The sequence below is a fragment of the Papaver somniferum genome, chromosome 8, assembly GCF_003573695.1.
Source record: "Papaver somniferum cultivar HN1 chromosome 8, ASM357369v1, whole genome shotgun sequence".
NCBI classification, from domain to species: Eukaryota; Viridiplantae; Streptophyta; class Magnoliopsida; order Ranunculales; family Papaveraceae; genus Papaver; species Papaver somniferum.
Genome location: NC_039365.1, coordinates 1014403 through 1086491, shown reverse-complemented (window position 1 = coordinate 1086491; position 72089 = coordinate 1014403). Strand labels below are relative to the sequence as shown.

At 36.0% G+C, this 72089-nt stretch overlaps 2 protein-coding genes, 1 long non-coding RNA gene and 2 pseudogenes across 5 annotated transcripts; 2 read left to right on the top strand and 3 right to left on the bottom strand.

Moving 5' to 3' along the window:
• Positions 1 to 1306: 1306 nt before the first annotated feature.
• On the bottom strand, positions 1307 to 1511 carry LOC113307332 (annotated as a pseudogene).
• A 19665-nt stretch (positions 1512 to 21176) lies between these two features.
• LOC113301340 lies at positions 21177 to 23150 on the bottom strand (annotated as a pseudogene).
• Positions 23151 to 23766: 616 nt separating this feature from the next.
• On the bottom strand, positions 23767 to 27227 carry LOC113304501 (transcription initiation factor TFIID subunit 10-like). The gene is made up of 6 exons (XM_026553633.1): positions 27030 to 27227; positions 26871 to 26935; positions 26376 to 26438; positions 26187 to 26238; positions 26019 to 26069; positions 23767 to 24143 (listed from the first exon to the last, which is right to left on the bottom strand). The coding sequence occupies exons 1-6, from the start codon at positions 27141 to 27143 to the stop codon at positions 24063 to 24065; spliced, it is 426 nt and encodes a 141-aa protein (XP_026409418.1). The 5' UTR covers positions 27144 to 27227; the 3' UTR covers positions 23767 to 24062.
• An 18667-nt stretch (positions 27228 to 45894) lies between these two features.
• Positions 45895 to 49560, top strand: LOC113302667. 3 transcript variants are annotated; one of them, XR_003337003.1, is made up of 5 exons: positions 45895 to 45938; positions 46080 to 46135; positions 46397 to 46474; positions 49044 to 49159; positions 49385 to 49560. It is a non-coding gene; the product is annotated as an uncharacterized LOC113302667 (long non-coding RNA). The 3 variants fall into 3 exon arrangements; XR_003337004.1 differs by having other exon boundaries at positions 49378 to 49560; XR_003337002.1 differs by lacking the exons at positions 49044 to 49159; positions 49385 to 49560 and having other exon boundaries at positions 46397 to 46662.
• An 18424-nt stretch (positions 49561 to 67984) lies between these two features.
• On the top strand, positions 67985 to 68491 carry LOC113304141 (E3 ubiquitin-protein ligase RING1-like). The gene has a single exon (XM_026553203.1). The coding sequence runs from the start codon at positions 67985 to 67987 to the stop codon at positions 68489 to 68491; it is 507 nt and encodes a 168-aa protein (XP_026408988.1).
• The last annotated feature ends 3598 nt before the right edge of the window (positions 68492 to 72089 follow it).

Below are 72089 nucleotides of genomic sequence, written 5' to 3'. Positions count from 1 at the left end.
ATTTGATTTTGACCTAGAATTAACTGAAGACAGTGATGATGAACAAAAGAATTCCAACAATCTCTGTAGAAGTTTAGTGATTAAAAACACGGGGTGTTGATTGAGAGCAAGAAATCTCTGGAAGAGTTTATCGCGAGAGGGAAGATATTTTGAGATAGGACAATTTCTGTAAAGGGTATTGATGTTAAATGGTGGATTTACATACTGCGTATGTATTTTTAATGACACATTGGTATTTTAATGACCCATTAGTTGTTTTCCTAATCAACGCCCGTGTCCCGACACCCACCGTATAAAGGGTATCTCTATCTTAGCCATTATCAAAATACACACATAGTTTTGGTCAACTATTTGTATTTGTTACAGAACGGGTCACATATATGGTAATCAATCATAGTTTTGGTTATTTCCTATAAATAATTATCAGGATGATACCTAAAGCATTTCTGAATAACAGTGAGCCCTTGAAGGGATTTCTGAGATATAACTGAGATGGACATAATATGATATAGAAATACAACGCTGAAGCATTAAGTAGAATTACCTGCTCGTACCTCTCCCCGATTATTTTTTTGATGCAGGTTTATGATTCCTTCGTTTACAGAAAAACATCTTTGAACACGGACTTCGAAATGATTGGTATTCATGAAAAATGGCAGGTTTTTTAGATTTACCACATGAATCTTGTGGTGTTGCTCGCTTAACCATCCGTTGTTCTTGTCATGTTGAATGTACCTCTCTACTCTACTGGACCACAAGAAAACCAACCCATGACTTCCTAAACTCAAAATTCCGTTGCAGTATTCCCCATAATCAAATTGTGGACAACAAGTGTGTCTATTGAAATAATTCGCAATTTAGTGGATGTGATTAAGAACTTTAAGTCGCGCAATTTAATCAGTGACACTATAGTTGGCACGCTTTCTGATTTCCAACTTATTCTATCTTGCGTTGTGCATCGAAAGTTCTAGAATCACTTGGTGGTTGGTTTTGCATTACCGCTACTTACGTACTACAGAAGAAAATGAATATTGAGGATGGTGTAACAATTTGGAAGAAAAGAGGAAAATGGAGATGCGCAAATTGGAGCTGAACTCCACAAAATATATATAAGAAGCTCAAACATCCAGCACCAATGGTGAATACCTATGATTCTGCTACTTGTCAATGGTGGAAGTGAACTATGGCAGCTAAGCTTGTTGTTTGTGTATAATGCAGTCACAACAGCCACATCTGACGATGATTTGTTCAAATAATAAGCATTGGGACATACAGGATGGCCTAATGTTTCTTATTTTTGTTCTGGTAGGGGTATGCCAGGCCATTGCAGTAGTTCAACGCAAAGGCGGCACAACGAGAACCCCCGGTAGCAAGCTACTAGGATGGGAACTCCCCCATGAAAAAATTAATTTAATACCATGTCCACCGTAGTTAAGACATACTGTATCAAATATTAAACTGATAAGAACAGACACTACACTTGATCTTAGTCATTAGGCCGAGAAAGGTATGATTTCCTCTTGTAACTAAGGCAAACTTTTATACTGTCTCGTTTGCATTGCTTTGCCTTAACTAGTCTAAGTGGTACCAAAACTTAAGTTGGGTTGTTTCCTTGAGTTTACTTGGGAATTGAGATGAGTCCATGTGGGATCCTTAAGTTGAGTTTACTTGGGAATTAAGATGGGTCCATAAGGGTTGGTGGTGTAAGTCTAATTTATCTGTGGAGTACAATAAGTGGCTTGATCTCTTGTGTCTTGGTGAAACAACGTCCAAGTTAAGTTCTGACTATTTGTTCTCCGATCATAATATAACCTGCAGCAGCTGTCCTTATTATCACCAGCTAGCCTATATGTATAACATAGAATGAGATAGGGAAAGAGATGCAGATGCCATCCCAATAGTAATATCCAAATTGTTATAGCAGAAGAACGCGATCGTGACATGGAAACCCAACAAGTATTATCATAGATACCTGCAACCTTTGGAGAAATTACGCGATTTTGCTATCTGAACTTGTATTATCATGAAAACCTAACAGTTCAAAACATGATCAACATCTGAACTGGTCAGATATTCAGCGATCGATAATATTGGAGGATTCTTAAAAAAAATTCTTTGTGCTTTTAATGAAAATCTAAATTAAGTTAAAATGACATAATGGATCTGATTCCGTCTCATGTCAGTCTCTAATGTTTGTGGAATTCAAGTACTAATCTTTTTGTGTCGTATGATTGGTTTGAATAGTGTCGTAAAGAAGAAATTAACTTCACTTATACCAGCAACATGGATTATGGAATAGGATGAAACACACTTTCTTATTCTTCATTCAGTTACGATTCAAGTAAACCAAGAAAATTTCTGAAAACATCTCTCATTTTTGGGTAGAACCTGATATGATATTATATCACTAGGTGGTTTGTTTTGCATTACTACTGATTACTTATTATGGAGGAGAATTTGAAAGTATTGATTGATGATGGTGTAACTCAATCAATGGAGACCTGCCTGACAATATGGAAGAAGAGAGGAAAATAGAGATGCGCAAATTAAATCCCGAGTCCACAATAGAGGGGCTGTGAGTTTTGGTTAGCGCGTCTCAAGGTGTAATCGGGCTGGACCCAAACTCAAGCCAGATGACAATCACACCGTACTTCTCTTAATTAATATACAGGAAGACAATTAGTCCCACATCAGAAACTAATTGTTTAAACGCATCGCATATATTGAATTGATTTTACAAATTATTCAACCAAGTAGCTTGGTGTGAGTAATTGCGAAGCTAAATCTGGTCACCCCCAGCCACCGCAAAGATGGTAAGCCAATCAAGGCACTGGGAATATTTGCCGCAGTTGCCCTGGTGGTGGGTAAGGCACAGTACCAGAATACCCGCCGGATACCACATCTATTGGGGGTGACTATGCCTAGCAAGACACCAGACCTAGCCGGTTGGTTTTTATCTTCAGTTTGCAGATTTATTTTGTATTTTGACGCCTTGCGGATTTGAAAGGTTGTTTTTTATCTTCAGTTTGCAGATTTATTTTGTATTTTGACGCCTAGCTGATTTGCGGATTTGAAAGTATCGCTGGGTGACTATGCCTAGCAAGACACCAGACCTTGCCGGTTGGTTTTTATGTTCAGTTTGCAGATTTTTTTTTGTATTTTGACGCCTTTTGTATTTTGACGCCTAGCTGATTTGCGGATTTAAAAGTATTGGTGGGTGACTATTCCTAGCCAGCCGGTTGGTTTTTATCTTCAGTTTGCAGATTTTAATTTTGACGCCTAGCTGATTTGCGGATTTGATAGTATCACTAAAGAAGAATGGTATCTGATGAAAGAGGAAATAAGGAGAAACAAAAATCTCTCGAGCAGCATCAAACTTGTACATCCTATTCCTTCTGGGCGAAACCGTTTTGAGGTCCTTCAAAAATATGTTTGTAAGTGATTCGTTGCTCATATATCTGTGACACCATTCTAATATGATGCTCGTCCAATAAAAGCAGCTGGTTATATATGCTGTCAGGGAACACAATGTTTGTGCCTCAAGACACGAAGTAGAGACGAAAATCTAATCAAAAGATCTTGTAACCTTCCCCAAATATACATACCAGTGACTTGTCAAATCAGGGTCAATGTCATCTTTCCACCTACCCGCAATGCGAAGTGAAGATATGGACACGAGAAGACATTGCGAGATGAAAGCTACCGGAACGAGAAGTTGGAGTAACCAACAAGATAACAAGCGAGAAACATAACAGACGAAGTAAGGTTTCTTAATTAGGAAGTCAACTAACGAGGAAGAAAATGTAGGCGAAGTAAGATTACTTGAAAGAAAAGTTGATCCACGAAGGTAATGAATTATCAGGCAGGAAATGAGACAGTTGTCCCGACAAACCCACAGAAGTGTCAGCGAAAGGAGGGGAAAAGGTGAACTGGCCGAAGTAAAAGTAATCCAGCGAGGTATATGTAATCTGTGAGCGAAGTGAATTGACATGTATTCCACTAGGTTCATTTGGCCTATAAATAGGAATCCTTAGGCATAAAATGGGGGAGGAATTTTGGAGTAAGGAATAGGTTAAGTAGTGTGAGTGAGATTAGGGTTTTCAATAGATCTGAAACTTGTAATCTGTTATTGGTTGATTGACTAATAAAGGAATTTCTTATGCAACTCGTAGTGATGTCTTGAGATCTTGATTTACTTTCCATTTGGGTGTACTACTGGATTTCCAGTAGTTACATTTTGGCGCCAGAAACAGGGACTTAGATTAAGGATTTATCCTCATCTAAGAGTTGAAAGGAAAGAACGTTGAGGACAGCGATTTGGGCGAGTTGATCCTCGTCAACGTAAAGCTCCTTGAGGAAAGTGTGGGAAAGAAAGTGGTCTTTGGTAATTGCACTGTGTGATTGGTCCAAGGAGAACTTGCTCTAGAGCCGGGAATCATTGTTTAATAGCGAATCAAGGATCGAAAAATGGTTAGAGCAGGAGATCGAGCAAGGAACTTAATAGAAACAAGAAGAAGCGAACGCTTGGAGGAAAAGAGAGGAAAGAAAATGGAAGGCAGAGAGTCATCGATTGCAGGAGGAAGACGCGGTACGAACCGACGGAAGAATGAGAAACTAGTGAAGACGACTTCAGAGAGGGTTCAATGCACACTTCCGACATAGATACCAATGCGGGAGAAGAAATTCCCCCGAAGAGAATATCGGCGAGCAAGATATGACTCTGGAATAACTAAGGGAGACGCTGCGTTGCAATAAGGAGCGAGACAGGGATTTAGCGGAACGACAAACCAGGTTTATGAGACAAAACGTTAGGTTAACAATGGAAAATCAACAACTCAATGAGGAAAGAGAAGCTGACGTACGGACTCTGAGGAAATAATGATATCATCGGAAGAAGATGAATGGAGACAAAGGAGACATACTTACGAGAACGATGGGGAGAAAAGGAAAAAGAGACGACAAAGGGAAAGCAACGAGGAAAGTGATTTGAGAAAAGTATTGGAGATAATGAGATGGGAAGATCAAAGGCGAATATATGAAGAAGAGAGGAGACAAAAAGATTAAAGGAGAGACGAAGACGAAAGGAGGCGAGAAGAGGAAAAGCAGTACGAGGTGAACCGAAGGCATGAGGAAGAATTAAGACAACGGGAGGGAAGGATTCGTGTGATGAGATTTGATCCTTGTGAGGAAAGGGGAAGGAACCTGAATCAAGAGATCATGAACGAATTGCAGGATATGAGGACATTGATGAACAATTCTCGGCGAGGGGGCCGGGTGAAATTGGCAGAAGCGACATAGGAAGCTGGCAAATCTCCCTTTACCTACGACATAATGTCTGCGGACATTCTTGAGAAATGTGTGTTACCAGTCTTTGAAAGCATATTCAGTGGGCCAGAAAGTGTTGTGCAACACCTAAAACAATACACTCTATCACTGATGCAATGGGGGCTAAATGATGTGGTACTCTGTAAGTAATTTCCTGTGATATTAACCGGAAAAGCGCTGGCATGGTTCGACGGACTACCAGATAGGTCGATTTCGTCATTCAAAGACCTGCATAGGATATTCTTGATAACCTACATAAGTAACAACATGCGAGGCCAGAAATAGAGACCTTATTTAACCTAAGGCGAAGACCAACGGAGAGTCTACGAGGACTGGTAACGAGATGGAGGACAGTATGCAGCGAATTGACGGGGAGAGTGGATGAAAAAAAATATCCTGGATTTCGTAAATTCCTTGATCCCAACTGACTTGTTGTACACCCAGATATTCATAATTCGAAATTCGTTGACAATGAACGAATTAAGAGAGTATAAAGAGGAATACATAGCATTTAAAAAAAAACAAAGACAAGTCAGCGAAATAACACCGATCCCGGCGAAGGAAGGAAACTCAAGGTTATTACCTAGAACAGTACATACTGTGGAAGAAGAGGACAAGCCTGGAAAGAAAGGACATACAGATCCAGTTCCCGTGAAGCTCGTAGCTGTGTCAAGTGGGGTTTAGGAATGGATAGACCAATAAAGGTATGAGGAGTCAAGACGAAGGAATTAGTAACCGCGAGGCTACAACGCATAGTACCAACAAAGGAACAATCACGGACCGAGGTTTGGAGAAAGAAAGCCGAATGCACCAGTTTTTGAAGATGTAAAACTTCATAGACCCAATACGACTGTAGAGAAGGTATGAGAGGCAGCAATATTAACGGGGAAAATCCCACCACCACCAAACTTGGGGAAAGGGCCCCCCTCATGCGGAAGGAGCCATGAATTTTGCAGATATCATCGCTTTCATGGGTATAATACGGGTGATATTCGAAATGGCCGAAGATTCATACTTCGTCTGGTGGATCAAGGGAAGCTTGCATACTTCTTGGAAGGTTATGTACCACCCCCTCCACCACCTCGTGACTCTCAGCAAGTGTATCGAATCGATATAGATCGGGAGCCCAGAAGTTGAATTGTGATTCGATAATACACTCATCTAAAGACATCCAGAATTTTCATGATAACGTACTCAAACGAGTATATAAAAGAGACTTCGAAGGGAATGAGATCTTCAGTATCGCAAAGAATGAGTCATTAAAAGAATGGAAAAAGAGGGAAATAACATTCTCGGCGCGAGATGCTCCCGAAGAAGAAGCTTCGCATACAGACCCACTGGTTGTGACTTTGAATTTTGGGAAGTATTCCAAATGGGAAGAAGAACACGGGAAGAAAGAGAAAATCTGGGCCATAGATAGGATTTTAGTAACACGGGAAGCTCCGTTTATATACTTTTTTACCATGCATTTAGAACTATGGGATACAAAGACTTCGATCTAGTACCCTCAATATATAACATATTCGGGTTCAACGGGGTTGCATCATGGCCAAAAAGAGAGTTGGTTGTAAAGATATTTGCAGGGGAGTTGGAAACGAAAGTCACCGTATGTGTGATAGACGTAGACTCACCCTATAATTCACTCATAAGCCGACCATGGGTACATGGGATAAAGGGAGTGGCGTCAACATACCACCAAGTTTATGGTTCCCTATGCCCAGTGCAGTAGGTGAGATCAAAGGAGACCCGAAGGATGCACGGGATTGTAACAAAAAGGATGTTCTCAATTATGAGGAGAAACTAAACAAGAAAATTGAATAGAAGAGGAAGGTTTGGGAAGCAAAAATGGAAGAAAGATTGATGATAAACGTCATTGAAAGGAGCGAATAGCAGACCGAATCACGAAATGATACAGATAAAGAGGACAAGGTAAAAGAGAAGGACCGTGAAACAACCCCTGAGAAAGAAAGCCAAGTGGAAAATAAGAAAAGCGAAAGGACAAAGAAAGGGAAAACAGCCGACGGGACAGAGCGGCAAAAGGAGAAAAACCTACCCCTGTTACCAAAGAAAAACGAACTTCGCGACGTGGAATAAAGGCAAACATCACTAAGCGAAAGAGAACGTCAAATAAAGGAAGAACTCCATTGCGAAATACGAAAAAGGAGGATTTAATAAGGGAACAAACAAGGTTGGAAAGTCGAAATGTAAAAATTATGGTTAAGAATGAATACCTAAGAAAGGAACGGGCGAGACAAAACCACCCAAGGAAGGAAAATACTTTGGGAAAAGGATTAGAATCTGAAAGGTGCCATGAACATGGGAGAAGAACTGAAGGAAAAGTGAAACAAGAAGAGTGGCAGGGTCTGAGGAAAGCGATAGAAGATAGCAAGAGAGAATTTAGAGAGAAAGAATATCGGGCACAACAATCAACAATAACCAGTAAAAGAGGAGCAACCAGTAGTATGCCATTAACGAGGATGACAACTGAAGCACGGACCGAAATACTGAACAAATGTGCAAACAGTGAGCCTTGCAGACCGGAAATTGCAGCATTATTCTCCCTAAAACAAAGGTAAAACGAGATCTTACGAAGCATTGTTGCGAGATGGGAGGTAATTTACGACAAGATGAAAGGGAGGATATCTGAGAAGGACCTTGTACGATCATTCATCTACACGTTGTCAACAAGATAAGCATTATTCTCGATATTGTTCAAGGTCAGGAATAGGATACGGATGAAAGAATCGAAGGAATACCAACACGATTATATCCGCATAGAAGGAGGATATCACTAATTGAGGTAGCAACTTGAAAAGAAGAACATGTATTCAATTAATATATTAAAATGAGATGTAATAGTTTTAACAAAGTGGTAATAATAAAATTTATGACTTTTGTTGAATTGATTCAAGAATACGATTTTTCATACCTACAAAAGCAAGCAAAGCAAAATGAGCAAATAAGACTTAACATTAGGAGGCGCAAAGTTAACGAAATAAAAGTTTCCAGGGAAACCTAACACCTTCGGTTAGGAAGGCTGAGAATTCATGGCATGCACCCTAGTTCGCATGAAAATGCAAGAGGCAAGTCCTAACGCATGTCGTGAACAACTCTCAGAGAAAATAAGTTAGGGTCAATGATAAGACCTATCCGCTGAGGGTCCCGTTTAATGATGGCCTTTGGTGAGGGGTCGGAAATATGACCAGGCGCCGACGTATTCGGTTGAGCTGCGGGTGCTCAGAACATCTGGAGCGTTTCTCCCATGACCGTATGGCAAGTATTGGCTACGATGCACTCGATCCCAAAAAAACCCCACCTAGAGTGTGACTTTGTAACCATAAGCCACATCGGCGAAGGTATAAGAAGTCACGAAAACAACTGATGTCGTAATAACCGGATGGGAGGAGACCAACATGCATGTTAGGGTTAGCCACCTTGAAGGGGCAATCAGGGGGAATATAAAGGGATGGTACCCTCCATATTAGGGAGCTGAGTGACCAATAAATACGGCAATATCATGGGTATTTTATTCATGGGAATAATTAGGCTCATCGTATTGTCGCGAAGTAACAATGAAAATGATAAGGCGAGGTTGAGGGGTTGTTATTCGCAAGAATAATGAGTGTCTGAAACTTCGTCGAAATAATACCCTTTATGACAGGGTGAGGCGCAATAAGACCTTAATCAGGAGGCGCAATAGGACCTCGTGAGATTGCAAATAAATCATAACGATGAAGATTTACCCCTAATAATTCACAAGGGAAATAAGCAATTCGGGAAAAACAAAATAAAATAGACATTAGAAGCATCAATAGAGCAAGAGGCATGGTTTGAAGTTTCCATTTTAATCTGCGATGGGAGAAGGGCATAAAGATAAAGGCATGATAGGGCAAACATTAAACATCAACAAAGCAAGAGGCACGATTCATAATATCCTCCTTGGTCACAAAACTTTACTCCTAACCACGATTTATAGGATATGTTATGATAGGTTTTGATCGGCCAATGCTCAATAAGAATAAGAGACAAGTATATACTTTTATATGTTGTGTTCTTAAGAGCATTACCCTCGCAAAACTCGGAAAATCAAAGAACATGGGAAAAGGGAGGAGCTACCATCAGCACTTTAAACTAAAGAAATACACATGCAGAGATGAACAAGGATACGACCAATTTTATGTCACCAAATCCATGAAGCATATAATGAGTTCGAGTGTTCACTTACGAAAACACCGAATAGGATACAAGAGGCGAGTGTTATTCTCTTGTATAATCCTTTGACAAGTATATACTTGATGGGATGGCCAGTAGGGGCATGAAGCCTGGAAAAATGGGTTGGCCAATTACGATTGCGATACATTCATAATAACCATTTTTATCAAATTATATCAAACAACCAAATATTCACCCCCCCCCCCCCCCCCCCCCCCCCCCCCCCCCCCCCCCAAGATTGGGAGCGCCCAGAGAAATTGTGTTCAAAAAACACCAAGGACAGGAGGAAGAAACTAACAAGAAGAAAAGGATCAAGGCTCTCGCTGCATAGGTTGACCCTCGGTGATCTCAATATCGGGGATACCTTCGTTCACATTTACGCTGGTAGAAGCGTTTGCCTTCGGCTCATCTTCTTCAACTTTCTCTTCTTCGATCCGTCCATCCTGCCCTCATCTTCAGACCTTGTCTCCTCGCCATCATCTTATCCAGCAGGAATGGCTCTTTCACTCCGAGAAGGTTCTTCATCGGGGAAGATCTCGAGAGGGAATGGGGGATGAGGAATACCTTGTTCATCACAATAGTCGATGAAGAGAGACATAAAATGAGATTGGGTGTTCTTGCGAGTAGCCTTAGCCACTACCTTGGAGTCCTCCACCATGTCGTCCATGTCTGAGTTCAAATCTGCAACTTTTACTTTGAGACGAGAAGTCTCGTTGCGAAACTCGTCCCTCTCACGAGAAAGATTAAGAATTTGATTCTGAAGGCGCTCCTCATTCTCTGCAAAAATGAAAGATTCTGTCAGAAAATTAGAAGAATGATATAATCAGGACTACTCGTAACGCCTAAACTACCTTCCGCTTGCGAGATAGTAACATTTAAAGTTTCTTGAATATCTGAATACAAATGATGTAGTCTGGAAACTTCCAGATCAGATTCTTTAAGTTGAACACATAGTTCGTGGTCCCAACCCTTGCCATGACCGGACTTCGAGGTATCTTTATCTGATTGAATAACGAGAGCAGCCATGTTCTTGTGAGTAGAGGTAGGTTTGGCTTGGGGAGAAGACTTGGAAGATTTTGAGCGGGAGGAGCTTCCCAGCTGAGATTGAATAAATTCCACCTTTTTCTTTATACAGTCGATCTCCTCGTCCAAGCCAACTGCCTCTTTGCGAGACTTATGGAGTTCTGCCACCACTAGATTCTTCTTGTTGATTACACGAGCTTTGTTCTCCTCCAAAGTCTTGACAAAGAGCCGTGCCGAGGAATGGAGATTGTGTGAAGTGGTAATGGAATTGTTGATCCGCCGAAGTTCTGACCTCAAGCGTTCATTCTCATCATGGAGATGTTGGTTCAACTCCTCGTTACGGGTACAGTCAACAACAAGGCGGTCTAGTTGCGAATAAAGGGTCTCGACCTTTTCATTGAAAACTGCATTCTCCCCTACATAACAGTCATTTTGGGTTGACAAGTTCAGATTCTCGGCACGAATGTCTTCCAGCGAGGTAGATACTTCGGAAGCCTCATTTTGGTACTTCATGCATCGAGCTTGATGAAACGCGAAATAAGAAAATAACAAACGCAAAGGCAAAGGAAGAAGACAGATTTACAAAGGAACGAACTTACTTTATAACTTCTCCACCTTTTTATCCCTTTTGCTTGAGAACTCCTTTTCATCCCTAAGCTCCTAGGTTAGAGACTTGATCCGAGCATCATATTTGTTCATCTTCTCACGAGTGAGCAGGGTCTCGATTATGCTCTCCATATGACTATGTACCTCCTGCGAAGTGGGTAGTCAGAAATCACAAAAGGAAATAGGGGAATCCGGGGATATGATAACGAAGGGAAACAAAGATTCACCTGGTTCATCAAGGCAGAGTGCTGTTGAAGGGACAAACTCATGGAGGCGTTCAACAACACGGCTGGATCTTGCGAAAGGAAGTCATCCGAGCTGAAGAGAGTTAAGGAATCTAGAGCACTGGACCTCAAAGCGGGGTCCTCGCCAGCCTTTTTGTAGATATCTTGCAAGAACTTCAAATCTGGATCATACATAGGCTGGGTCAACACCGGTAGAGCCTTTTGCTTCCCCACTTTGTCTGCGGACGAAGCTTTGGCGAACTTCTTAGGGTGCACAAATGGAGGAGGTGGAATGGGAGCCTTAGGAGGAACAGTTGATTGCGAATGAGGGGGATGGAACCAAGCCGAAGGGGTTGGAGAGACAACTGCACTCTTGTAACTTGCCAAAATAGCTACATCCAGGGTCCTACGTCTCCTCTTGGGCTCGTTAGGAGAAGGAATGTGAGAAGTACCGGTCTGGAAACGACCAATCAAATGTGATCATAAAGCCAAAACAAGAAGTAGCAACCTCCAGCGAAATAAAAGCTACCTGGCTAGGATGAGGAGGAGGGGAAGGCTGATCCCGCTTTTTCTTTCCTTGAGTTGAAGCAGGGACAGACTACTTGACAATGGGAACTTCTTCCTGCGAAGACTAGGAGGTTAGCATTTAAGGGTACGACAAAATATAAAAGATTAGGGGCTAAGTAAGTACCTGCTGGGGAGCGGACGATTCAGTAACTACATCCTTTGAATTTCGGTCCTTAAGAAAACCAGCGGTACGAATCACGTACTAATAAACGAAGGTAGAAGATCTCAGGGCAGAATTAATGAAATGGCGAAACAAAAGACAAGGGAAAAGGACAATACCCCACTAGGGATGGACCACTGAAACTTCCAAGTTTGACAACCGGCGAGATGGCAATGCTTAGAGAGAGGGCCTTTGCGAGGTAACCCTTTATCAGCCACACCCCAGACACAAGGACCCTCTACCACAAGAGAAATATCATCCAGTCCTTGTCAACAGATAGGCGAAGATGGTCATCATCGAGAAGAAGAGCCTTTGATGGATCCGAAAGAGGTCTTCGGACAAGGCCTATACCCCATTCCTGGTGCTTCCTGGTGCTTGAGAACCTAGCAGAATAGTTGGCCATAAAGGAATCCACGTTGTAGTCGCGAGGATCGAAAGACCCTAGAGCTGAAGAAACCAGCGAAGTCCCACCTTCGGAGTGAATCTTGAACTCGTTCGAAAAGCGGATGGAATCACCTGAAAGATGGAAAACTCCACATTGTAGCTTGTTGAGAATCTCGAAGAAAAAAGGGTTAGAAGGATTGTACAGAGGAAAGGTTAACCCAGCACGCAGTTGGCCAAGAGTGACGATCAACCTATCAGCTGACAAAGTATCAGCTTGAATCCAACGCAAGTTCAGTTCCATATCTGGAGACGCAGGAAGAGGAGGATTCACAGACGAATCAATGGCAGGAGACAAAGTAAGACCCATCTTTTGAAAGACAGTCTGAAATTCGCTCATGACCTCGAGGGATATGATGAGACTGTGTGGGAAGCCACAGGAGCAGGTAGAAAATTTAAGAAAGATCGAGAGGAAGGAAAAGAAGCGACAGTGGAGGCAACAACAAGAAGAGAAGGATTCGAATAAATAGAGAAGTTTAGAAAAGACCTAATGCCAGGAGGAGTGGGGATATTTATATCTAGAAGAAAATGACCGGAAGAAACCGGTGGGAAACACGTTCGAGGAATTCTGACCGGCACTGGCAGGTTGCCAGGGTAATATGGCCACGTGGAAGCTAGTAAGGAAAAGAACGTGGATGACAGGGGTATTAGGAGGTTCTTATTCGGTTCTCCGTTACTGGAACAGAATAAGAAAAGGCAAAATGTAGGGGCATAAAATCACCTCGCCACGTGGCTGTGCATCAAGATACGAGTAGTAGAGACTAAAATCTAATCAAAAGATCTTGTAACCTTCCCTAAATATCCATGCCAGTGACTTGTCAAATCAGGGTCAATGTCATCTTTCCACCTACCCGCAATGCGAAGTGAAGATATGGATACGAGAAGACATTGCGAGATGAAAGCAACCAGAACGAGCAGTTGGAGTAACCAACAAGATAACAAGCGAGAAACATAATAGACGAAGTAAGGTTTACTTGACAGAGAAGTTGATCACGAAGGTATTGAATTATCAGGCAAGAAAAGAGACAACTGTCCCGACAAACTCACAGAAGTGTCAGCGAAAGGAGGGGAAAAGGTGAACTGGCCGAAGTAAAAGTAATTCAGCAAGGTATATGTAATCTGTGAGCGAAGTAAATTGAGCTGTATTCCACTAAGGTAATTTGGCCTATAAATAGGAACCCTTTGGCATAGAATGGAGGAGGAATTTTAGAGTAAGGAATAGGTTAAGTAGTTTGAGTGAGATTAGGATTTTCAATAGATCTGAAACTTGTAATTTGTTCTTGGTTGATTGATTAATATAGAAATTTCTTATGCAACTCGTGGTGATGCTTGAGATCTTGATTTACATTCCATTTGGGTGTACTACTGGATTTCCAGTAGTTACAATTAATATCACGGTCAAAGTAGAAGGGAAAAAAACAATGAATGAATGAATGTTAAGTTTTTTTGGTTCATAAGTTTGAGATTTTTATTTGGATGTATGAACGAATGTTGCAGCTTGATCGAAAAGAGGAGGAGGATATTGAGATTCAGGTCGTACATGACATGATCCCAGGTGGCTATGGAAATAATCACTTCGTGTGAAGATGCAAAAAAAAAGTGTGGCCAACTGAGCAAAAAAAAAAAAAAAGTGGAGTTTATATTTTTTGTGGCCAACTTCCCATAACCACATGATAGCAGGTGGCTATGGGTATAATCACTTCCTTGAATACATGTTATTCATGACTTGGTGTAGGCTTTTTGTTTTTGTTTCGGTTCACAATAAAATGTTTTTTAAACTTTTGCCATGTTTTTTTATCTAATTCAATCAAGAATTTATTGTCATCCGTAAAGTCTTGAAAATTAAAAGAGTTTCGGAAAAAAATCGGTGAAGTTTGTGGATAGTCTTTACGGTCTTCCCATCTTAACCATGGCATTAACAACGGGTTGCGTTACTTAAGCACATCAATATAGATAGGGTTTGCCGTTCGAAGTTTAACAAAGTGAAAAGCTGCCGTCTACGAACGGGTGAGTTGTTACCGGAGCTAGTTGTAGATCTAAAACAACAGGTGAGAACTATATTTTATTTTTATTTTTAATCAGAATTCTGTGATTGTGCATATAGAGAATTCATAAGATGGAAAAGCTACCTACTGACATAATCCTTGATATAATATCTCGCTTACCTCAAGAAACCATGATGAATTGCAAACTAGTTTCCAAACCCTGGAGAGATATAACCAGTAATATCAAGGTAGGTCTCCTTTTCCAGATTGGGATAAAACCTACAATGAAGTTCTGTTATGGAGGAGAGGAAAACCATGATATTGATATGAGTGGGCATTACTCTTACAAGACACTTCTAGAAATAGATAATTATCGGTCTATTAAGAAAGAACCCCCCTTCTCTCACATGCTTGGTTCATGTAATGGTTTAGTTTGTTTCTTGATAACGAGCAAGTTTACCATTACCATCTACATCTGTAATCCGATTACTGAGGAATATGTTTATCTTCCAACGTTAAACTACGACAAAGTCTTTTTAAGTTTAGGATTTGGTTATAATCATTCCACGGATGATTATAAAGTTGTTAGAATCCAGAGAGACTGTATCAATAATACTAATGATAAGGCCACCAGGTTCAAGTATACACTTTGGGTAGTGGTCATGGGTGGAGAGTTATAGGAAGAACTGATCACCATTTAAATTATTACCTCGGTGTATGTGCAAACGGAGCCATTCACTGGATAGACTATTGGAAAAACAAAATTGCAGCTTTTGACTTAGCATATGAAGAGTTCCGATCAATCCCATTCCCACCACTTTTAGCAGGATGGTATTCCTGTACAATGGATCTTACATTGTTACGAGCGCATTTGTGTTTTACTCACACGGGTAAAGGAAAAGCAGAAGATGTTATTTACATATGGGCATTAGAGAAAATGAAAAAGTTTAGCAGCTATGATATGAAAAAGCATGAGTTCGATGACTTATGGAGATGGAGCAAGAAATTTACTATAGCATGCACCAAGGATATGGAATACAGATACAAAGAGCAATCAAGTTCTAATGTCGGCTAATGGAAATACCTTAGCCTTATTTCACTCGAAGCATTAGGAGAGAAATCCAAGAGGAGAAGATACTGTTTATACTGTGTACTCCTTTGATCCTATTTTATTTACAATGATTCTTCACCGACCGAGAAAATGAACAATGGTAAAACCGACAGACTCAAGAAAAATTTGTGGGTCCCGGCGAGTTTGTGAGAGAAAAGTCTGGGGGTGTTTTTTCTTAGTTTTTTTTGCTCGGTTCATTAATAATTTCTGTTTTATTTAACGAATATTATATTGGTATGTCATTATTCCTGTAATATTTTTATGCTTTTTTTTTTTGGTTTTATTGGATTGTTTTTTTTTTTTTTTATCAAATAATCATGCAAAAAATTAAGTTAGTTTCAGACAAATGTCGAGGTCGAAAACAAATGTAAGATGACCAGAAAATTCGCCAAACAGAGTTGCCGGATGAGCTAGATAGAACAAACGGCAAAGATGAGGAAGTTGCTGGAGATGGAAGAATTAGATGAAGCAGAAGCTAACAAGTTGAGTGCCTAATCATGTCTGCTGCAACACAGCACCTTGGACTTGAGTATCACACAACACAAACAGGAGTCATTAAGAACGACAAGCATAGATGATTAGTCTAGTAGAAATCTTTAACTAGTGATCAAATCAGTGTACTAAGTTTGGATATTCCTTTAAAGATATAGAGTTTGTCAATCATACATATTTTGGATAAACAATATTGCAGCTTAACGAATTTAAGGCAATTCATTCCTTGCAAACAAGAAATATTCCCTCTTCAAAAAAGTATGTTGTTGTGATGGCATTTCAACGAAAATCTGCAGCTTCTTCCTTGAAGAATGCGAGGAGCTCTTCGACGCTCATAACTGTAGGTGCTGCCTTACCTGAGTCATCTCTATCTCGTCGGCTCACTGTTTCGTTGTTGACTTCCGCCTCGCCAACCACCAGCATATTTTTGTATGGTGCCAACTGAGCTTCTCGGATTTTTTTGGTATCAACGTCCACTTCGCACCCGGCTTTGTAAAGCTGATCTCATAATTTTACGGCGTATGGTGTAGACTTCTCTGATATAGCGCAAACAATTGCCTGTCTTGGACTCAGCCAGAATGGCCATTTCCTTTGTAATGCTCCAATAGTATTGCGAGCATACGTTCGACAGATCGAAGGACAGCGCTGTGAATCATGACAGGTTTTTCCCTGCTAGCTCCATCTTCAGCCGAATACGACAGTTCAAATCGAACTGGCATTTGAAAGTCCAGCTGCAGTGTTGCACACTGGAGATAGATTTCTGATGTCTACATTAGTTAAGGGTCGGATAATATTGATTAGGAAAGAATATTTGACTCATTATAGGAAAAAGTGAGTGTTGGAGAAATTATAATATAGTCCCATATTGCTAACTCCTTAGCCTAGATCTTAATATATAAGGTGTAGAGCCACTCCATTCATTGCCAATTGGTTTTGAGTTGGAAGCCCACACACTTCTATCATGGTATCAGAGTTAGGCCCGTATAAGAGATGGATTGAGAAGTAGACCCAAAAGGCTGCCCATCCACCCGTACAAAGATCGACGTTGTAGTGGCTTAATCTCCTCGCCCTACACGTGGAGCGGGAGCATGTCTTAATATATAATGTGTGGAGCCACTCCACTCATTTCCAATTGGTTTTGAGTTGGAAGCCCACACTTCAAACATGGTATCAGAGCTAGGCCCGTATGAGAGTGGAATGAGAAGTAGACCAAAAGGGTTTCCCATCCACCCGTACAGAGGTCCACGTTGTACTGACTTAATCTCCTCCGCCATACACGTGGAGGGGGAGCATGTTGGAGGAGCTATAAAATAGTCCCACATAGCTAACTCCCTAGCCTATATCTTAATATATAGGGTTAGTCCTCGAGTGATTTCGGAGGAGTTGACTGTATTTTAAATCTCAGGGAGTTTGAGAGAGTGTAGGGAGTTTGTGTTTTTGAGTTCAGGGAGTTTGGGGGAGTGTAGGGAGTTTGAGAGAGTTTATTAGATGGAGTTTGGGGGAGTTTGTGAGAGTTTACTCCTAACTCATTCTCTTTTAAGAAACAATAAACCCTTATTTGCAAATAACATTGATCTTTAATCCATAACAATAAGTTCTCAACTAGGAGAAAAGAAAAATTAAATACTAATAGTTATGAAGAAAAACGATCAAATGTTGTAACTCTAAAATCCCATTAAACCTAATAGAAACTTGCAAAGATGACAGGTTTATGCTTTTAACTTTGAACCAATCCACAACTTTCTCTCTTCAGGAGTAAAACGTATGAATAAGTTCTTCTTGTGATTGTTGTCCAGCATTTCAATTACTTTCAGCTTATCTTCCAAAGAAATTTCATTCATGCCATAAACAAGATCCCATACTTGGTTATCTTTCTTATCCTTATCAATTCTGTGCATTTCTTTTTCAATTTTGCGCTCTTCTTTCTCTTTCGCAATAAGAGCATGCATTGAATCAATAGAAGAAGCAATCGATGAACTGTTGGAAATCAATTTCTCTAGATAATCAGACTGCCCAGTAGGATTAGTTGATGTAGAAGAGTCACCAATGTCACACCTTGGTCTTTTCTTTGGTGCCGTTTTTCTGACAGGAATTTTCTTTGTGTTCATATCTTGAGTTTCATCTTTATCTTGTTCATCACTTTCCTCTAAGCCATATCCCACGTATGATACGTTAAAAGCATTATCATATTGCTCTCGTTGAGTATAATCAACATCGAGGTAATCATCTTGTTCATCTTCCGTATCACAGGTTCTAGCAGTTGTACCCTCATGAGTAAGATCAACTGTAACTTTTCCAGAAGCACATTTATTCCCAAAAACAATAAGCAAGTCACCATAGTCTTTACCATTATCTTCCCTTAAGTTAGTTTGGTTTGGATGGCTCTGTTAACATACAAAAAATAAATAAAGGATAAAGCATGAATTAGAACTCTACACAAAATAGAAGAAACAAATATCAAATTTAGTTTTCAGTAAGTAACACACACATACCTCAAAGTAATTTTTCCACATCTCGTCGGATCCAGTAATCATCTTGTTAGCATCATCCCAACCGAATCCAGAAGTACAAGATTTAAACAAATCCTGGTATTGACCAAATCTAGTCTTCAGCCATCTATGTTTCCCTTTATAGTTCTCAAAAGATTTGTCACAACCACATGCTTGGTTAAGTTTTGGAAGTATCTCCTCTTCCACTATTCTCTTAGTAAAACATCCACTAGTGTCTTTCTTTTTCTCAAGTGTAGCTTCTACCAACAGTTCCAATAATTTCTCAGTCTCTCGAATTATCCATTGTTTGTAATTCATAGTCACTTCCGTTTCCGGTTCCGTATTCTTATTCTTCCTAACATTCTTTTTCTTCTTGTTGTTTTCAGCAGGTAGGCTGGATTTTTCCATTCTATGGTGTGACATGTTAGCTACATTAGTACTTAGACTAATACTAGAACTTAACAAAGCAAGGATAGTAATAACACCAAACAGTCTAATGTAAACATGATAAAAAAATATGATACTAGATTACACAGTACTAACACGCAGAGCTACTTAGCCAAATTGTTAATCAAAAAAAATCCCTTAGCAACTCCTTGAAACAAAAGCACCGTATGAATTTGCTAAAACACGCCAATACGGAATGAAATGCGCCACTGTATTGAACTTTGGCATATAGAATAGAAGAGAATTATGTGTCTAAATAATAAGACTTAACAAGTGATAGTGATTCTCAATGACACCCATGCAAAGTATCAAGCCAATTAATGCATGATGACATAACAAATTATGAAGATAGCTGTAAAGGAATTCTGTTTCACCGAAACACAGTTTCAGATTGTCCAATCTTTGCAGTATTAATACCTACCTGATCCTCTTGAAATTTTTACGGTACACTTAAAACTCAATATTCCACAACACACCCAAAACTCATAGCATTCCAACGGTTCATTAAAAAGATACATTATTCAGAACCCGACTACTTTCAATACGTGCATACAGAATTCAGTTCCGGATTTCTCACACTTTGGTGTACCTAAAGTGATCAGAACTTCATGAAATTTCTAAAGTAGGAAACCTTCATATATACAAACATCATACTAAAATTTCAGCTTTGGCCGATAAGAGGAGAATGGGATAAATAGGAATCAGTCCCCTATTCGGGATTTAAACTCAGCAGACCATAGTCATATATTGTGCAAGCTTTGCAGTAGCAACCGTGATCTTATCCGCGTGACAATTTTACTGTACTTCTAAAACAAGGTAAACTACGACATACTCAAATTTCATCATATTCCAACGGTTGAATTTAAAGATATCAGTATAACACAAGCACCGTATGAATTGGCTAAAACACGCCAATACGGAATGAAGTACGCCACTGTATTGAACTTTGGCATACAGAATAGAAGAGAACTATGTGTTAACAAGTGATAGTGATTCTCAATGACACCCATGCAAAGTAGCAAGCCAATTAATGCATGATGACATAACAAATTATGAAGATAGCTGTAAAGGAATTCTGTTTCACCGAAACACAATTTCAGATTGTCCAATCTTTGCAGTACTAATACTTACCTGATCCTCTTTAAATTTTTATGGTACACTTTACAACTAAATATTCCACAACACACTCAAAAATAATACATTCCAACGGTTCATTAAAAAGATACATTACTCAGAACTCGACTACTTTCAATACGTGCATATAGAATTCAGTTCCGGATTTCTCACACTTTGGTGTACCTAAAATGATCAGAACTTCATGAAATTTCTACAGTAGGTAACCTTCATATATAAAAACATCATACTAAAATTTCAGCTTTGTCCGATAAGCGGAGAATGAGATAAATAGGAATCAGTCCCCTATTCGGGATTTAAACTCAGCAGACCATAGTCATATATTGTGCAAGCTTTGCAGTAGCAAACGTGACCTGATCTGCGTGAAAATTTTACTGTACTTCTGTAACAAGTTAAACTATGACATACTCAAGTTTTATCATATTCCAATTGTTTAATTTAAAGATATCATTATAATAAAATCATGCAATTTCTTACCAAGATCTTTTGAAACACAAATTAGGGTTTTGACAGAGAGAGATTACCCACAAAAAAAAATTATACACACAATCAAAATAAACAATCATGGAGATAAAAGATATGAAAAACAATCAAAATAGTAAACAAATCAAACTATTATAAACAATCATGGAGATCAAAGAAGAAAAAAAACATACCTGGAAAAAAACGTTTCCTCTTCTTTCTCCTATGGTTTTCTACGCACCAAACTCCTTCCCAAATCTCTACTCTTTTGAGAGATTTGTTGTGAGACCAAAATACACTAAAAACTCCTTCGAACTCCTCAAAGCAACCAACTCCCTAGTATTGTAGGGTTTTATGACTAACAGGGAGTTCAAGAGCTTTTTTTAAACTCCCCAGCGACTAACAGGTGTTTTCTAGAGAGTTTAGGAGACTCCTCTAAACTCCCCCACGACTAACGGAGATTTGGAGAGACTCCCTCAAACTCCCTCAGGACTAACAGGAAAAAACCTAAATACATTAAAATCTCTTGAACTCTCCCATGACTAACCCCTGTAAGGTGTGGAGCCACTCCACTCATTACCAATTGGTTTTGAGTTGGAAGCCCACACACTTCTATCACTGAGTATATATACTCAGACTCTAAAGACTCATTCAGCACTCACACTTCTCACGTGCTCATGGCACATACAATGACTTACATTTACACCGGACAAGCCATACAATCACTCACACTATTAACTGGAACTTCCTCTTGAAGGCATCAAAGACGCTAATATCTATTTTGGGTCCATAAAAGGCTCCACCTCCCTCATTTATCTTCCATGGTCTCCCAAACTCGTTCAGTGCCACAGCCAGAGCACCTTCAGCTTTCTCCCAAGTTTCAATTTCTCCTAGGTATTTCTCTGGTCTTGTTGATAGTTCTAGCTCAAAGGAAAACCCAAAGATACCGTATACGTATCTTATAAATTCCAAAACATTCTTGACTTCACCTTTTATCTGGGATTCCCTGCAGAAGATATGAGCATCATCCTGCACGAATCTCCTAACGCGTGTCAATCCAGACAGCGCCCCGCTAGCTTCATTTCTATGCAAAACACCAAAATCCGCCAGCTGGAGAGGTAACTCTTTCTAAGAACGAACTGTATGATCAAACATCGAGCAGTGACAAGGGCAGTTCATCGGCTTAAGTCCAAACTCCTTATTGTCAATCTTAAATACAAACATGTTGTCTTTATATATATTTATCTGCATGACCAGAAATTTTCCACAGTTCCATATCACATATATTAGGTGTTATCACCTCTTTATAACCCCTCTCCCTGTACTGAGCTTTCATGAAATCCACCAATTTGTTGTATATGCAAGTTCCGTGGGGATCGATGAACGGGCTTCCAGGGCTAAGCCGGTCAAAAAAGAAAAGATCTTGTTTAGCTCCCAATATTCTATGGTCGTACTTCTTTGCTTCCTCCAGCTTGGCGAGATATTCTTTCAAGAGTTTGAGATCAGGAAACGATATTCCGTCAACTCTTTGCAAACTTTCTCGCTCCTTGTTTCCTCTCCAGTAAGCAGAGGAAGCCTTTAAAACTGAAATCGCCTTGACAAATGATGTGTTTGGTATATGAGGTCCGCTGCACAAATCAACCAAAGATCCGCATGTATAAATTGCGATCGCCTTGTCTTCTGGCAATTCACCAATGATTTCAATCTTAAATTTGTTTTCTGAAAATATTTCCAATGCTTGTTGCTTTGTAACCTCAATGCGCTCGAATGATTTTTTCTCATTAACAGCTTTTTTCACTTCTTTCTCGATGTCTTTCAAGTCATCCTCGTTCAAACCCCGATCACCATAGAATGCATCATAGTGGAATCCCTCTTGGCCTCTGGCAGCACATGACCCTGTACACAACTTGAATCCAAACTGCATCTCAAGTGCCTGTCCAAGAATATGAGCACTTGAATGCCAAAAAAACATCCCTCCCTTCAACACTATCAAATGTGAAGAATTCGAGTTGACAGTCGCCTTCAAAGGGTCTGTTCATATCCCACAGACTTCCATTAACTTTAGCTACCAATGCCTCCTTCGAGATCAACGACCCTGTGGCTAGGTCTATCTCTTTAGCAATATCATAGGGTGACATCGTCTTCTTTCCTTCCATAAGTTTACCATCCGGCAAGGTTACTTTGATACAATCATCACCAATACGTTGTCGTTCTTCGATTTGTTGAATTTTGATGGAGTCAAAGTACGGGATTCTGAGCCGAGACATGACTAGATTAAAGAAATTCTGTTTTTTTTTGATCGGTAAAGAATTTGATGCTAGCGAGTTTCGAACTTAGGTCACTGATGTCATCACCCAATGACTTTATCACAGTGACACCGGCAGATTAAAGAAATTCTTCTTCTTGTTTTTCACAATAACTAAGAAATCAGCTTTCAGAAGATACAAAGAATACGCTGGTTTTATGAAAACGTTAGCTAGCTAGAGAGAGCTTGAAAGTGATGCCCTCTTCTTGATATCAAGAAAGAGCAAGGATAACTACATATTTATATAGGTATCTAGCTTGTTTATGTCAGTATTGTTATAGTTTTAGGAAATAGAATTGGATTAGGAAATCGACAATTAAATTAAGAAATATAGTCAAATTAGGAAATTGTTTGGATTAAAAAAAAAAATGCAAAACCCTTGGCCGTGATGTGCACACCAAGTTAATATATATATATATATATAATCAAAGTGTGCACACCAAGTTACACGGTTTCTGACCATAATGTGCACAACAAGTCAAGCGGTGATTCAATCACTGAAATTAAATTTCTCGGATCAACCCACGACCCATTTAGTATTTTTCTGGTCATTCTGGATCATATTTTTGATATATACTAGGCGAATTAAATATTTCATTTTGCTTGTTCGTAACTAGTTCTCTGAAATCATTTTTGCAATTTATATTTTGTTAAGATGTATTTTTAATTATTCATTGCACCCAAATATTTCAATATCGACTAAAAAAGATAGAATATTTTGTGGATGAAGTATCCAAACAATGAAGGAAACATGAGAGAGAGGATAAAGTGTTGACTAGACCATTATAAAGAAACTGAAAGTAAGTATTTTAATAGATTTTCTTGATTTAAATTTTAGGCAAGAACAGAGTTCATTTAAAACAATTTTAACGAAATTACAATAGTGTACAATATCAAGAGAGAAAAGCTATAGAAGCATGCATGTTCATTACTTTGTAATGAGAAAGAAGATTTGCTAACGTACACTGATGGTGTCTCCATCTCTCGCAAAATCACAATTATAATCTTCTCTAGTCTACATACTGAGCTTCATGTGGATCTCCGTTGGGTTTACGGGATAAGATCGCTCAACTCCAAGCTCATTCCTCCCTTGAAGTAGATTCTGTCCCAGTAGAGGGGCTGTCGGCAAAATACTCTTGGTGCTTCATATTGACTCCATACTGTTTAGGGGTATCAAAAAGAATGAAGGTATTAGTCTCAAATTCGGGATTCGAATGAGAACGAAAAACAGAGCAGAGCAACAATAAAAAAAACAGTGAACTTAAATATCTGTGAAACTCAGTTCCACATGGAAAAAGAAGCTCCTGCAGAGCAAATGCATTGATACTGATATACACATATGTCATGTAGTGTAAAGAGGATGCAGTTACTCGTAGTAAATTTGAGAAGACAAAGCAGGAACATAAAATTTACTTTCTAAGCTTAAACCATTTTAGCATCAATCTACAAGTAGGCTATCATAAGATTGAACATCTCTTCAATGCAATTTCTTGTACCTAAGTTTGTTTAGCATTACTGCACGAAAACAAATCAATTAAGGCCCAGATAAGGATCACTATTGAACTCTCCTCCACAGAACTTGCAATTATGCCACTTCCTTCCCAACCAAATTCCCCTGAATTCAGAATCCTAACTTTTCCGACTACATCATAGACCAATTTCTCCAAAATTCCTGACCAACTGGTTCAACCTAGTAAGAATCCCATATCTCCCCTTTAAACCCAAATAAATACCCAGTCAATCCAAAGATGCAATAAAAGAAAATACAACTACTTGAAAATAACTTCATAGGAACAAAATACTGGAAGAAGAGGTTGTGAACAGAGCAAGAAAAACAAATGCATTTAGTTGCGTGCAATACTTATGACGATTCATATGAACATGTTTCGACGCCAAAATGAACAGGGAAACACTGAACTGAGACTGAAACAAAAAAACTCACTATCCCATGATAGACATTTTGCTGGGTGTGTAAATTCAAAACCAGTTGCACTAGATATTGTGGAAATTCAGAAAAACTAACTGTCATGATGCCTAGCAGCTAGGTTTCATGGGATTCTCTTGCACTATAGTATAGAATTCCATATTCAACATATCTCCTCGCTTTTCTCATCAGAATTGTGTTCTCTTCCAAAACCCAATGCGCCTCGACCATTTTTTATATTTTTGACTTGAAAGGTTAAACGACTTCAACCAATTGGAACATACACAATTGTGGTTCTAATTGTGAAAAAAATTTAAACTGGGGGGAGTATTTGGAGATACAACCAGCTAAGAACAACAAATAAAAAATCAAAAGCAAACTAAAATTAACATTTCAAGGATACCAGAAATATCAAATTCTCTGACAACTTATGAGTTTAACCTTGATGAACCACGGCCCTAGGTTGCCATGAGACAGATCTAATACAACCTAACTGTGCTTCAGTTGATTGCAATACCATACGTAGTTATGTATACCTTAATATTTTCATTCATTACTTTCACAGGTCTGCAAAATAACACTTTTTTGGAGATTCTTCTAACCTCCTGTCACTTTGTGTGTACTAATAGAGTTTTGCTCTGTTTTATGCAGACTTCACTTCAGTCTCAAGATTTTCACATTCTTACAGTAATAAACGGTATGCCAGTGAGGCATGTCAACTGAAAAGGATGCAGAGACCTAGACTGGTCTCTTTGACTAACTCAGTAGAAGGCATGAACAATAATTATTCAAGAAAAGCAGGATAAGCTACAACACAGAGACCGCAGTGGCAAAATCTTCCACAAAGCAGACAAGTGAGGATATCTTAGGCACTAACAAATTCAAAAAAATTGATGAGTTTCCATTGATGACAGATCAGATGAAACATGAAAAATGAGCAAGGATTTGTGAATGCATGTCTACGAGAAATTTCTACACCGACTTCTACCGAAAAAGGGCATGATATTATTAAGAGAAAGGTGTGTCAACATATGTTGTAGAGTGATGTACGGTGTATTTACACTTCTTTTGACTGCATGACTTATGTCTATATAGAGTTGGATTGGCATACCTCACGTAGTGACTTAGACAGATCATCCATCGTCAAGGTTAGGCGTTTGTCCTGCATCAGCAAGAAGTTAGGTTATCCATACATACAAATAGAGTAGCCACCGGCCAGCATTGAAAATAATTATATATAAAACAAGGGTTCGAAAACAAAACTATTACTCCAACACACCTTTTGCTGTTTCTTATCTTTGACTACTGCAGACTGCCTTGCCTTAGAGTGCCTGCATTGTGATACAAAATGAATAAAATCAGCATAAGGAGATGTTTTAACAGTTTTTCTCATGTAAAGTACCCGAAACGTATGAGCTTGTTACAACAAAACAGAAAACAAAAACTCGAAAGAGGTTGAGAGATTTACTGAAGAGCATCGGTGGCAACCTCAGCAATGAACTTCTGTGTGGCAACTGCAACAAGCCTTATTCTGCGAAGGAAATAGTAGACAAAAGCTTAAACATATGAATTAGTCAAAGTCTAACAGCGTATGAGAGCTTTCTGAAAACCAAAAACTCAAACAATCTCAATCAATCTTGTTCCTAAGCAAGTATTTTCAAATTGAAATGTTTCAGGGCTTGCCAAATTTCAACGTTACTCATTATATTTCATTATCTAATTAATAAATTTGAGCACTTCCTATGTGGTATTTGTTTCCACTATTAAACCCCAAGTGAAATCAAAAGAGCATGATTAACTCATATGAACCAAAACTACCAAAAGGGTTTGTCTAAATACACTAGCTGCCATCTATAAGGACATTAACTTTGTATGAAACAACAAAAATTTCATGTATTAATTTGAACCCTAAATCCCTAAATAACAAGAAAAGGTGAGACGATCAAAGGGTTAAGTCTCTTACAATCGAACATCAGGGCATTGAAATCCGCTCTTGGCTACATAATGTTCCACTAATTCATCTGGAATCTGCAGAATACAAAATCATATTGACAAAACTTAAGTCTTATTTCTCTGAGATTAATAAAATTTTAAAGAGAAAAAGAAAAAGGGTTTCACTTACAGTAGGGGTGTAATCCATAAGAGAAGCAAGAAAATCTGAGAGTGCAGCATCATCATCATGCCTCACTTCACTTGATTGATTATGATTTTGTTGATTCTGATTTTGGTTATTCATCTTCTCTCTGTAAGTAGTACGATTTGGGGATTTAGGGTTCTTAATTCCCACCTCTCTCTCTCTCTCTCTTTCAATTCAATTCCCTCTTTCCTTGTTTCTCCTTTTTCTAGTCTTCGAATTTTCAAAAACTATTTTATTTCACTTACTTATCACGTGGGTGAACTACACCCACTGAGAGGTGTTTTGATTACCTTACCGATCGTATATTGGATTGTGTATCACAAATTCCAGCAGAATCACTAGGTCGTACGTATTGCGTTACTGCCTGCGTGATGATTACTTTCGAAGAGAACTTGGATGTTGGTGTAACTGAATCAATGGAGGAAGACAATGTAAGAAAGACTCCTGCATCGAAATCGTTTATTGACGGATTGAAGAAAGAGGAATATAGACAGAACCATGGAGGGAATAACGATCGTAGCAGCGATACCACTACTAGTTGTGCAGTATGCTTGGAAGGGATTCTAGATGGATCCGAAGTAAGCAGCATGCCGTGCTCGCATATGTTTCATTACGATTGTCTGGTTACTTGGTTGGATGAAATCAACTCTTGCTAGGGGTGTAAATTTTGCCCCGCTGCCCGAGTCCCGGTACCGTCCGTCCTGTCCCATGACATCCCATGGGTGACCGTGGCCCTTTACGGGCTGGTCCGACCTAGCCCATTTAAATAAGAGAGCGGGCACAGGCCACAATTCAATTTTTCTTGCCCGGTCCAATACCCTACCTATTATCTCGTCAATGCTACCCGCCATGTTAGACCGCCAGTGTTATCCATTTACCTAGCCTAAGTGACTGTTCTCATTTGTTTTATCCTAGAATATACTTGGTACATATACTTAATACAGTCAATCCTCATAGTTTTCATATGTATTTATTAACTTTTATTCCATTGGAGTCTAATTTTGTTAACCATATAAAGAAAATATTGAGCAAAATCTAAGGAAGTTTCCTTTTCTGATGATTCAATTCAAGAAAAATTATAGGAAGTTTGGTTTATCTTATTCCCATCTCAATTCTCGTATTTGATTATTAATTTTAAGTAAAACTTGTGTATTATTACTACTTTCTTTTTATTTTTAACAATATATATGTATAATATATATATTTGTTTGTAATATTCAAGGCCCTCCCGGCCCTACCCGCCCGATCCCAAATTACAAAACAGGCTTGGGTAGGTCATGGGTACTAACTGTAGATAAATAACCCTGTCCGCCCGGCCCTTTTAATTTCATGGATAAGAAATGTTCCAGTCCGCCCTATACCGTCCCATTTAATAAATAGGTCGGGCTGCCCGGCCCGACCCAATTTACACCCCTAACTCTTGCCCCGTATGTCGATGTCAGGTGGAACCAGCTGAGTAGTTGGTTTAATTTCTTTATTTACTGCACTGAGCAGTTCCGCATCACCTTGCTATGATTATTATGTAACCCAGAAGCCAGTAATCTGGTGGTGTTCATGATTTTTTTTCACAAAATTGGTTAAAAAGATCAAAATCAATAATTTATGGGTGAGAAAGACAACTTCATTTTGATACTGTTTAAATGGAAAAAAATGTAAAAATAACCAGGATGTAAACAGTTTAATCCTGCCCATTTTCAAATACTTTTTTTTATTTTTAATTTACACAGGAGGCATCTAGTTTCATCATTGCTATTTTTTAAGTTTAAGCCAGGATAAATCCAGTTTCATCCTTACTATTTTTTTTTTGTATCCATTTCACCCATATTAATTTTTACTCGTCCATTACAACCGTGTTTTAAAAATATTTGGACAAATAACCCATTTTTCGTTTTCTTTTCTTTCAAATGTCTAGCTAATTTTTAAATGACATGAAAGATCAGCATAAAAAAGAGATGGATTCAAATTTAACTGCATTGCCGTGAAATATTAAAATCGTTACATGGACACGAGGAAAAGAAACTAAATACTGTTTAAAAAAGAAAAAATGATATATATTTTATATTTTGACTTAAAAAGGTTAAAATTTTCACAAAATTGGTTAAAAAGACCAAAATCAACAATTCCTGAGTGAAATGAACAGTTAGACTTTGATATTGTTTAAATGGACAAAAATGTAAAAATAGGCAGGATGTAACCAGTTTCATCGTGCCCATTTTCAAATATTTTTTCTTATTTTTAATTTACACAGGATGTATCCAGTTTCATCCTTGCTATTTTTTAAATTTAAGCTAGGATGAAACTGGTTACATCCTGCCTATTTTTTTAAACCAGTTTCATCCTTACTATTTTTTTTTGGCTATTTCACCCAAACTATTTTTTACTCGTCCATTTGAACCGTGATTTAAAAATATTTGGACAAATAACCCATTTTCCGTAAAATTTTATTACAAAAAAAAAAGATGACCAAGACCACTTTCTTCTATAGGAGAACATATTTCATCCCAATTGAGAGTTACAGTTTTCTTCACTGATGGATCACCTGACCATAAGAAAATTCTAATAATTCTTTCACATTCTTTCAAAACTTTGCTTGGCCATTTATAGAAAAATATATTGTAGACTGGAACCAATCTTTCCTGAAAAGAGAGCAGTCTCCCAATCCAACCAGCAAGCTTATTTTGTAACATGTTAGCAAAATTCCACACATGAGAGGATTTGATACATCTTGGCACCAACATCACACCAAGATACTTTAATTCAGCTATATGAGTTTTCCTTGTCTCACTAGTGTCCCCCACAAAGCATTTGCTCTTTTCAACACTGATTAGTTGACCAAATGATCTCTGATTGTCTCCAAGTATCTTCAATAATTTTCTAATATTTCTCTTGTCACCATTACAAAACAAAAAATTATCATCTGCAAATAAAATATTAGTAGGTTGAGCACCCTTTTTACTTATCGTAGGGATTAGACTTTTTTCCTCAACCATTTTATGAAGTGCTATATTCAACACACCTTCTGCTATGAAAAAAAGTATTGGATAGAGTGGATAACTCTATTTAAGACCTCTTCCAACTGAAAAATAACCTACTGGTCCAACATTCACCATTAGAGAAACTTTTTCTGAGCTAAGAAGAATATGTAACCAATTAAAGAATTTATCAGAGAATCCATATTAACATAATGTCTGGAAAAGGAAGTCCCGACTTAATGAATAATAAGCCGGAGATATATCTAGTTTTAACCCTACATTTCCACCTCTTCTTTTAATATCTAATTCATTAATCAATTCAGAAGCAAGAGTAACTTGATTATGGATGTTTCTCCCTTTTATGAAAGATCCTTGCTGAGGGGAAACAACTTTATCAATAATTTTCCAAATTCTTGATGTAATGATCTTAGTAATAATCTTGAAATAAAAGTTACTCAATCCAATAGGACTGTATTGATTTGTTTTTTAGCACCTTGAGATTTAGGAAGAAGCATTAGGAAGTTAGCATTTATACCTTAAGGGATAAATTCCTTACTTCAGCAAAATTTAATAGCCTGAATCAGATCACTTCCAATAATATCACATGAATATTTATAAAACCACCCTGCAAAACCATCTGGACCAGGTGCACTTTCTGAGTCCATTTCATCAACAGTTTTTCTAATTTGCTCACTAGAAGGAGAAACCTCCGGTAGTAAATTATCTTCTTCAGTGATACTTTAGGAATGCTATCAAAAATACCATAAATAAATTCAACCTCCTAATATTTAAATTTATTTTCAAAGTGAGAAACAACAATTTCAAAAATACCTTGTTGAGAAGTAAAAATTTCATCAGCTGCATTTTCAACCTCAGTGATTACATTCTGAACTTGTCTAATTCTTATAGAAGTATGAAAGAAGTTCGAATTTGAGGCCCCTTCTTTGAGCCATTTATTCCTTGCATTTTGTTGATGAGCTATATCATTATTGGTTGTATCAAAACTTCTTGAGCACCTCTTTAGATATTAAAGTTATGACCCTTTTACAAAATATTTCTACATGTTTTAGATGATGCCGGCACTGCAGATGAAACTGATAATATTGAAGCATAATCTATAGAACAGAATACCGATTTATTATTTACGGAGCCGATAAGCATGAGCTTGGAGTTGCTATTATTCTTGGTAGTATGGCTAAGGTGAGTTTTAACAAATATAGGGTTACAAAGTAGAGAACACCATACCTTGCAAACGTACCTATAAATCCCAATGGATTTAAAATGTAACTTGAGAAAAATAGCTATCTGAATCTCTTCCAGAAGGCTTGACATGGCTGACACACGTTCTTCTTGTGTTTCTAGGTTGGATGCATTTTGCAGAGAATTGGTGATGTTTTTCCGAGGTGATACTGATTCTAATATACCGCTTTGTTCAACATGGATTAATGTGTCTGGATCATAGTCTATAGGAAAGATTAGGCCCAGAGCGTAACACCTAACTTTGGGCCCACATATAGAAGATGTATTTTTATAATTCTTTTTAGGCCAAAGGAATTTTTTATTAACTTGAAACACTTTCGATATCTAATAGAAGATGACTCTTAATAATACGGATTATCTAGCCATACTCTAGTAATATCATATTTTTTTGTTAAACTTAGAAACGAAGTTATTCCCATTGCTTTATCTAGCCATACTCTAGTTTATCAGCGGGTTTATTATAGCCATACTCTAGTTTAGCCATATTCTATGGGATGTTTTATAACTGTTCAATGGCATCTAACATAATGAAGAAGTATAATAACATGAATATACTTTCGTAAGTTTGAGGACAATATGTTACAAGCTGAGTGTGACATTGTGGTTAAACATATCATAGAATTTATTAGCATAGATAGCTTATAATATGTCTGAGGAATTAATTATGAGGGACTAAAAAAGAAATATAACGCATTGTAAATTTTGTTAGCAACACTCAAAAAAAAGAACACAAAATTGATTAAAAAGACCAAAATCAATAATTCCTAGGTGAAATGGACAGTTAGATTTTGATACTGTTTAAATGGACAAAAATGTAAAAATAGACAGGATGTAACCAGTTTCATCGTGCCCATTTTCAAATATTTTTTCTTATTTTTAATTTACACAGGATGTATCCAGTTTCATCCTTGCTATTTTTTAAATTTAATCTAGGATGAAACCAGTTTCATCCTTACTATTTATTTTCTTGGCCATTTCACCCAAACTATTTTTTACTCGTCCATTTGAATCACGATTTAAAAATATTTGGACAAATGACCCATTTTCCGAAAAAAGAAACCCACGCACAACCCATTCGAATAGAAAAAATATATTAAGATTTTTTTTTTCGAATAGAAAAAAATTATATTAAGAAATAAGTCAGCCAAACATTGTTACACCAAGTTTAGATCCAATTCAGAAGAATCTCAAGAAGAAACATCAAATTAAGCACGTAAAACTCTCCCTTGTGAGTAAATTGACTGATATCTGTGAACTTGAATGTATCCATATCGCAGCTCCCAGGAACCAAGGTTTGCTTTATCAGGACAATGATTTCAGAAACACCGTAATGACTCCCACCAAAGAGCCTATTATTTCTTTCAATCCGAACATTCCATATGAGCCACATAACGTAAAATGTTACTTTTCCCGGATAGCAAGTTCCAACTCCATGCTTCGAATAGCTGCAGCATATTGCCCGGTATCGGCCAAGAGATACGAAGAGATTTGATAAAATAATCTCACAGCAGAAAGGTGAAAGTGCAGTGTATAAACAGGAGATGCGATGTCTCCAGCACATTGTTACACAATGGAAAATCCACACTGTCGAGCACGACCACTCTATAGCTAAGCATATCTCTCGTAGGAAGCGAGTCGTGAAAAACAGCCCATAAAATAAATTTGACTTTAGAAAGAATGTAGCTTTTCCATAGGAACTTAGAGAGAGAGAAGACTGGAGAGTTACCAGCAAGAGAAGCATAGCAGGCCTTGTTACTAGCAGAACTAGAATCGATGCAAGATTCTATTGATATTGAAATATATAAAATTTTAAAAACGAAATGCTTTTAGTGATGTTTTATCGATCTTTGGTACAGGAAGATTTGTGAGATTTGTTAATTTTAATACTATCGACTCATTTCTGGCCTAATCAGTTCGTTGGACTCATTATCATCAACTTGAAGGGTCGACCCCAACGCGCCTTTCGTCAGAACACTATCTCAACAAAACATGATCTTCTGGTAATTGCAAAACTTTCAGTACCAACGCTGATTGCCTAAGTTTTAGTTTTCACCAACATCTCAAATCATATCTTGAGAGTAGAAATCTGGCATTACCGCATCAGTATTTCTTTTTCCTTTTTGCACGGTGAATAAAGGATTATATATATTTTTAGAAAAAGGCTAAGAATTGCAAAGCTGCAAATGAAGGAAAACACTAAATTTCTCTTTCGATCAAAAAAAAAAAAAAAAACAAACTAAGGTGGTTCAAAGAACAAGTGCTTCCAGGTAGCAACCACGCAAAATACTTTAAAAATTACGGTAAGGTGGAGAGGGGCGGGGTGCTGACTGATGTGGCATTATATATTGCGTAGTTTCAAACTTGGTAGGAATGAACAAAATAATGTGATTAACCTAAGTAAGTTCCTTCCACTGATAACCTAAATTGACATTTAAAATGCAAACAAGCTTGCAGAACTTTTAAGTCTTTGGGTTTAAAGCATAGCGTGCTAACCAATAAGTACGCAGGCACAAAATGTTATAAACAAATTAGGAACATTAATTAAATATCTCTAGAATATAAGCCCTTCATAAATACTTCTCCATTTTATTTAAATACTCCTAAAACCAAGCCTTACGGTGGACTTCAAACTATTTTAAGTGCGAAAAAACCATGGAACGTCAAGTCTAGTGGCTTCCAAGTTGGAGTCTTCCACATAAAATCCAAGCAAGGTTCCAAGGTTTCGTGGAAGGGTTCGTGGAATCCATCTGAACGCCAATAAGAATAGCATTAAACGCAATTAAGAATGGAGCTAAAAAAACGCGTTAATAATTGCGTTTTTTTTTATCCGTAGATTTAAAATGAGTTGTTGAAATCTAACGGCGGAAAAAAAAGCTTCATTCTTAATTGCGTTTTTTTAGCTCTATTCTTAATTGCGTTTTTTAGCTCCATTAAGGATAGCGTTTCTACTATTTCACCATTACACTTGCGCTTTCATCCACAATTCCAAGTGCTGAGGTGGCGTGGAAGATGGAAGATGGATGGATCCCACCATAAGACTTGCTCTAAGAGGCATATTTTAGACGGATAATAAAAATGAACTAATATTTATTTGGATAATGAAAATGAACTAATATGTTCTTTACGCGTGAAAACGTCAACCCAACCTCCTCCCGACATTGAATAACTTAATATAATTATTGTAGAACATACAAAATGTTCTTACTCGTTGAGAACATACAAAGCGCTCTGTCTATATTAGGCAGAAAAGATATCTGTTCAGAAAATGATGAATTGTTCTTGCACGTTCTCAGGTTAAGAAACATCCAGAAGAATTTAAGAATATGTTATTAGCTAGTAATATAAATAAAGAAATGAAAATTCGACTGTTCTTAAACATAAAAATTGAATTATGATAGATAGATAATCCAAACAAGATTATTGAAATTATCTGGATACTCCAACATCTGATAACCGTAGGCGAAAACATAAACACAATATATATAAGTATGTTACTTCTTGGCAGTTCCCTCAATCATTGTTTCTGATCCTTTTACAGTAGTCTTTTCCTCCATGCATGTGTAAGTACGAGATTTGAGAGAGACTAGGCTCTCTACATAATTCATTGACAAAAAACGTGACAAATCAATGCCGTGGATTTTAAAAACTTTGATTCGACGATTATCAGGGTCATATAAAAATCTGCTCTTGTTATTTTCTATTAGAACCTCACCACTTGTAAACAACCATTGCAGCCTTAAATTGCCAATACCGGTGATTAGGTTTGTGGTTAATGTGAATAGTTTAGTCCAAGATTCTCTCACTCCATAATCTTTCATCTGCCATTCATCAATGTGGTTTGGAAAAGATGGATAGTAGATTACCATACAGAGGCAGTCGTTCATAACATCTAAAATCTGGTTTTTATTGTTGCCAAATACATCAGCTTCTTCGGGGAATATGAAATCCAAAAATTTCTCGCTACTCATATCGAAAGAGTATTAAATGTTATTAGATATATATATATATATGGGCCCACATATATTAATAAGATTTGCATAAATAAAGATCATATTATATTGAAGATATTGAAGATATTAAATTGAAGACTGGAAGATATTGAAGATCATGCAATATATTTTGTACATAGCAAGTCTCATATAAATTAGGAGTAGAATTTATAATATTTTATTTTCTCTTAATTTTTCTTTTATTTCTTTATATTTTATATCTTTGTAAATCAAGTAATGTAATTATATATATATATATATATATATGTGAATATAATTCTAAGTCTAACCAAGTTGGAAAGACAAGTAAACAAGAGGTGTGTCCATTTCTATGATGGTATACAAGAGCTAATGAGTAAAAGATCCATAATCCAAGTAAGTTTCTCCACTTTTTTGTTTAGTCAATTGAAATGGTAACTCCTCCTTCTTCTCCAACCAAAAAACCGGATGATTCTCTTTCGGAAACTCCAATTGAACCCACACCAAAAGTGGCGATTAATGATCCGTAGGCGATTCACCATTCGGATAATACTAGTCTTGTTTTGTTCACTCCTCTCTTGAATGGAGACAAATATGGAATTTGGGCACGTGGAATCACCATGGCTCTTTCCGCCAAAGACAAGATGAATTTTATTAATGGGTCAATTTTGGAACCCGAGGATTCAAACTTGTATGCTAGATGGAAAAGATCTACTAATCTTGTTAAGATGTGGATCACCAACTCAATAGAACCAGATATAAAATCTAGTTTTATGTATGTCGATTCAGCATATCAACTCTGGAATGAACTCCATGATCATTTTTACCAATCCAATGCTCCCAAAATTTTTGAGTTGAAACATGCAATTTCCACTCTAAAAATTGAAGGGATGTCTGTATCAATGTTTTTCACAAAGATGAAAGCATTATGGGAGGAGCTGGACGCAACTTCCATGGGCACTACCCCATGTATTTGTGCTGCAGGAAAAGAAATTGCCGAACACCGCAACAGAGATAAGGTGATGGAATTTTTGCAAGGTCTTGATGACAGATTTGCGAATGTAAAAAGTTCTGTTTTGTTGATGGATCCTATTCCATCAATCAATAAGGTTTACAACCTTGTTCGTCAGGAAGAAAAACAATTACATATTTCTACATCCTCCAATGTTCAAGTTGAGAGTGCATCCCTTTTTAATCAAAGAAGTGAATCAAAGTATTCAAAAGGTCCGGCGAATAAGAAACCTAGACCTTTTTGTGACCATTGTAATATGATTGGTCATTCTCGAGAAAAATGTTGGAAGCTGAATGGTTATCCACCAAATTATGTTCCAAAGTCCAAAGAAAGACAAGGGACAATGCTTGCCACATCAAGGAACGAGAAAGAATCTTCGACACCAAAAGAATCGTTCACAGCTGATGATTATCAAGAGTACATGAAGTTCAAATCTTTTATGGCTTCCAAAGGTGGTGATTCTTCTGTTGTTTCATCAGCAAATCTTGCAGGTAAAATTCTAACTACATCTAATTTTTCTTTTTCATTAGTAGATCTAAATATAGCAGGTAGAGTTTTGAGCGTATCTAACTCAAGTTGGATAGTTGACAGTGGTGCATCAAATCATTGTTGTTATTTACTATCAATGTTTTCATCTTATAAATCTGCACCTGCAAATCTATCTGTTCAATTGCCTGACGGATCTAGTACCCGTGTGAAACACATAGAGACAATTATATTCTCATCTCTTCTCAAAATAGAAGATGTTTATCACATACCTGATTTTAAATTTAATTTATTATCTATTAGTCAACTCACCAGATCACTTGGTTGTTCTGCGAATTTTTCTTCTAACTTGTGTACATTTCAGGACCATACAAAGAAGATGCAGATTGGTCTGGCTAATCAAGTAGGAGGTCTTTATTATCTCCAACAAAGTTCGATAAATTCAGTTAGAAATAATAAGTCATTTGATTTATGGCATTGGCGTCTAGGGCATCCATCCTTGGAACGTCTAAAATTTTTAAGTAGTAATTTTAATTATATTAATTCCAGCTGCACTCACAAGTGTGAGATTTGTCCTTTAGCAAAACAATCAAGGTTACATTTTAATAAAAGTAGTATTTCTAGTAAATCTCCTTTTGAGTTAATTCATTGTGATTTATGGGGACCGTTTTCGGTTCCATCTTTAAATGGTGCACGATATTTTATTACTATTGTTGATGATTATACACGTTGCACTTGGGTATTCTTAATGAATTCAAAATCTGAAACAAAAAAATATTTAGATTATTTTTTTAATTTTGTGATAAATCAATATAAGTCAAAAATTGGTACTATCTCGTGCGGATCTGGAAAAATCTATATTCCCCAGATTCAAAAATTTCGTTCCGATAATGGAACCGAATTCCTGACAAAGGGCTTACAACAATAGTTTCTCCAAAATGGAATTTTACATCAAAGGAGTTGTGTATACACTCCATAACAAAATGGTGTTGTAGAACGCAAACACCGTCATCTACTTAATGTAGCAAGATCACTCCGTTTTCAAGCAGGTTTACCATTAGAATTTTGGGGAGAATGTATTATGGTAGCAGGGTATTTGATCAATAAGATGCCCACACCAGTACTCAATTATATATCTCCGCATGAATTTTCCTTTTCGGATCACCGCCAAATTATTCACATCTTAGAGTATTTGGTTGTTTATGTTTTGCTCGCAACACAAGCCCTTCTCATAAATTTGATGCTCGAGCAAAACCAGGAATTTTTATTGGGTATCCATACAATCAAAAAGGTTATAAGATCTTTGATTTAGAAACAAAGAAAATCTATACTTCAAGAGATGTCATATTTCATGAACGAACATTTCCATATGGCAATGCGATTTTACCATCGCCAGAATTAAACCAATTCAATGATTCTGACCAGTATTCAGAAGAGTTAGAAAACAATAATGAATATGAATCAGATAAAAACGCCGCAATTCCTACTTCTCCACGAAATACGACTATTACTCCTTTTAATTCGCCTGGAAATTTACCTTCCTCGTCACAAGGATGCACATATAGCCATGCTTCGTCGAACGAAGACACTCAATGTGAAACTCCTCCATCCATGAGTGAGTAACATTCATCTTCAATGACATCTCCTGGACCGTCATTATCATCATTAAATGAATCCCAAATGAATGAGCGAATCTCATCACGTCCCATTAGGGATCGTAATCCTCCAGCATATCTAAAAGATTATATATGCAAAGTGATGGAAACTCCTATTTTAGAGGGTCCAAAGTATCCTCTTAATCATTTCCTTTCTTATACTAAAATATCTGAACAGCATAAGACATTTCTCACAAAAGTTCTCGTCACTGATGTACCCACTAATTATCTCCAAGCCATCAAAATTCTAGTATGGAAAGATGCGATGTTCAAGGAGGTACAGGCTCATAAACAAAATAATACCTGGACAAAACAATCCTTACCTAAAGGAAAAAAAACGATTGGTTGTAAATGGGTATACAAAATTAAATATAATCCAGATGGCTCGATCGAAAGATATAAAGCCCGATTAGTCGCCAAAGGTTATACACAAGTGGAAGGTATCGATTTTCATGAAACCTTTGCACCTGTCGCAAAATTAGTAACTGTAAGAGTTTTACTTTCTTTGGCTGCAATTCGTGGATGGCACTTACATCAACTTGATGTGAATAATGCTTTTCTTCAAGGAGATTTGGAAGAAGAAGTATACATGAAACTTCCACCAGGATTTGAAAGTTCAGATGGCACGCAAGTATGTCGCTTAAATAAATCTATATATGGTTTAAAACAAGCATCCCGACAATGGTTTGCTACATTTTCATCTGCACTTATTAGTGAAGGTTTTCAACAATCTAAATCAGATTATTCACTCTTTACCTATAATCGCAGATCTACGTATATATATGTTTTAGTATATGTAGATGATATTATCATTACAGGTAATGATGAAAACTCTATATCAAAATTCAAAGTGTCTCTAGAAAAGCGGTTTTCGCTTAAAAATTTGGGACGCTTACAGTACTTTCTAGGGATTGAAGTTTCCCGTTCAGATCTAGGTATATTTCTTTGTCAAAGAAAATACATTATTGATCTTTTAAAAGACATGGGGCTAACCGCATCCAAAGTAGTTTCTTTTCCCATGGAGCAAAATCTTCGCCTCAAACCTACAGATGGTGAACCATTATCTGACCCTACACCATATCGTAGACTTATTGGTCTACTTTTGTATCTAACTGTTACTCGGCCAGACATCACCTATGTAGTGAATATTTTAAGTCAATTTATGCAAAATTCTAGAACTGCTCATCATGATGCAGCTTTACGTGTTTTGCGTTATCTCAAAGGGACTATTGGACATGGAATTCTTTTGTCCGCTAAAAGTTCTCTTCATTTACGGGGTTATACCGATTCAGACTGGGCTGGTTGTCCAACCACTCGTCGCTCAACAACGGGATATTTCACCATGTTGGGAGATAGTCCTATTTCATGGAAATCTAAGAAACAACCAACTGTTTCTCGATCTTCCGCCGAAGCCGAATATAGGGCAATGGCCAATTTAACTGCTGAATTACAGTGGTTAAAGTATCTTTTCCGAGACCTTCATATTCCTACTTCAGAACCTTTCACACTTTACTGTGATAGTCAAGCAGCAATTCATATAGCTGAAAATCCTGCCTTCCATGAACGAACCAAACATATCGAAATCGATTGTCATTTCGTTCGTGAGAAGATTCAAAGTAACCTCATTACTCCACGTTATATAAAATCAGCCGATCAAATCGCTGATATTTTTACCAAACCTCTAGGTGCCGAATTATATACTCGATTAACTAGCAAGTTGGGAGTTCTCGGTATTTCTCCTCCACCTCCAACTTGAGGGGGGTATTAAATGTTATTAGATATATATATGGGCCCACATATATTAATAAGATTTGCATAAATAAAGATCATATTATATTGAAGATATTAAATTGAAGACTGGAAGATATTGAAGATCATGCAATATATTTTGTACATATAAATTAGGAGTAGAATTTATAATATTTTATTTTCTCTTAATTTTTCTTTTATTTTTTTATATTTTATATCTTTGTAAATCAAGTAATGTAATTACATATATATATATATATGTGTATATATTCTAAGTCTAACCAAGTTGGAAGGACAAGTAAACAAGAGGTGTGTCCATTTCTATGAAAGAGACTATAATTTTGGAACTCATTTTTTTGGTTTTTTTTTGAAGCCTATCCAATGAATAGCTCCATTCAATGTTTGAACATGATAAACTTCTGTTTAATCACCAAACCTGTAACTGGTTTGGGTAGTTTTCCACAATTCTGAATCTACTGTGCAGACGTCAACTTGATAACATCCAGAACTATTATTCTTAAGAAGTCTTACCAACTTGTAATCGTCAATAATGCAATCGTAACAGAAAGCGTATCTGGCTGGCATCGTACAGGTCAGATTTCGCTAGAAAATGGAATTCCGGTGGTCGTGCATTTTTATATTCACCAGTTAATGGGTTCCAAATGCATAAATTAGCATCTTTATCAACACCAGATCTTATACCAGAAGTACCTATGAATATCAACCCGTTAGGAGAACCAAAAACTCAAAATTGATTAACTTTATTTTTGAAAGGGTAATCTCTTATTATACTTCAATCACATGTACATGTGGTAGATGATGCCGGCAATATAGATGAAACTGATAATATCGAAGCATAATCTATTGAATAGAATACTGATTCATTGTTTACGAAGCCGGTAAGCATGAGCCTAGTCCTAGAGTTGCTATTATGCTTGGTAGTATGGCTAAGGTGAGTCTTAACAAATCTGGAGTTATAAAGTAGAGAACACCATACCTTGCAAACACACCTACAAATTCCAATGGATTTTAAACGTAACTTGAGAAAGATATCTACTTGAATCTCTTCCGGAAGGCTTGACATGGATGACATACGTTCTTCTTGTGGTTTCTAGATCGGATAGGAGGTACAGAGAATTGGTGATGTTTTTCCAAGGTGATACTTGATTCTAATATACCATTCCCCACGACCACGATATCTTTTCCACTTTGTTCTTAATAGCATGGATTATTAAGGTGTCGAAAGATTAGGCCCAGAGCGTAGTTCCTGACTGTGGGCCCACAGAAAGATGAAAGAAGTATAATAGCACCAATATACTTTGGTAAGTTTAATGACCATATTACATGCTGAGTGTGACATCAAGGTTAAACATATCGTAGAATTTATCTGCATGAAACTTATAATTCATCAAAGGAATTAATTATAAGGCACCACAAAAGATGTAATTGTAAATTTTGTTCGTATCCCTCGAGAAAAAGAAACCCATAGATGCAAACTCTGGCACAAGGAATACCCCTCGACTAAATGAAAGCTCAAAACTTGAACACTCCTCATAATCATATACATACATCATGAGATTTAGAAATGTGTAATAACTTTTAAACAAAAGTGTGCGCTATCATGTGGGAGACATGGAAAGAGCTAAACAGGCGCTTACATGGAGCAAGATTAATGTCCTTAAAAGAGATTAATGATCTGACAAAGCGGCCGATCATTTTATGGACCTCTGTAGAAGGGATTTTTCGTAGTTACTCTTTTTTACCCATTCTTGCTCCATGGGGAACTTGAGAGATCCTCATTGCATTATGGTTGTTTTGTAACCCAGACGCAGTTAATCTTGTGGTGTTGGTCGTGAGATTTTTTTTTTTCCGTTCTGCTTTTGTTCTCTTAATTTCGTACTTGTAAACAGTTTTACCACTAGATAATCTAAATGTACATACTAAGTAGACGTTCACTCATCTTTTTTCTAACAATCTGTGAGTAGCTAGAAATAATATGATACAGAGCTACAATGCTGAACCATAGCCAACGCAATGCAAATACCCGTCTGGCTGGCTAAGTGGAACCCCACCACCACCACAATAATTTCTTCTGTTTGGGCAAAAAGAAGCAGATTTTAAAGAAGGTTATGATTAATTAATGCACGAGCTATATTTCAGAGAAGCCAATTTTAAAGAGGTTGACAGAACGATTTTTTTTTTTCTTCTCGCAAATGGCTGATAGCCCACGGAGGACTATTATAGTTGACGGAACGATTATAACAGAGGTTTAGACATGTATAATAGCTCAAAAGGTCTACCAGGTATGGTTGTTTTTACGGAAAATGGGTTATTTGTCTAAATATTTTTAAAACACGGTTTTAAGGTACGAGTAAAAATTAGTATGGGTGAAATTGACACAAAAAAATAGCACGGATGAAACTGGATTCATCCTGGCTTAAACTTAAAAAATATCGAGGATGAAACTAGATGCATCATGTGTAAATTAAAAATAAGAAAAAATATTTGAAAATTGGCAGGATTAAACTGTTTAAATCCTGGCTATTTTTACATATTTTTCCATCTAAACAGTATCAAAATCTAGATGTCTTTTTCACCCAGAAATTGTTGATTTCGGTCTTTTAAACCAATTTTGTGTTGTTTTTATCAATTTAATTAACAAAAAATATGTATCAGAGGTCTTCACTGCCAGGACACATGACCGTGACTCTTAAAACACGTCCAGAAAATGGTTTATTGATAAGGTCATTTTAAAGCAAAAAATGGTTCTGATGAACAATGACGGCAGGATGCTTTAGATGGTTAAGAGATTCGCCCAAATTGAGCTACATTCCGATGAGTTGATTATAAACTCTTTAGTTACATTCGATAAAGAAATTAACAAAGTACTACAAGGACACGAGGATAAGAAACTGAACACATAAACATTCGAACGAACATAACCGATGAATGTTACTTTTCTTCTCCTATATCAACAGCTTGAAAGATCGAACCCGATACGCCTTTCTCCTATATCATGAACCACCCTAAGACACCCTTGAATACCATTACTTAATGCCAAAAGATTCACCATATGGGTCATTTACCTTATCAATAAGGCAGTAGGAGAATTTGGTGAAACCGTTGAAGTGGTCAATTGGAATTGCCTACGCAAAATATACAATTCCATTAGACTTTATAAATGAGATGAAAGAAACAAAAAAAAAGATGCAACTAAAAATCTGTGTATGTTACTTACAGTACGCCAGGAGAGAAGGACATGGAGTGGTATCCCATTTTTTAGTTTTCACCAACATCCCAAAGCCTATCTTGAGAGTAGAGAGATCTGACATGATTTTTTTTTCCTTGAAAAATAAAGGATTATATTAAGAAGAAGGCTAAGAATTAGAAAGCTGCAAATGCAGGGGGAAAACACACAACATGAGAAGGCAAAAACCACAAGCACCAAATTTTTCAATTATATATGGTAAGGTGAAGAGGGGTATGTGCTGGCGTATTTTATATTGAGTAGTTTAAAAAAAATTGTGACCAACCTAGCTAGGTTTAAGTAGTTGAATCACATCGAATTGAAAGTATAATAAATAGATAAGTCATTCACTAGTTACATTAGAGCATCCACAGTGGGCGAGTATAACCAAAAATTTGGGATGAGATCGTAACACAGTGGGACGGAGTAAAGATCAAATCCCAACCAAAGATCAAATTCCAGACCAAATATGGTCGCGACCAAATCCCAAATACTAATATAGTCGGGCGTAAATTTAAAGTACGCTTGTTGCTGGGCGTAAATTTAAAGTACGCTTGTTAACGGGCGGAGATTTAAATTACGCCCGATGAAATTTTAATTAAATAAAAAAAAAAAGAATGAGGCGGACTTTTAAAGTCCGGCTGATGAAAGTTACAAAGAATGGGACGGACTTTTAAAGTCCGCCTGATGAAATTTTAATGGGGCGGACTTTTAAAGTCCGCCTGATGAAATTTTAATCATGTACCGTTGCGTCACAACACGGACTAAACCCAAATTTTGGTCTTTTTTTTGATCTTTGATCTTTGGTTTTGATCGCACCACTGCAGTTGCTCTTAGGGAATATCGTGAATGGATAATACTTGTGCCATGAAACTAGCTAGGGGACTTGTGAACGTATATAGAAATACCAAAATCTTTGGTCCTTTGAAAACAAATTTGGATGATTTCCCCTTTTTGGTACATCAACAACCTAAAAACTCAATACCATCCCTCACTCCAGAGTAAAAGTAACACTAGTGGAGCTTATCCTCTCTCTTATTGGTTGGTGAGCGTAACCTCGCGCTCTCATTGGCTAATTGAGAAACCCTTCGTATTCGTCGGATGAAATTTTGTTAAATATGGTGTGTTGATCTGACAATGTGCGGTGTAGATTGGGTGGATTGTTGGGACATACACGACGGACGATCCTCATTATTGAGAAAAATTGTTATATTAATTTCGTGTATTTATTGTGAAAATCCAGAAAATAAAAAAAACTATTATATTAATTTCGGACATTTATTATTAAAATTGAAAAAAATCAATTCAACGTATTTATGGAATAAAATAACGTAATTTATATTTTTTGAATTTTTTATGATATCATATATTTATTATAGAAAATCTAGAGAATAAAAAAAATATTATATTAATTCTTACATTTATGAATAAAAAAAAATCAATTTAACGTATTTATGGATAAATTAATGAGATTTATATTATTAAAATATTTTGCAAGGAAAGAAAATGTAGAAATGAAAAAAAAATTATTATATTAATCTTTTATAATTTCATGTAGTTATTATAAAAAATCCAGAAATTAATAAAAAATACTATATTAATTTCGTATAATTATGACTGAAATAAAAAAATCAACTCAACATATTTATGGAATAAAATAATAAGTTTTAAATTTGTAAAATCTTTTGTAAAAAAAAGAAAAACTCTGGAAATGGTAAAGAAAACTACTATATTAATTTTGGCATTTATGATTAAAATAAAAAAAATTAATTCGACATATTTATGGAATAAAATAATAAGATTTATATTTGTTTAATCTTTTATAACGAAAAGAATCTAGAATGGCTATATTAATTTTTAATATTAATGATACACATTTAAAAAAAATTACCAACAACAATAATTACTATGTTAATTAATATTTTAAATTAACACCTGGATCTTTGATTGGACGGCCCAAAATTATCACGTATAATTACACCGAGTTGACTATATCAATTTCGAGTATTTCTGATAAATATCCAAAAAAAAAATGACTATGTTAATTTCGAATACTTATGATAAAAATCCAGAAAAAAGGATAAAAGTGTTTATGGCGTAAGAAAATCATATTTATATTTTTTAGACTGTTTTTAAGGTAAAACAATCTATGAATAATTATTAGTATCATCTTGAAAAATCTAATATGTGATTACAAGGTAACAAATCCAATAAATATAGGGTAAATTTTTTTAACAATATCTAAAATATATTTTTCTAAAATTAATCCAGAGATTATTTTTCTACATCACTTATTCTATATTTATCAGCAAAGAAAAAAAAATCCATAAACATAATAACTCTAATATAACTAACTAAAAATAGCAATATTCTAAATATATTTTCCTAAAATTGATCAAGAAAAAAATCACGGGATATTAAATCGCCAATATACCTAACCAAAAATAACAATATTCTATATATATATATATATATAGTTTCCTAATTAATCTAGAGGCAAAGATAAAACAAAATGGAGAAGAAAAAATCTTTTTGATTTTTCTTGGTAAATTCTCTCTCCCTATATAAAAACGCTTGAGTGCAAATCCAAGCCTCATTCTTTTTTTGATGTTTTTTGGATGTTGTTTCTCTGTTATTTTTGTCTTTTGTTAGTGGATGCTTACGATTCAATATCATCGTTTTGCAGATATAACGAAAACTTTAATTGATTGACATTGCTCCTCTCCTATGAAGACTGCTCGGGTAATTTTCATTTCTTGATTGGATTTACATTCAAGTCAAAAATTGGTAGGATTTTGATTATGGATGTTAATCGCTTTGAACTCTTCACTAATGATTTGGAATAATGAGGACAAATTGTTGTGATGATTTTTTTCTTTTATCAATATTTACATCGAAGAAATTACTGTATGATAACATATGGCGTTATTTCGAGTTTATTTTAGTTGAATAGGATTGCAAATACATTTGGATGTTGATTATATGTTTGTTTTTTTGTTGCAGGTGATGGTTTCATTCAACGATCCTTATTCTGGGTTACTTTTATTAATTTGATGCACACTGAAGTTCCTAAGAAGACAGGTAGGGCTTTTTAAGTTTTCTTTTTTTGATTTTCATTTTTTAATTACAGTATTAGTGGATTGTAATTGTAACATAAAGTGGTCTTCTGTTCTTTTCATGTTACCTGCGCTTTTGTATATGAGTAGGCATAACATTTACAACAATAAATTTGGTATTTTTTTTCCTATTCTCTTTGGGCTAATTTTTGAATTTAACATCACGTATTAGTCCAAGTTTATTCCAAATATTTAAATATCAATATTTTTTTTTTAAGTAAATCCATAATCGTAGAATAAATAGATAAAATAAAATAACTTTTAAGTTTTAGCCTTAGAATTTCGACCCATGTTTGTTTGATATCAGTATCATCAATTGGTTGTAGTATTCTTTGATTTTTTTTTTCTTTTTATATCTATCATGTTGATCCCTTCTACCTAGCTAGATTGTCTTTTCTCCAACCTTTTGCAGTCATACGTATATTCCGATGAACTAATTATTGGAAAGTACGAGAAACGAGAGATGAAATGTGGTGCAGTAAAAAACTTATTTAAAATCATTTGTAAACTCACATAATATGAAAGCGACTAATTTGTTTGAGCAAGAAATACACATACCTCAGCTAGATTACAGGGCTTAGCTGCATAGGTTATGAGAGTCAAGAAAAAAAATCTGCAATTTGAATATGCATGACCTTCAAAACCAATGTGAGTTACCTTTAGTTAGATAAACTCTCTTTTGGAATAATCTAAACATTCAATCTTCCATTAGGAAACCTAAATTGGACATTAACCTACGTGTAAACAAATATAACTTTGGTAGGCAACCTTATTTTGCATACCTACATGCAACATGTAAACAAATATAGTTCGAGTAGATGTATTTTTGAGATCAGTTAAGTTTTTCCTTTATACAAGTTACAACCATTACCCTTACTGGGTAACAACTTGGAAATCAGCTATATTGCGAAATTTGTGTTGGTCGTATTTCTATTTCTGGTTAACATTAATAATGCATGTGATTTTTCTTTCTTATGAAGCATCCTTTACCGTAGTACAAAACTCATATTATTGTCCAACCAGTTTTCTCTTTTTCTGTAATACATTGTCACATTGAGTATAGGTTAAGAATAATATCATCACTATCCTAATCCATCTCCAGTTTATAATTGTGTGAGATATATTCTTCCATTTAATTTTAAAGTGTGTTAGAGCAACCACAGTCACGACCAAATTTGGGTACTAAACCCAAATTTGGTCTCAGAAAGTATCGCAGTGGTGAGGAGTAAACCCAAATTTGGTCGCCAAATTTAGGGTTTGAGACCAAATGTGGTCGTCGGCCCAGACTAAAAAAGATATAGTGGGACGGAAGTATTAGGAGCGTATGATACCAGGCGTAAGTTTAATCACCGTATACAATCAGGCGAGCATATAATCACCGTATGAGTCAGGCGCATGTATAAACTCCGCCCCCTTCAAACGCGTCAGACGATGTTAATACTTACGCCTGAAATGGGACGGATGTATAAAGGGCGTATGAATGAGGCGCAGTTATAAAAAACGTCTGGGTTGGGCGCATGTATTGTGAGCGTCTGTGTCTAGGCGTATCTTTAATGTACGTCCAGTATGGGCGTAACTTTAATGTACGTCTGGGCGTGGCGTAACTTTAATGTACGTCTGTTAGCAGGCGTAACTTTTGTTAACGCCTGGTTTGGGCGCATTAACATTTAGAATCCGTCTAATAAGCTAGGTGACAAAGGGACAAAGAAACCCATTCTAATAAGCATTCTGCATTGAACAGGTTCTCAAATCCAATGTACCTTCTGATAAAATCTTGACGAAAATGTTAGCTATACGGTACCACAGGCCTATTTATTAAGATGCAAAATGAATTTTATTGCTTTTACATTCCTTTTTATAAGCTGAAACAACGGGAATATTCAGCACCAGCAAATAGAAGTAAAAAAAAGATTGAAAGTTATAAAAATAATAGAATTTAACCTAGGAAGATTGCACACTCAAAAAGACTGTTAATGCTAAAACTACTGTCAGACGGATTCTAAATATACGTCCGGCCCAGACGCACTTTCCTTCTCCGCCCAAACCATACGCAACTTCCATCTCCGCCCAGTCCATACGCAACTTCCATCTCCACCCGACACAAACGCAGTTTCTATCTGCGTTTGAATGAGACGCAATTTGTAACTCCGTCCCAGCAAACGCAATTACCATCTACGTCCCGTGCACGGCGTGAATAATACCTACGTCCCATTCAAGCGCGCATTATACCTCCGTTTCATTCAGACGCATATTATAAACACGCTCCATCAAGAAACGTGGATATAAGTTGCGTCCCGCATCAAACGTGGGTATAAGTTACGCTTCACCAAATTTTGGTATTCTCCCACTGCGCTTGAACGCACGGAAAACCAAATTTTTTTGGTTTTTAGTCTGGCTTTTGGTATTTGGTCCGTCTCATGACTGTGGTTGCTCTTACTTTGGCATCCATTAGGAGTATGCAATCAGATAAATGGTAGTTATCGGCCTTTATGCACTCTTTGTTTCCTATATAAGGATGTCTTCCCTTTTTTCAGGCTTCTAAATACGTTATGTAAAAAAATGGTGGATATGGGGATATTGGATATTTCCAATGATATATGGAATGAATGAACTTGCAGTTACCGAGTTGTTAGGGCATAGTTTTGACAAGGTATGTTTTAGCTCACTAACAAATGTATTAAAAGAAGTTGTAACCTCAATATATGTCAATTCAAGTTTTGAATTTCTTTTGTTTGTTCCTGGTATCGCATAGAAACTGAGAATAGCTCTTTTGAAATCACATTCATTCTACACGGGACCTTATTGGTACTGGCTTATAGTAGAGTCTTTTGTGGTTTAAAGATATCTAATGATTGTTGTTGTATTAAGTTTTTAGGTTTCAGAGACGGGTCAAATGAGCCGGAGGGAGTTGCTAACAACTTGATAGGATTCGGGAGAACCATATATGTAATAACCGCAATGGAAAGGCGTCTAACTAGTAGACATAGACAAGTACGGGTCGTTCCCACGAGGAGTGGTGGAAATACTGTAATCAATATTCTCAATCGACTAACCAACAATGATGTTTTTGAATTTTTATAAAAGAATAAAAACAAAGAAAATTAACTAAATTAATAAAATGAATTCAATGGGCAAGTCGGTAACCGGGGTTTCATAGCATCCACCACAACTTCTATTTAATTACTGAAATGAAACATAATTACGAATATATATTTATTGTCCGTTCTACCGACACCACCTATTATATGTATTAGAGTCGCAAATATCACTGGGACACCCTAAGCATGGCACATCAAAGCATTAAACCCAAGCAAACACCATCAAATTGCGCTAGCGAGAAAGTTATACGAAACTAAATTCAAACTCACAAATATTATTTGTCTTTTCTAAGTATAACCCATCAAAGAAATTAACCAAGCATGGATCATCAAATAACAAGATAAATATATTTTATGAGCCTAACAATTACGCACAAAGGTTATTACTAAACCGGTAGAGCAACAACTCATTTATCGATAAATCAATAAACAATATTCGAAAATTAATCCATTCAAATCATAATGGTCTATTGCTTCATAATTTTATCCGATTAAAAATAGCCTAATACCCACAAGGGTTTTAATCCATAAAACCCCAGTTATAAAGAAAATCTAGCAAAACATGAGTATGGGTTTCTTAAAACCCATCAAAAATGATAACAAAAGAGGAACAACCAAACCAAAATCGTCTTCGTCGTCCCTTGCTCTTCTGCTTGCCTCTGCATCCGCCAGCCTTTTCTCCCTCTCTGTCTGTCACTAACAGAGCTGCTACTCCCAAAACCGGACTCCCTCAACAGACACCAGAACCCCCCTTTTTCTTCTTCACAATACAGAAAATATATACCCAATAAAGGCATGTCGTCATATATATTCTTAATTGAAAATTGCATGGTGGTCATCAATGTGATCTCCCCATATATATTCTTCTTCATTTTGCTTGCATGCATATTTGGTAGACTTAAAAAGAATCCCACCGGTGAGAAAGCAAAATCTTTTTAATTCATTTTTCTCCCTCCAATAATATATTCACGTGGACCCATTTATTTGTTCCAATATTCCACTACCTACCAGGCTTTCCTTAACAGCTAATGCCTTTTCAACTTCCCAAAACTGGATGTGTAAATATGCGACGACACATGGCATAGTAACCCACTATAATTTATTCTGCTTGCAATTTGCTGAAATTCACGCGACTGTTCTTCTGAGCCCCAAAAAACCATGATTCAGGGGAAGCATGTGTACGTGCTTGACCTCCTTGTTTTCAATTAGACCTTCCCACTTGTGTATCATCCCTTCTCTGTCTCGTTTTGGTGTCTCGAGTAACCTTGCTGTTTTTTTTGTGGCAAGCACTATTTTAGTTTCACATTTCGCCAATTATATTTGGATGATTGGATTTACTTATACTTTCTACAAAACCATTAAAATAATATTATTAGCAACAATATCGAGTCCTAGCTAATATAAATATGGGTACAAAATGTAGCACATACGTGCTTATAAACACCCCCACACTTATATTTTGCTAGTCCTCGAGCAAAACAAAGAAAATTATTTCCGCTACACAGCTTGATATGAAGAGTGTGTCTGTTAAACAGCGAGACGGATCCGCTAGACAGCAAGACCTAGAGATGTCTGCTAAACAGCGAGACAGATTCGCTAAACAACAAGATCGAGAGATGTCTGCTAAACAGCTAGAAAGATCCACTAAACAACAAGATCAAGAGATGTCTGCTAAACAGCTAGACAGAAAGACCTGCTAAACAGCTCGTCATAGAAAATACTCTAAAAATATAATTTTTTATGTAGACCCGCTAAACAGCTGGTCATAATATGCTTTTTTTTTAAGCCTAACGAAAATGCTACTCCCCTACACTTAAACATTACATTTTCCTCAATGTAATTGAGTCATCCAACGTAGAAATTAAGATGGGAAATTCAAGCAAACAAATAAAAGATAGAGGAAAGAAAACAAATCTGATGGGTTGACTCCCATGAAGCAAAATCGTATGGGTTGACTCCCATAAAGCATAATCTTTGTGTATCTGCTCTCTCGACCAAGGTTATGATACACCAAATTAAGCTGCAAAGCCTATATATACAGTCTGAAAAGTTGGGAATCAATCCAAAAAATCAGGTTTGTTGAAAAGATGACCCTGCAACAATAATATTGATTAGTACCCAGAGCGCGAAAACTGAATTCAGTCTTATTCGGAAAACAATTTGAACCTTCCTCATCGTATGTGGTTATCTGAAGTAAATCTGAATCACGGATAATGAGTAAAGATTTTTTAGAGAATTCAACAATCGTTGTACACTCTAAATCTGGTTTTAAATCCAAGGAAATAGCTTCCTTTGCTGAGTTGTCTATATTATTTATTGGAGACCGAAATGCATTGACAATGTCAATAAGCATGGGGTCTTCGGAGTCTGCAAAATGGTCTAAACAAACTAAGATTGGTTCAAAATCAGCAATACCAGTATTAACATGTTTAACATTCATATCAGCAATTATAAGATCATAAGATGGGTCAGCAACACATGAGCTCAATGGAGCAACAATATCATGAATAATCGACTCATCGACTAAGTGATTTATAGGAATCTCACTATTCAAATGACTAGAAGGTACCTCATTATGAATGTCTATTGTCTCTAAGTCGTTAGACTCAACAATAGTATCCTCTGTATAAACAGGTTCCTCTAAATCATCATATGCATATACTCTTGACATGCAAGAATTCTCAACTTTTGCTCCAAACTGAGCGGTGTATGCTTGTAATACTTCTCGTATATCGTTAAAGGAGATTCTTCACTTACTACATGTGGAGCAAAAATTCCATACCGTTGCCTATACATATATTCACCAAGCGTCATCTCAGATGAGGCTGCCTGATAATTTGAATTTCTACGCTTATATTCCGCCAATGTCATATTAGGTGACGTCTCCTGAGAAAGAGTCATCATCCTCAAAAAGGTACCTGAAACAAAATTCTAAAAAAGAAAACAAGTCAAAAGGAAAAAGATATCCTAAAATAAAAAAACTAACTATTTACAAAATCAAAAATACTAATCACAATATTCCTCAGCCGCTCCCAGGCAGCGGCACCAAAAATTGATAGGATTCGAGAGAACCCTATATGTAATAAAATCGCACGACGTCTAACTAGTAGACAGAGGCAAGTACGGGTCGTTCCCACGAGAAGCTAATACTGTAATCAATATTCTCAATCGACTAACCAACAGTGATGTTTTTGGATTTTTCTGAAAGAATAAAAAAAAAGAAAATTAACTAAATTAATAAAATGAATTCAATGGGAAAGTCGGTAACCGGGGTTTCATAGCATCCATCACAAGTTCTATTTAATTACTGAAATGAAACATAATTACGAATATATATTTATTGTCCGTTCTACCGACACCACCTATTATATGTATTAGAGTCACAAATATTACTGGGACACCCTAAGCATGGCACATCAAAGCATTAAACCCAAGCAAACACCATCAAATTGCGCTAGCGAGAAAGTTATACGAAACTAAATTCAAACTCACAAATATTATTTGTCTTTTCTAAGTATAACCCATCAAAGAAATTAACCAAGCATGGATCATCAAATAATAAAATAAATATATTTTATGAGCCTAACAATTACGCACAAATGTTATTACTAAACCGGTAGAGCAACAACTCATTTTTCGATAAATCAATAAACAATATTCGAAAATTAATCCATTTAAATCATAATGGTCTATTGCTTCATAATTTCATTCGATTAAAAATAGCCTAATACCCAAAATGGTTTTAATCCATAAAACCCTAGTTACAATGAGAATCTAGAAAAACATGAGTACGGGTTTCTTAAAACCCATCAAAAATGATAACAAAAGAGGAACAACCAAACCAGAATCTTCTTCGTCGTCCCTTGATCTTTTGCTTGCCTCTGCAGCCGCCAGCCTTTTCTCCCTCTCTGTCTGTCACTAACAGAGTTGCTACTCCCAAAACCGGCCTCCCTCAACAGTCACCAGAACCCCCACTATTTCTTCTTCACAATACAGAAAATATATACCCAATAAAGGTGTGTCGTCATTCTCTTAATTATCCTTAATTGAAAATTGCATGGTGGTCATCAATGTGATCTCCCCATATATATTCTTCTTCATTTTTCTTGCATGCATATTTGGTAGACTTAAAAAGAATCCCACCGGTGAGAAAGCAAAATCTTTTTAATTCATTTTTCTCCCTCCAATAAGATATTCACGTGGACCCATTTATTTTTTCCAATATTCCACTACCTACCAGGCTTTCCTTAACAGTTAATGCCTTTTCAATTTCCCAAAATTGTATGTGTAAATATGCGACGACACATGGCATAGTAACCCACTATAATGTATTATGCTTGCAATTTGCTGAAATTCACACGACTGTTTTTCTGAGCCCCACAAAACCATGATTCAGGGGAAAGCATGTTACGTGCTTGACCTCCTTGTTTTCAATTAGACCGTCCCACTTGTGTATCATCCCTTCCCTGTCTCGTTTTGGTTTCTCGAGTAACCTTGCTGGTTTTTTTGTGGCAAACACTGTTTTAGTTTCACATTTCGCCATTTATTTTTGGATGATTGGATTTACTTATACTTTCTACAAAATCATTAAAATAGTATTATTAGCAACAATAAATACGGGTACAAAATGTAGCACATACGTGCTTATCACAACTCCACCAATCCCAGTTGATATTTAATTGTAAAACCTTTCATGGCGATTGTAGATGGAGAAACGATTATGGGTAAGTGGAGTGCAAATAAGGGAATTTTCCAGCCACTTCAAAGTATTCAAACGAACTTCTATATTTTATTTCTTTATAGAATGGTTCAAAATATTTACCCGCTGCAAATGTTATTATAGATTTGGAAAATTCTATACACGAACCCTCATTCTGACTTACTTTATAATCGTACACTACATCTTTATTTAATTGTTTCTCATTAGTAACCTCTATCTTTGTTTGGGCACAAACGTTTTAGTGAGATCTATTTGTTCGATTAATACATAATACATTTGCACAAAAAATTTAGTTTCAATGTTTTAAGATAAATAGATCCAGTTTCGGTCTTCTTTAATTCCTGAACATTTGAGTTCATATTAATAAAGTGATATAATTTTATATAGTGGTAAATAGAGTTGTCGTTCACTCGGACTTGATGAGATTGATTTTAAGAATTAATAAGCTAAACTAAAAGAAAAATATATACAAAATATTGTCATAAGATGAAGAGAGTTACTGGGACTAGGATTTTGTCGAATTCATAATATAGGGTTCTATTTATTTATTCTCAACAATTAAAGCTCAATAAATAAAATTAACATGGACTCTGATTTTGCCAAGGTAGATTCCTAAAAGATTAGTTGTAAATCCTAAGCATGATGTATCAAAACATTTAAGCTAAGCATACCTCATCAAATTAAATGACAACCAATTAATTCAAATCATATTTCAATTAAAATTTATGCAAAAGTCTTAAAAGAGTTAAATAATTTTACCCATGTATGAAATTCGTCTTCCTCCGTCGTCCCAGTGTTGGGGATTAGCTCATCACGTCGAAAACACACTTAAAATATTTATTCATGGCTCAAAAAGTGGTTTACAAATGATGAAAATGTGAGAAAATTATTAAAGCAGTGATTTTCTTTTCTCTCCAAAACTCCCCCCAAATGTGCTCTCTAGCTCTCTATTTATACACACAAATACACATCACTCGAATATATTCTTCCATAACTCAAAAATCTTCTTGTTTTTAATTAAAAATATCTTTATTTTTCCTTCCCTTTATTCTATACATGTCTTTACTAAACCCATATCTTCTTTAATTCGCAGAATAAAATCCAAGATAAAATCTTCTAAGGATATCTTTCTTATTTAATACAAGATAACTTCCTTTTTCTTCAAAACTTCATGTTTGTAAGGAAAGAAGATATTCTTATCTTAAAGATAATAAATCCTTTACCGTTGAAACCAAATTTCCGGCCAATTTTTCTTTTCAAATCAAGGAAGAAGATGGAGTCTACTTAACCAGTAATGGGGTGCGATTAGCAGTTGGCTCCCTGGGGTGCCCCTTATCAGTTAGGTGTCCCTTATCCAAAACTGAGAGTCTGAATAACATGTGTCCTCCAGGTGTCTATACCAACTTTTCGAGCCGAATTTTCCAAAAATACTTACAAACACATAAAACACCATAATAAGTAGAAAATCGAGTACCAACAATACTGAAAATTGAGGACAATTCGGTCACAAAAATGTGTCTATCAGATACCCCTAAACTTATTATTTTCTAGTCCTCGAGCAAATCTAATATAGAAAAATAAAAATGACTACACTTAGTACGTGCAGCAAGTCGTTAAACCGCTAGGTGGCCCTAGTGGCGGAGTGTTGTCTGCGGAGGGTTTACCAGAGGTGTACCCACAAAACCTTTACTCCGGACCCTATCTATCTACGCAAAACCTTGGAAGGCACTAAAAAATATCCTTGGTTGGCATACTCTCATTGACTACAAGAGGAAGTACCCTGATGCGAAATTCCAATTGTTATACACGAGTTTGCACTCAAGCATACTAAAATTCATATAAGTGACAGAGCTCTACTCAGATAGTTTCTGTACATCATAACCGGAGTCAACCAATCACATGGAAAGATTAAGAAGACGGATGTATAGAAAAACATAGATGGTTTTGATGTTGATTAAGGTGAACCTATCCTAATGGACTAAGATACCGGTCTGACCAATATCAACACAACTAGCATATACAAGGGAACCAGCGGGTGATAATCCTAACTCTAGGTCAACACAACTGGCATATACAAGCACTAGAACAAACTGACGTATTTGTGACATTATGTTTGTAATATCATAGCAAACGTCATAAATTTTAGTTATGTGTGACGGTTTTATTGTCACAAATGTATTGTGTTTGCTAAATTCCCAGAAGTGTCGGAATAGGTTATTTGCTACACATGCCATTGTGCCGCAAATATTTATTTTTAAAATTAAAATTTTTAAAAATTAATATGAATTTTCACATAATTTGTATAGATAAATTTGTTTCTTCTTTTTTTCCTTTCAGGAAGTAAAGTGAAAACATCCAATGTATTTCCCAAATTTTCTGATATGAATCATAAGCTTCAAGCAAGTGAGTGCAGTTAAAACATTGCAGGTGTTACTTATCTGTGTGTTTTTGTAGTACAAGGTATCTAAATTCTTCAGTAAATGTGTCAAGTTATTGTCATTGCATTTTTCTACAGATGATGTTATCGTGTTCTTATTTTTGGGAGCAATCATAATTTGGTAAGTTAGTTAATCATGTAGGACTTGACTAAGTTCATTAGCACATAGTTATCATGCAGTGATGTGTAAGCATACATGAATTAATGCTTTGAACTTTGAAAGGTTATGACCTGAATTGTACCTTCAACAGCTTCACCATCTATTATAGTAGTAGCTTCACTGGCTACTTTGATGGGTACTTCAATAGCTTCATTTATAAAAACATCACTAAAAATACCTGACTTGAAGTATGGATTAAGACAACCACGATGTACGTTTTCCTAGTGTAATTTAATTTCCATGTGGTATATATTCAGAAGTTAGGTAATGTATATGAGAAGAAGAAAGAATCCAAAGATGCTCTTAAGCCTTTTTAAGAGGTTTTAGTTTTAATTTTCTATCGCGTGGCCTAGGAGTTATGCTTTAGAGAAATAATCTTATTTCTTGAAACTGTTCCGTAGCTCCTTTAAACATAACATGTCATATAACTCTTATCCAACTGACATTGAGATAAATACTTTGCTCTTAAGATTAATCTTACTTGATCAGATGTTTATTTTTAGCTCAAATGTGCACATACTTGCTAGTGTAGCTCTATCTTGAACTCACCTGAATGCATTTCCTATAAAGCTCTCTGATGTGTGCTAAAACTTTTTATTTCCTATGTGCTTGTTACCAGTTTGTGATTTTGTTACCTGCATTAAACTGTCTTCTTTGTGTATGGACTAATGACGCTAACATTTTTTTCTCTTAATGTCTCAGCAAGGGGCGAACAGTGTTCCACAAAGCGGTGCAGACAGAACCATCACATGTTCACTAATTCCATCATTCACTGAAGGCTTTGATGGGCCCTGAATTGCAGAGAAGTGATGAGCAGATTAAAATAAGAAATTGTAGGCCTGTGTTTCAGGTTTTGTTTATTACAGGCCTGTAAAATGGAAGTCCTGGTCCACGAAATGATCTGGACTACCCATTTGTTTTATTGTAATAACTGTGACAAACAATTGTGAAGTAAAAACAACACGTGTCATCATCTCAATGTTGTTACAACCCATGGATAATCCATAATATGAGTTCAATATTATAGTTTAATCTAAGGCCCATAATATTATAGTTTTGTAAACATATTTTACAATCTTATATATAGTTTAATCGTCACAAAATCTGTGATAAAATGACGACACATGTCCAATGAGTAATCGTTATAAAGATAATGGCAACACTTTGTTGAAAATAAGGATTGTTTGTGACATCTTCAACCGTTATTTATAAGATTTATTACCGACTGATGTATCCGCTGTGAATGCACCAATTTTATACGCATTAATGCGTTGAAAATAAGGATTGTTTGTGACATTTTCAATTGCTATAAATACAAACTTTTTTTTTACATACACGAATGTCACATAAAGGATTTTTCAGTATAAATGAAAAAAACAGTATTTGTGACGCATAAGCTATTTGTGAAGAAGAAACATATTTATGACACAAAAAACTACTGAAAAAAACCTTCGACATAAGTGACGCTTTTAGCGTCGGTTGGATTATTTGCAACACCTGTTTTTATAACGCACCGCCCGACACCAAAAAAACGTCAGAAAAATATATTTGTGACATAAAATCAAATATCTGTGACGTTATTTTTCATTGAAAAATCCATGTTTTGTTGTAGCGAAGGGCTCCAGTGGTCGAATTTATTGAATTTATTCCGGTTGGTCTGATGGTCTGGTCTCATTTTTTTTTTTTTTTGTATCTCAATCACTATATTTCACCCAATCACTTATAAGATAATAAAAAAGAAGGTGAAAAGGATTCAACGAGATTTGGAGAAACTACCATGTTTTTTTTTTAAATTCTAACACCTGAGCTCTGTGCTTTTATGAATAGACTCTTTAGATGTTTCCATCTAATCAGATTGGTTCCTCAAATCCTATAACCAAGATGATTCCATCCACTTAGATTGGTTAGTGCCATCCTTAATAAACATAAATTTCTAGGCCCTGGAGTTTACTCATTGCAACTAAAAAGTTTCTCCCATACCCCCAAACTTAAATCTAACATTTTCCTCAATGTTCTAAAGATAAAATTAAAACCATATGAACAAGGAAAAACTATTAACATTTGAAGCAAAAGAGTTAAGGAAAGATATTACCGTATTGCATGAGATTGGGTTACCTCCCAAGAAGTGCTAAGATTAAAGTCTTCATCCAGACTAAGAAAGGATTAGTCACCTTATAGAATCATAAAGTAAGCCGGAATAACTACGGATCACCAAAACAAAATAGAGCTATCACAAGTAAAAGGAATCTGCACCATGCCAAGAAAGTTAACAAATAAAGCACACCCTTGTCTAGTTTCCTGTTTAAGACAACTACATCTAGCTGTGGTTCAGGTTCAGGTTCCATAACTGGGTCTAGATAACATATTTTCCTGGGTTGCATTTCCTCAAAAGTTAGATCCGAATGTTCAGGTTCTAGAGTCTGGAAAAACTCAAATAAAAACTTAGAAACACATAATAATAACCTAAATAATTGTGGATCCTTAAAGTCAATCAAATTTGACTTACAGAACTGACCACAAAGAGAGTGGTGGTCTTCCTTAAACAAATATGTCAACCCCAATCTCCTAAAGTAATTAGGTTTAGTCTCGAAACTTAATATCTGACACATTTGAATTTCATAAGTTCCCACAATTGGAGAAAAATTTTTTGGTGGGAAAACAAAGTCAATCGAGGTATCGTAGCCTAGGTTAACCACATCAACCATACGATGGGTTTCTAACAACTGAACTTCTTTCTGGACATCATTAGGTTCAGGAAAACGTGTATGAAGATAATCTTGTAAAATGGTTGAGGAATATATGTTAAGTTCCAAGTTAGGGACCTTTGTAAGAGTTAAAGCACATGGAGAATATAAATCACCCCCAAACTTAGAGTTTTCAGTGTCTCTATAAAGGATAGTCACAACTTCCCTAGTTTCAAGATCATCAGATTCCTGAAAATGGTCAATTGATTCTTCTAAGTCAGGTACATCCTCAATCATCTCTACGATTTCATTTTGTTTTTCTAAGACTAATGTTTCTAAATCCCTAGACTCGAAAACAATATTCTCAGGATAAACCCTCTCCTCTAAACTATCATCGCCTTCATAATCAAAAGGAAATACTACATCATCTAAGGAAGTCTTATCTTTAGTAAAATCCTCATCCTTTTGAATAGGTGAATAATTATTAAAATTATTTGGATTTGAACTAGAAATAATATTATCATTATAAAGATCAATTGGAGTAACAAATTCCTGATCATTATGCCTAAATATTTCAGATTCTTCATCGGCACTATCCTCATCATAATCATAATAACATGAAAATGGTTGAACCTCATCTAAAGTATTGCTTCCAATTCTATCCTTGTCATCTTGATTATGTAAATAAAAAATCTCCTCACTTTCAAGGTTGATTTTTGAAGCAATGTATTGGCAATTCAGTGTAATTCGAGCAATTCTTTCTTCCGTCTCTAACTCAAGCCTACGTGTTGACTCAGTTAACTTACATGTTGACTCAGCTAACTTCCTGAGGTTATCTTCTAAAGAAGGTTCACTAATTCAGTTCTTTCGTATATAACTAAGTTATCTGTGTTCGATGACTTATGTGTCGACTCATGTAATTACGCGTTGACTCAAGTATCGTACGTGCCTCATCTAGAGAAGAGGAATTATAGGAATTTTGCTCGTATGACCGGCATTCATGTGAATAGTAATTGGGCTCACCATGGTATGAGTCATAATCTTCAAAAGGTAGGCATTCCCAACCACTATTCACTCTATGGTCAAAGTAATGTCCATTTTGAAAATCAGTCGGATATTCGTTGTATTGGCTATTGTAATACCAGTTCGACATTCTCAACATAAAATAAACTCACTGAAAGGGGATTCGTGTGTGGATAGAGCCTTACCTCCCGTATCAGACGGGCGATGAACCGTTGAAGTCGACTCATGCCACCGACTCCAATGTCAGTGTACTAACCCGAGGGACCGAGACGGTATTGTAACCGTCGTCCTTCCCTGCAACAGTTTTATTTAAATGAACCCTTCCTTAGGGTTTTAAAAAATAATAATGTCCAATGTCCAAAAATAAAGTCCAAAAAATGTCCAAAAATAAAAAGAAGAAAAAAAAATACAGCAATAAAATCCTAATTACAGTTTCTAAAAATAAAATAAAATAAAATATCTATATACAAAAATCTTCTTCTTCACTCCTTTTGGATTCCTTTTTTCTTTCCTTCTTTGGTTTCGCTTTTGTTTTCAGCACTTTCTCCCTTTTTCTTTAGCTCAGCTCCAAATCTGAAAACAAACAAGAAATACCAAAAGGCATAAAAAAGAAAAAAAATAATAAAAATAAAAATAAAACCTAAAAACAAATCTATACACAAGTCCGCGTCGGCGGCGCCAAAAATTGATCGAATTTTATATAGTGGCAAATAGAGTTATTGTTCACTCGGACTTGATGAGATTGATTTTAAGAATTAATAAACTAAAATAAAAGAAAAATATATACAAAATATTGTCACAAGATGAAGAGAGTTACTGGGACTAGGATTTCGTCGAATTCATAACATAGGGTTCGATTTATTTATTCTCAACAATTAAAGATCAATAAATAAAATTAACATGGACTCTGATTTTGCCAAGGTAGATTCTTAAAAGATTAGTTGTAAATCCTAAGCATGATGTATCAAAACATTTAAGCTAAGCATACCTCATCAAGTTAAATGACAACCAATTAATTCAAATCATATTTCAATTAAAATTAATGCAAAAGTCTTAAAAGAGTTAAATAATTTTACCCATGTATGAAATTCGTCTTCCTCCGTCGTCCCAGTGTTGGGGATTAGCTCATCACGTCGAAAACACACTTAAAATATTTATTCATGGCTCAAAAAGTGGTTTACAAATGATGAAAATCTGAGAAAATTATTAAAGCAGTGATTTTCTTTTCTCTCCAAAACTCCCCCCGAATGTGCTCCCTAGCTCTATATTTATACATACAAATACACATCACTCGAATATATTCTTCCATAACTCCAAAATCTTCTTCTTTTTAATTAAAAATATCTTTATTTTTCCTTCCCTTTATTCTATACATGTCTTTACTAAACCCATATCTTCTTATATTCGCAGAATAAAATCCAAGATAAAATCTTCTAAGGATATCTTTCTTGTTTAATACAAGATAACTTCCTTTTTCTTCAAAACTTCATGTTTGTAAGGTAAGAAGATATTCTTATCCTAAAGATAATAAATCCTTTACCGTTGAAACCAAATTTCCAGCCAATTTTTCTTTTCAAATCAAGGAAGAAGATGGAGCCCCCTTAACCAGTAATGGGTGCGATTAGCAGTTGGCTCCCTGAGGTGCCCCTTATCCAAAACTGAGAGTCCGAATAACATGTGTCCTCCGGGTGCCTATACCAACTTTTCGAGCCGAATTTTCCAAAAATGTTTATTTTCCAAAAGTACCTACAAACACATAAAACACCATAATAAGTAGAAAATCGAGTACCAACAATACTGAAAATTGAGGACAATTCGGTCACAAAAATGTGTCTATCATAAAGGAACACTTTTCACTTTTCCTTACATTTTTTTAACCGGTCGTAGAACATATGCTTCAATTTTTAATCACAACTAATCATGTTAATAGATAATCTTTGCAGTCATTTTTTCTATTTAAAAGAAGATGGCTTACTACACAACCTGTGACTGTGAGATACCAAATTATTTTTATAAGGGGTATTTATAGCTGAGGACCACGTTTAAAGTTGCGCTTATCTTCATTCCCACTTACGGTCCACGAAACCATGGCTTATGATTGGTCTAAAAACTGTTTATATTTAATGTCCTTTAATTTTTTATAAAATGAGCTGTATCTCTGGTTCCAAAGGAAACGCTTACCCTCCTTTTGGGTGGTTGATGAAACTCTTAGTCCTTATTGGTTGAGATTTTATTTCTTATTCTTACACCATGTTTACAAAGTTTTTTTAAAATCTCGGACCTTTGAATTTTTGAGTTCGTCACTTAGATCGTCCAAGTTCATTCTATATAATTAAAAAAATCTATATTAATTTGAGCCGATATAATTCCATTATTAAAAAAAAAAATCTATTTTAGCCAACAAAAATATAATAAAACTGGTGAAAAAAAATCCTTATATTGGATTATCAAAGTGTATCAAATTTTGCTACCCAGTAAAAATAATCATACTAATAAAGAAAGATATATTGGAGTTTTTAGATGCGTCGTGACGGTACCGGGCACACCAAATCAAAAATTATCATCGGACCGGTGCGTAGTACTGGTAGTGTTTCCTTGATTTCATGAAGAAAGATATATCAATGCGTTTCCTTGATTACATCTTATTTGACGGGAAGCACTTTACATGTTTTGCACTATTTAGAGTAAACTATATATTTTCTGTCATTATGTCAATTGGTGTGTTTTTTAGTGTCTCCAATGTCATATATCAATACGACTATATAGTGGATGTAGTTTTTTATTCAGTAACAAGAAGTTGGAGCCTGGAAGAGTAGTTGAGTTGGCCTCTTGATTTTTAAAGAAAGTATATGATTTCTGAAGAAAGATATATCAGTGCATCTCCTTGACAAGAAGCAATTTATATGCTTTGTACGACTTAGGGTTAGCAAACTATTTAATATTAACATATTTTTTTTTTAAAATATTTATAATATTAGATATTGGTACAACTATATAGTCATGTGATTTTTCATTTAACTATAAGGAGTTTGAGTTTGGAGGAGCAATTTAGTTGGCTGCTTGATTCTTAACGCAAGTATATGAATTCTGAAGAAAGATATATTAGTACGTTTCATTGATTTTATATTCTCCGACGGGAAGCAGTTCATATGCTTTTCACTATGTAGAGTTGGAAGTCTATTTTTTCTAATTAATATTATCCAAATATTTCTTCTCTTAATAGTGTCTCTAACACATTGATACAGCCATATATATATTGAGTGTGATTTTTCGTTTAATTATAGAAAGTTGCATCCTGGAAGAGCAATTGATTTATGAAGCAAGATATATGTGCATTTTCTTGATTACATCATCTTCGACGGGAAGCACTTTATATGCTTTGCACTATTTTTAGTTTTCAATACATTTAACATTGATATCATTTTTTTAGTATCTCAAATATATGATTTCTGAAGAAATATATACATTACATGTTCTTCAAAGGGAAGCATTTAATATGCTTTTCACTATGTATAATTGGCCATCTATTTTCTTTTTTATTAATATTATGTGTTTTTATAGTATCCCTGATATCATATATTGATACAACCATATAATGAGCGTGATTTTTCGTTTCATTATAAAGAATTGGATCTTGGAAGATAAATTGATTTGGTCGCTTATTGGTTCTTAACACAAGTATATGATTCGTGAAGAAAGATATATCGGTGCATTTTCTTGATTACATCATCTTCGACGGGAAGCACTTCATATTCTTTGCACTATTTAGAGTTTGCAATATATTTAATATTGATATCATTTTTTTAAGATATCTAATATATGATTTCTGAATAAAAACATGTCATTATATTTTTTTGATTACATCATATTCGACTGGAAGCACTTTATATGTTTTGCACTATTTTGCAACATATTTTATATTATTATTTTTTTAGTATCTCTTATACCCACTATTAACATAATTATATAGTGAGTGTAATTTGTTTTTATTTTACTGAGGCAAGTTGGAGTCTGAAAGAGCAGTTGAGTTGGTTGCTTGATTCTTAACAGAATTATGAGATATGGTACGTAAGGCAGATGGTGGAGTGTATAGAGGGTGAAGTACAAACATGATTTAACCGAACTGGAAGTCTATTTAGGATTTTAAGGTAGAATATTATTACGATTTTGTTTCTTTACTTTTAAGTTGCAAAAGTTGATTAACCAAGAAATATGTATTATAAAATCTAGCAAGAATAATGGTAGGTGTAGTGCTACTTTGAGTAGCAAACTTCAAATCTAGCCTTACAAATAATTTTTAGAGTACTGATATTGGAAATGCCATGAAGTGTACTGATTCCAAAGGTTGGTGTAATTTTTCAATTGTATTTTCTTTAAGAGGATCTTTTAATCTCCAAAAGTTTAAATAGTTTGTAATTGGTGAATTTAGTTCCAACGTTAATATACTGAATGATAATTGGTGTATTACATTTTTTAATTGGTACCCCTTCTTAAACAGGTGCGCGGCGAAAACCCGCCTCACCAAATGGGATGAATTCTCATCATACCCGATATATGACACTGATAAAATACTAAAAAAAATCCAATTACGCTTTAATATTTCACAAAATTGGTTAAAAAGACCAAAATCAACAATTCCTGGGTGAAAAAGACTTGTACATTTTGATATTGTTTAAATGGACAAAAATTAAAAAGATACTGTTCAAATGGACAAAAATATAAAAATAGTCAGGATGTAACTAGTTTCATCCTACCCATTTTCAAATATTTTTTCTTATTTTAAATTTATATCAAGATGCATCCAGTTTCATCCTTGCTATTTTTTAAACTTAAGCCGCGATGAATCCAGTTTCATCTTTGCTATTTTTTTTTGTCCATTTCACCCATACTAATTTTTAATCGTCCATTTGAGCCATGATTTAGTTTTTTTTGGACAAATGATCCATTTTCCGTTAATATTTATAGTTAAACTATTTTACTTTTGAGATTACTTAGATTAATTTATTTTAAATTATTTGAAGAATCGGTTACTGCTTTCTTCGATTGCTTGAAATTAATTTTCAAATCATGTGAGATTTTTAGAATATAATAATTTTACACATTTGATAATCAGAAATTTACAATTACATAATTTTAATTTTTAATTGTCAATTCGTTAGATATTAATTTTATATTAGCCTATTTGAACTCTTATTCTCAGTGGATATAAACCAACAACATAAAAAAAACTCCAGCAATCCTGATACGTAGCATGGGTTTCATATTAGTTTATACTTTTATTAATATTTTGGAATTTCTTTTCGATTTCAATGCTGACAATGTGGTGTTTTCGTTTTGTGTTCTTGGGATGGAGAATAAGCAACAATATTATAGCAGAAATTACACAATGCCAACTAAAAACATTTCAAATTTTTTATCAGAAGGAAGAAATTGCATATATAGAGAAAGAGTGTACGAGCACTCGAGCAGTATGTATGCATTATATAAAGGAAGAGAAAAAACCTTAGTTTTATTCAAATAAAGACTCCCAATCTAGCAAATTAAAGCAAATGAAAATTTATGTGATCATCACAGAGCCATTTGCCATTATGTGGAATTTGATGGGCTCTCTGCAGCATTAAGACCTTAATATACAAATATGAACCTTGCTTTGTGGTTGGATGTAATTATCCGAAAGCGGATCAAATTGTAACACATGTGTTGAGCCAAAAATAAAATAGATTATACTGTATGAAAGTTGGGCCAGGACAGGCGTTTTCTCCATCAATTTTCAAAGACACAAAGTACAAGAAAAAGTAACTGTTTGAGAGAGTTGTGATATTGACATGGAATGTCTGAGGTCTCCATCAATTTTCATTAGATAATTACTGAATATGTTCATTTTGCATGAAGGAAACTCTTGTCCGTACGTCCATGTGTGGTGGATCCAGCTCAGTAGTTTGTTTCTTTATCACTCTGCTGAGAATCTCTACGACAGCTTACAAAGGTTAGTATGTACCCCAGATGCCGGTAATCTTGTGTTTGGTCATGAGTTTTTTTTTTTTTTTTTCCGTTATTTTAATTTTGTATTTGCGAACAGTTTCACCAGCAAATAATCTAAATGTACAAGGTTATACTAAATAGACGTGCAATCATGTTTTGCAAACAATCTTTAACTAGCTAGACATAATACAGATAAAAAACGCTGAACCACTGCCAATATGCAGTCCACATGCAATTTCCTTGGCCAAGTGGAATCACCTGCTTATACCTCCCCCCAATTTTGTGTATTTTGAAGCAGCTTCCGATTTCATCGATCATATCAAGACGGCTTTGAACACGGATCTGGTTGATGATGGTGTAACTGAATCAACGCAGGAAGGCATTGGAAGAAGGATTTGCGCATCAAAATTGTTTCTTAATGTGGACATAACATTAACGGAGACAGTAACGATAGCAGTAGCGCCACCACGTGCTTAAAAGGATTCTTGGTAGAAATGACACGAAAGATAATCTGCGAAAAAGTGAGATTGACCAAAAATTAGCGACATTGCCATAAGTTGATAATAAACTTTTATTTGTCTTAGACAACAAAGGGAGATGTAGTAGCAGCAGCCAAGGGAGAGTACCAGAAGGTCAGATGGGAATTACAGCCTCTGATCTTAGACATTATTAGCTTATTTAGCAAGCATCCATCATGGACTTGCAAGTCCATCATCGACAAAATTTTGCTGCTCTCTTATATTTTGTGTGACACCGAGAAGCAAAAATCCAGTCACTCACAAATAAAAAAGTTGTCATTTTTAGTCGGCCCTTCAGCGCACAAACAGTAATAGTACCACTGCCAAAGGAAAAGTAATACTCCCGTAACTAGATGTAGATGAAAACTGAAAAACAAGAAACCGATGAAAGTAAACCAAAATCTATGAGGAGTCCACCGCACCTGGTGAAACTTGGTTGGTACACAAGCTGGTGCTTTAATCAAATATTAGGGCGGTTGAGGTTACCCTTAGGTTAAGGGCAGCTTCTTGTCTTGGTTTAGGGGGATTGGTTGTTGCTCCATCAGGTATCTGGATTGTTCCATGGAATTATATATATAAAGAGGTACAGAGCCATGAACCTAATTGTCAAGGTTCACGCTTATCGTTTTTCTAAATTCAACTGCTAGTACAAGTTTACCGTATGGATCATCTTGGTGCTCACGTAAATATCACGTGTTCTTGTGATGTTACATATTTAATCCTTACCCCTACTAGTGCACAAGAAAAAAACCCATCACTTCCTAATAAACTCGAAATTCTATTGCGGTGCACCCATAATAAAATCGAAGATGGTACGGCCATAACTGTGTTTAATCAACTCATCAATGCAGGTATGGATTTGATTAAGAATTTTAAATCGTACAATTTAGTTAGAAGCACAATAGATAATATGCTTTCGGATTTCAAAGCTCCGTCGAGCTTTTATGATTACGTTACAGATTGTGTGTTGGATTCCGCATTTAAACTTCCAGAAATAGTAGGTGGTTCGTTTCTCCTTACTGCATGTGTGATCATTACTATCCAAGAGAATTTGGATGTACAAGAAGAGGATTATCCGATTCATGATGGTGTAACTGAATCAATGGAGGAAGACAATGTAAGAAGGATTCGTGCATCAAAATCGTTTATTGATGGATTGAAGAAAGAGGAATGTAGACATAACAATGGATACAGTAACGATACCACTAGCTGTGCAATATGCTTGGAAAGGATTCTAGATGGATCCGTGATAAGCAACATGCCGTGCTTGCATACGTTTCATTCTGTCTGTCTGGTTATTTGGTTGCATGAAAGCAACTCTTGCCCCATATGTCGATGTCAGGTGGATCCAGCTGAGTAGTTAGTTTCCTTATAAGTTATAACTGTACTAAGCAGCTCTCCGTCAGCTTGCAATTAATGGTTGTTATGCAACTTCGGTAATCTGGTGCTAGTCATGAGTTTGTTCTCTTAACTTTGACTTGTGAACAGTTTTAGAACTAAATAATTGTACAAGGTTATACTAAATAGACGTGCAATCATCTTTTGCATATACAATCTTTAACGCTTAAGCATTGCCAACGGAATCCACAAACCATATTTCCTTGGCCAGGTTGAATCACTTGCTTATACCTCCCCTCAATACTTCGATGCAGATTCGTGATTTCTTTGGTTACAGAAATACGGCTTTGAAAAGGGATATTATTTTCAGCTTTTGTTCTCTTAATTTTGTACTTGCGAACAGTTTTTTCTCTAAATAGTATAAACGTACAAGGTCTAAATAGACGAGCAACCATGTTTTGCGAACAACCTCTGACTAGCTAGAAATACAATAACACAAATACAACGCTGAACCATTGCCAACGCAATCCACATACCCATTTCGTTTGCCAAGTGGAATTACCTGCGTGTACCTCCCCCCAAATATTTTGATGCATGCAGCTTCTGATTTCTTCGGTTACAGCTAAACGGCTTTGAGCAAGGATTTGATTGATAATAATGGTATAACCCCATAACTGAATCAATGGACGAATGAAATGGAAGAAGTATTTTCTCATCGGAATTGTATTGAAGAAAACGAACGAATATGCAAAGAAAAAGAAACGTTAATTTAGTAGAAGTAGTAGCACCGACGAATGTTAGTTTTCTTCTCCCCTATCAACAGCTTGAAAGATCAAACTCAATATGCCTTTCTCCCATATCATGATGACCACCCAAATACGTTGTCGTTTACATAAAACTTGCTCCCCAAATGCCAATATCGAGGCAGGCTGACATATAATTGTCATTTACTTTATCCGTTAGGCAGTAAGAGAACTTGGTGAAACCACTGAAGTGGTTAAATTGAATGTACCTGAGCTGAGAATATTCAAGAAAATTTTACAATTAGATTAAAATTTATAAATAAGAAGAAAGTAAAAAATAAAATACTATCTAATAGAAATCTGTGTATCTTACTTACAGTCAGGAGGACATGGCTCAATTGTCTATCTGGGATTTGACAATTATGATTATTCTTATCTTCATATCCGTTCAAGTTGCTGGAGGTCTATCAGATGATGGCTGTTCTTAAAGAGATTTACAAGTCTCTTAATCACCCAAAGCAGCTAATGAATTGGAATCATAGATTCTTAGTTGACTCATCCATGTAAAGAGTCATGGATTGGAATTTCTTGCATTGGTGCATCTGTAGTACCGCCAGTTTTTAGTTTTCACCAACATCTCAAAGCATGGTATCCTGAGACTAGAGATATACAACATAAAATGCAGATACGGTGAAATAATGGTTGGCATTGCCCATTGAAGGAACAGCTGATAGAGAAGGTATTTGCTGGTGATCTTATATTTCATTAATCCTGGTATAGATTATGTGACCAACCTAAATTAGTTAAGAAACTTAAAACTTGTGTTTCTATTCTAGTTGGGATGGAATATTTGTGAGTGCAGACTATATCTAGATAGAAGAAGGATTATTTGTGAGTGACTGGCTGTATCTAGAAATAGACAAAATTTTGTTGCTTACTAAAAACCAACTTATTGGATGCTTAATTCCCTTTTGTATATCAACTTCTTGCGATGCTCAGAAGATGATTCTGGTGTTGACTCAACATGGCTTTTCCTACCTCTAGAGTCTTCTGGGAGGCAAAACGAGAACCTGAACTTAATACTGGATCCATGCAGTCTCCTCTTCTCCTTGTGAGCTCTCTTTTCCACAGCACTTGGCTCATCAGAATTTTGTTGCTATAAACCCTTCTTGCCTGACCTGCTACGTTTTCCTTCAGGCAACAGTTTCTTGAGATATACCCGAACCTTTAAGATGACCTTTTTTTCTCTCTCGGCTCCTTTCCTGGAGTTAAATTGAACATCATCTAACGAATATTCGACATCCCAAACCTGCAAAGCTCTTTCTATGTGTTGTCTCCGAGATTGTTCATCTTCTTACCCACTTTCATTTTCCTCATCATCCTTGTCGGAGACCAAATTCACTGGAGTAACACCATCAAGAAACTAAGAATGCAATACGGAGATGGCTTTTTACCTAATATCGATCCATACAATTCTTCACTGTAATCTACACTACGGGGTAATAATAATATCAATACAACCGGGATCTCCTTTACATGAAAGTCAAGTCAAGACAAAATGAGCTGCGACCACAAATAACCTAAAACACAAATCCAGCACTAGAACCTGTATTTATCCGTATACAAATAAATTTGCTAAATTGGCTTGATAGTTATCGGAAGAAAAAAAAAGAAAAATGAATGGTTGACTGTGTATTTAAAATTTAAGATAAAATTCGTTTACCCATATATGAATTTAACAGCTAACGAAATATTAATTTATGTTTTTACAGTTGGTACCACAGATAGGAATGCTATTGGCGCACTTCAGGTCTGTACAAAACAAATTGCAACACTAACACCAAAATAAAGTAACGTTAGTAATCATGCCTGAATTACGATTCATACCCTAACGATATTGCTCAACCAGTAATAGTGCCACCGCCGCCAATCAAAAGTTTTTGAGATGCTAGTTAAAGGAAAAGTAATACGCCCTTAACTAGATGTAAATAAAATCCCAGAAACAAGAAACCGGTGAAAGTAAACTAAAATCTACGAGGAGTCCACCCCACCTAGTGAGACTTGGTTGGTACAAGCTGGTGATTATATCAAATACAAGATTTGTATTTCTTTAAATTTGGTGTGTGTGGGGCTTCACCCCGCCCAATCCCGTGGGGATGTATTCTTTTATTTGGTGTGAGCAAGGCGTCGCCCCGCCCTGTGGAGATGCATTTTCGATTAAGTGTGTGTGGTACTTCACCCTGCCCCGCGGGATGTATTTTTTATTTGGTGTGCGCGGGGCCTCGCCCGGCCCCGTGGAGATGCTTTTTTTTATTTGGTGTGTGCGGGCATCACCCCGTCCCTTGGAGATGCATTTTTATTGGTGTGTGTTGGGCTTTGCCCGGCCCCGTGGAGATGCATTTTTTATTTGGTGTGTGCGAGGCTTCATGCCGCTCGTGGGGATGCATTTTTGATTTGGTCCGCGCGGGGCTTCGCCCCGTCCTGTGGCGATGCATTTTTGATTTGGTGTGCATTGGGCTTCGCCTCGCCCCGTGACGATGTATTTTTGATTTGGTGTGGCGGGCAGACACATTAAATAGGTGGAGAATATGTGTATATTTTATTTATTTTTTCATTTTATTTTCACAGAAAACTTGTGGATTTTTTTCCCCTTTACATATTAATTTGGAAAAAAGAGTCCTTATACCGTAGATACTCGATTTCCAAATTGAATTTGAACTTCCATAAAATTCCAAACACGATATGTCAGGTTTTTCTTTTGAGTTTGCAATTTTTAAACTAGTCATACGTTTCGAAGTGTCATCGCGAATTCCAATTTAAATTTGGTTTCCTTTTTTTATGTTTTACTATTCTTTTTATATCAATCATACGTTGCCA

Excerpts from the sequence above, each read along its gene's own strand:
- LOC113304501 (XM_026553633.1), bottom strand. The coding sequence starts at position 27,143 with ATGAATAACCAAAATCAGAATCAACAAAATCATAATCAATCAAGTGAA. Across the intron at positions 26,439-26,870 it reads CAATGCCCTGATGTTCGATT|AATAAGGCTTGTTGCAGTTG; the intron begins GTAAGAGACTTA and ends TTTCCTTCGCAG. Across the intron at positions 26,070-26,186 it reads AAGATAAGAAACAGCAAAAG|GACAAACGCCTAACCTTGAC; the intron begins GTGTGTTGGAGT and ends TTGCTGATGCAG.
- LOC113304141 (XM_026553203.1), top strand. The coding sequence starts at position 67,985 with ATGGATTTGATTAAGAATTTTAAATCGTACAATTTAGTTAGAAGCACA.